Source organism: Crocuta crocuta, unplaced genomic scaffold (assembly GCF_008692635.1).
Source record: "Crocuta crocuta isolate KB4526 unplaced genomic scaffold, BGI_CrCroc_1.0 scaffold39, whole genome shotgun sequence".
In the NCBI taxonomy this organism is placed as follows: Eukaryota; Metazoa; Chordata; class Mammalia; order Carnivora; family Hyaenidae; genus Crocuta; species Crocuta crocuta.
Genome location: NW_027533334.1, coordinates 6,166,442 through 6,238,530, shown reverse-complemented (window position 1 = coordinate 6,238,530; position 72,089 = coordinate 6,166,442). Strand labels below are relative to the sequence as shown.

At 37.5% G+C, this 72,089-nt stretch overlaps 2 protein-coding genes and 1 pseudogene across 2 annotated transcripts in view; 2 read left to right on the top strand and 1 right to left on the bottom strand.

Moving 5' to 3' along the window:
* SPAG1 (sperm associated antigen 1) overlaps positions 1-8,957 on the top strand; it is a 63,310-nt gene extending 54,353 nt beyond the window's left edge. Inside the window, exons 17-19 of the mRNA XM_077748227.1 lie at positions 6,410-6,571; positions 7,522-7,893; positions 7,998-8,957. Coding sequence (XP_077604353.1) covers positions 6,410-6,571; positions 7,522-7,893; positions 7,998-8,129 — 666 coding nt within the window. The 3' untranslated portion in view covers positions 8,130-8,957. The remainder of the gene's footprint in view (positions 1-6,409; positions 6,572-7,521; positions 7,894-7,997) is intronic.
* A 678-nt stretch (positions 8,958-9,635) lies between these two features.
* On the top strand, positions 9,636-15,982 carry LOC144218369 (small ribosomal subunit protein uS5 pseudogene; annotated as a pseudogene).
* An 11,384-nt stretch (positions 15,983-27,366) lies between these two features.
* Positions 27,367-59,381, bottom strand: RNF19A (ring finger protein 19A, RBR E3 ubiquitin protein ligase). Its single transcript, XM_077748196.1, has 9 exons — positions 58,618-59,381; positions 45,238-45,446; positions 40,225-40,369; positions 39,106-39,268; positions 35,449-35,563; positions 34,803-34,964; positions 32,220-32,433; positions 30,387-30,530; positions 27,367-29,530 (listed from the first exon to the last, which is right to left on the bottom strand). The coding sequence occupies exons 1-9, from the start codon at positions 59,289-59,291 to the stop codon at positions 28,840-28,842; spliced, it is 2,517 nt and encodes an 838-aa protein (XP_077604322.1). The 5' UTR covers positions 59,292-59,381; the 3' UTR covers positions 27,367-28,839.
* Positions 59,382-72,089: the final 12,708 nt, after the last annotated feature.

The window sequence follows — 72,089 nt, the reverse complement described above, 5'->3', positions numbered from 1 at the left end:
GTGTGTGTGTGTGTGAGAGAGAAACAGAGCATGAGCCGGGGAGGGGCAGAGAGAGAGGGAGACACAGAATCTGAACCACACTCCAGGCTCTGAGTGGTCAGCACAGAGCCCAACGCGGATCTCAAACTCATGAACTGTGAGATCATGACCTGAGCCAAAGTCAGACACTTAACCTACTGAGCCACTCAGGCACCCCTCTAATGTTTAAAATCAGGAAATGTGATGTTTCCAGCTTTTTGTTCCTTTTCAAGATTGCTTCGGCTATTTGCAGTGTTATGTGGTTCATATAGTAAGTTTTAGGATTGTTTATTCTATTCTCTGAAAAATGCCATTGGAATTTTGAATAGGGATTGTTTTGAATCTGTAAATTGCTTTGGGTAGTATAAACATTTTAACGGTATTATTTTTTTCCCATCCATGAGCATAGAAAGTCTTTCCATTTATTTCTATCTTCTTCAATTTCTTTCATCAATGTGCTACAGCTTTCAACGTACAGAGCTTTCACCTTCTTGGTTAAATTTATTCCTAGGTATTTTATTCTTTTTGATGCAATTGTAAGTAGAATTGTTTTCTTAATTTGGCCATTGATTTTTGAATAATGTAAATTCCTGTGTAGCCACCACTCCAGTCAAGGTAAATATTTGCATCTCTTCAGAAAGTTCCCTATGCCCATTTTCCTTAATTTCCTTCCTTCCGACACCACTCCCAGGCAGCCATTCATCTAGTTTCTATCACTGTACATTAGTTTTGCTTCGGGGCACCTGGGTGGCTCAGTCAGTTAAGCGTCTGACTTCAGCTCAGGTCATGATCTTACGGTTCCATGGGTTTGAGCCCCTGGTCAGGCTCTGTGCTGACAGCTACCTCAGAGCCTGGAGCCTGTTTCGGATTCTGTATCTCCCTCTCTCTCTGACCCTCCCCTGCTCATGCTCTCTCTCTCTCTCAAAAATAAATAAAACATTAACAAAGGTAGGTTAGTTTTGCTTTTTTTTGATAGTAACATAAACATAGTCCTGTAGAATGCACTGTATACTTTGGCATTTATTTATTTATTTTTATTTTTTATTTTTGCTCAGCATAACATCTGAGTTAATCCATACTATGTGAACATTAGGCATTGTTCCTTTTTAAAATTTTTTTTTTAAACTTTTTTTTTTTAATGTTTTATTTATTTCTAGGAGAGAGAGACAGCGTGAGCAGGGGAGGGTCAGAGAGAGAGGGAGTCACAGACTGAAACAGGCTCCAGGCTCTGAGCTGGCAGTCAGCACAGAGCCCGACGCGGGGCTTGAACCCACGAACCGCGAGATCATGACCCAAGCGAAAGTCGGACGCTTAACCGACTAAGCCACCCAGGCGCCCCCCTTTTTTAAAATGTTTTAAATGTTTTTTTATTTTATTTTTTTTTGAGAGAGAGAGACAGTGTGAGTTGGGGAAGAGCAGAGAGAGAGGGAGACACAGAATCCGAAGCAGGCTCTAGGCTCTGAGCTGCCAGCAGAGAGCCCAATGTGGGGATCAGGCTCACAAACCGTAAAATCATGACCTGAGCCAAAGCCCGATGCCCAACCGACTGAGTCACCCAGGCGGCCCAGGAATTTTTTCTTTTTTATNAAATACCACACTTTTTTTTTTTTTTTTTTTTTAACATATTCACCAATTAATTACATTTCAGTGTTTCCAGTTTGGGTCTGTTAATAAAGCTGCTATGATTTTTTCCACCCACATGTTATGAACTTGTTCATGAATTGGTACAGCAAGAGGCCAGGTGGGAGTGGGGATGGAGAGAGATGGTCAGATCATGAAAGGCCTGGGAGGTCACTAAGCCTGTGGTGACTAGGCTTAGTCCTGGAGGTGGTGGGAACCCCACAGGCCATGTGGTCCCGGGGGAAGGCACGATGGGTCACATTTGGCGGCGGTGTGGAAGGTGGATCATCGGGGACCCAGATGGAGTAGGGAGATGGGTTAGAAGCCCCCAGGGTCAGCTGCCTGAAGGAAGGTAATGATAGAAGAGAGAAGGCATACTGGTTTCCCAGGGCTGCCGGGACAAAGCAGCCACATCGTGGTTAAACTACAGGAATTTATTTTCTAAGAGTTCTTACGGTCCTTAATCTTGAGATTAAGGTGTCAGCAGGGATGACTCCTTCTGAGGGCCGTGAGGGAAGGGTGTGTCCCAGCCCCTCTCCTGGGCTTGCGGTTGGCTGTCTTCTCCCTTATCTTCACCTCTTCTCTCTGTATATGTCTGCCTTCCAGTTTCTTCTTTTTATAAGGACACCAGTCATACTGCATAGGGCCCGCCCTAATAACCTCATGCTACCTTGATTACTTTTTTAGAGAATCTGTCTCCAGAGATGCCGGGGTGGCTCAGGCGGTTGAGTGTACAGCTCTTTATTTCGGCTCACGTCATGGTACTGACCGTGGTTCTGGGATTGAGCCCCACGTCAGGCTCTGCACTGACAGCGTGGAGCCTGCTTAGGATATTCTCTGTCTCTCTCTCTCTCTCTCTNGGCCTCCCTTGCTCACACTTGCTTGTGTTCTCTCTAAAAGAAGAAAACCTATTTCCAAACATGGTTACACTCTAAAGTGCTCTGGGTCAAGCCTTCAACATAGGAATTTTCGGGGGAACACAATTCAGCCCATCATGGAAAGGGACATTAACTGAAGGTTGTTTGAGGGTAAAATTGACAGACCTACCGAGCAGTAAAATGTGCCGAGGAAGGAGCAGAGGCGGTACCNGGTGGAGTGTATAGTCGAGGGTATTCAGGAGGAGGGAGAAGCTTGAGCGGGGAGAGGGATAGTTCGGGTTGACATTCCTGAGTTTGAGAGAATTCTCTTAGTTTCTGCCCATCACTGACAGGGAAATACTATAAAAATATCTTCTGTAAAACCTGGGTATTGTTGGGACACGGGAGTCATGTTCTTATTCAGTGAGCATATGACCTGTGCTCATCGTGCATTGAGGAATCAGGCTACTCTGCGTCCTAGATGCAGTGGGGTGGCAGCACAGGGACAGTGCTGTGGCCTCCAGATCGGGGAGCCATGCAGCTAGCTGCCTGTCCCCTCTGTCGCCCCTCCCAGTTTGGTACAAAGGATATTGTAAAGGATACGGATGAACAGCCGGGTAGAGGTCTGTCTGGCCAGGTCCAGAAGGGTCCTGAGCACGGGAACTTGCCTCCATGGAGCTGGGGTGCGCCACCTGCCCTGCGGCTGGGTGCGTTTGCCGAGCCAGAAGCTCCACTGTAGTCACGGTGCCCGTGCCACCCGACTCCCCCCGACGCCTGCGTTTTTGGTTAGCAGCACACTCATTTATAAACCTCACGTGTAGATTCCTCAGGTGGTGTTGGCACCATGAATTCAAAGAGGCTTCTTCAGGACGTACTCCGCTTTTTCTGAGCTCAGTGCATTCAGGTACATGAGGTAGGTCTGCGTGGTGGCTCGCAAGCCTGTGCACTTCCTGTGGCTGCCTCACTCTTGGAACTTGGCCTTCCTGATGAAACGTGAGAGGTGTACCTAGTGAAAGGCTTTTTATGCTCCTTTGGAATGAATTCTAGAAATCGTATTCTGCAGAAAGATGACCCCAAATTTCAGTAATCCAATCCCACTAGGTTCTGAGGCTGGCAGCTTGCTTTTCTTGTTTGATTTCTTGCAGTTTCATTTGTATACCCTGTAGTTTGAGTTAGGTGCCAAGCGAATTTAGTTTCAGGATCTTCAGAAGCTACCACTGCTTATAAAACGCACCCGAACCCACACCTGGATCCATTTCCTTAGCGTGTCTGTGAGGAGCTGGCGCAGAGGCTCACGGCGAGCAGGTGCCCTGCCTGTGGTCATCAGCGTGTGTGCGCACACACACGCGTGCACCAGTTTTAAAAATTACAGGGCATTCACTTAGAATTCCTTCCCCCCCAAGTTTTTATTTAAATTTCAGTTCACATACAATACACTACTAGTTTCAGGTGTAGAATTTAGTGGTACACTTAGTACAACACTTAGTACACTTAGTACAACATTCAGAGTAAGTGCCCTCCTTGATCCCCAACACCTAACTCACCTGTCCCCCCCCATCCGCCTCCCCTCTGGTGAACGTCGGTTTGTTCTCTAGAGCTAAGAGTCTGTTTCTTGGTTTGCCTCCTCCCCCAACCCTTGTGTTCGTTTGTTTTGTTCACATTCCACATGCGAGTGAAATCATATGGTATTTGTCTGAGAATTGTTTGCTGAGTGCCATTTACGTGCTAGACTGTGGGAGCGTAGTGGCAGATAAGACGCGGTGCTTGCAGTAAGGAGTTTGCAGCCAGCCAGCTGGGTCTGCTAGAGGGCCAGAAATATCAAAAAGTATTATAGTTTAAGTGCATCTATTAATTTATATGTTATCACAAACACATGTGATGATACTTTTTTTTTTTTTAAGGACTAATGATGCAACCAGCAACTTTGAATGTCCTTCTTTTTGCAAGAGCCACACTTTCCTCTTCGTGTCCTCTCTGCTCTTCTCTCCTGCATGGCTGTCTCTCTTCAGGTCTTGTGTTTTCTGACGACTGTGTCAAAAGAAGACTCCTTCCCCCTCGTTGGTATCCATCAAAAACCTTGGTTTTCTTCATTGCTTTAGCAACAGTCCATACGTACTCATTTGTTGGCTTTTTTATATGTTTCCCTTCATAAGACAGAAACTTCCCTAAGGACCAGGCCACCTGACCATCCTTGGGATCTGGCAGACTGGCCCCTCCTCTTCCACGGCCTCCACTCTGCCTGCTCTCTTTCTACTTTTGCTTGCCTCTGTTTTAACTCTTACCACAGTGTATCTCCTGTTTTCTTAGATCTCCTTCAACCAGACAGATTGCTCTTTATGCAGATATTTTTTTTTTTTTTTTTTTTTGAATGGGTTGAAAACCATACTGACTCTGTGACTCTTGGACTTTCATTTCCGAGGCTGTAGCTCACAAAGCTGTTTTCAGGCTTCTCGCTAGGATTCCACAACTATATTCCCATTCACTTTCTGGTCCTTGCTGCCTCGGTCATCCCAAGGATTGTCTCTCTCTGACTCAGTTTTCTTACCTTGAAAATGGGGACAGAAGTTAGTATGTACAGGGCTGTGTGAGAGTAAACTAATACTTTCAAAATGCTGAGAAGAGTTAGCAGGAATGACTACCTCAGCTTGCCCTGGGGCCCCACCCCCTCGCCTTTGGTACGGTTCCCAGCATGAACACGTCGGGGTGGAAATACGGGGTCATTTGGGTTTTCTGTTCCAGCTGTCCTATGGTGATCCGTTCCTAACGGTATGTAATGTACTATCATTTGTAAATAATTTACCTTTTTTAATGAATTAGAGCAGGTTTATCTGTTTAAACAAATCCCTGGGTAGAGGAGGAAGGGATGTGGCGTCGCAGCTAGTGCCCCAGGAATGTCACAGAACCACTAGCTTAGCTCGCCTGTGCCCCAGCCTCTAGGGCGTGCTGTGATTGCTAGGTCCTGAGTACCTACGGAGGTTCTATATCACTGGAATTCTTTGCCTCCTCACAGAATTTTAGATTAATCAAAACATTGGTTTAGTCTGTAGTTTGAGAATATGGCCTGTTGCGTCAGACTCATTTTGTGGCTTCTGTCTCTGCTACCAGATTCTGCTGTGCTTTGAGTTTAGATGCCTTTTCTTTCCTCTCAGTCTCTCCCAGAGTGTTGTCTGGCTCTGTGGAAGAATACTATTGGAACAGTATATACAATTTTAAAGGGTTTTATGGTACAGGATGTGAGGTGAGAACCGACATTTGTATCGCCCTTTATAGAAGTTTAAATCACTCATGTTATTCATTTATGCTTCGTACAGCTTTGTGAAAACTCGAGTAGAAAAGGTTTTGTTATCCTTAAAGATGAAAAAACTGAAACTCAGGTTAAATGAGTAGGATTTTGTTCTAGTTTCTTTTAAGTTTATTTGAGGGGGCGGGTGAGGGCAGGAAGGGCAGAGGCAGAGAATAAATACCAAACAGGCTCCGCGCTGAAAGCCCAGAGCCTGACTTGGGCTCAAACTCATGAACCGTGAGATCATGACCTGAGCTGAAATCCAGAGTCGTACGCTTAACTGGGCCACCCAGGCGCCCCTGTTCCAGTTTCTTATTTAGTGGATACTAATGTGAGGCCATTCGTTTGTTTAGCAGACAACAAATGCCTCCTGTTCATGGGGGACTGTGAAGGTGGTGATACACGAGTGAACTGGATTCTAAACAACCCCAGATTCTGTGCTTGCTCTTCTGTGTTACGGGTTTTAATATTTCAGTCCAGGACCACTTTGTGGGTCTGACTTTGTAATCAGGCCACTACAGGGAGCCCACTGCACACATTCCGCGCCACTCTGCTCCTCAGTCTCGCTCATGCTTGGGCTAATCCATGCCTCTTATTATGAGAATTATTTTCTCTGCTTTTCTACTTTCAGGATTATCAGAAAAGTTTAAACGATCTGAATAAAGTTCTGCTGCTGGATTCAAGTATTATTGAGGCAAAGATGGAACTGGAAGAGGTAACCAGATTCCTTAACATTAAGGATAATGCATCATTCAGCAAAGAAAAAGAGAGAAGGAAAATTGAAATTCAAGAGGTATTTGTATTTGGTTATCTTTGAAAGTACTCTCTGGGGGATATCATAGATTCTAAAGTCCTATTTCTATGAGTTCCACAAAAAGAATTTAAATTTTCTTTTTACTCGGTTGTTCAGTAAAGAAATTTTAACCAATTAGAAAGACAAAACTTTCCTTGACCACAGTTGGCCACTGTATATCCTAGCTTGTGTCCATGGAGGGTATGGGCAGTCTGCGTTCCGGAGGCTTCTCCTTTCTCTCCTCCTCCCACCCCGCCACCCCCGCCTGGCCTATAGTTTGCGTTGTTTCTGCTCCAGATTGCTCTGGAAGCCTCTGGCCAGTGAACTTTGCTTCAGGGTACACCTGGAGAATCCTGACAGGACTCATTCAGTGTCAGTGGCCCTGCCGGCCATACCCCATAGGGATTTTTTGATTGATTGAGACCTTTTTAGCACTCTGAAACAAGACTAGCCTAATCGGAGATTGTGAAATATCCCAGAATCAAACTCAGTCTCTTGTGCTCTAGCTTTTTCATTTGTCTTCAGTGAAGAATGTCAGCTCCTGAATGCCTTTGTATTTGTGAGTGCCAATATCACCCCATTTATCATACATTTCCACTAAGGGGAAGAGGCTAATAAGTGAGAGAAGCTAGAAGTATTTTCCAAGGAGGGAAGAAAAAATATTACAAATTCATGTCTGTTAAATAGAACGTTGTTATAGGTCTTTCATGGAAAACTCAAGTTCATGCTCATGTATTTTTTAAACTTAAAAAAATACTTTCAAGAATGGATACTTGAAACTTCCTAGAAAGAGTAGATTTTACTATTCGTTATAAATTACACACTTTTCACTTAGAATGTGATTAAAATAGAGTCTGCCAGTGTGTTTCAGTTCCTTCCCATCTCCATGCATAGAGCTTGGGATGTGCAGGGGCTGTTGCGTCACAGGATAATCTCTTTTCCTCATGAAGGTGAGCGAAGGCCACGAAGAAGAGCCAGATGGGACCTCTGCGGAGGTGGCCGGTGACTGCCTTGCCGCTGGGAAGGGGGACGCAACCAGCGGGCCACCAGCACACTGTGAAACACTCCCGATCGCCAGGCCTAACAATGCCTATGAATTTGGTCAGCTTATAAAGGCCATCAGCACAAGGAACGATAAAGAGGCCTGTGCACACCTTTTAGCCGTCACTGAACCAAAAGATTTGCCAGCATTGTTGACTAACAAACTTGAAGGGGATACATTCCTCCTCCTCATTCAGTCTCTGAAAAATCATCTTATTGATACAGATCCGTCATTGGTGTATCAGCATCTTTTATATCTGAGTACAGCAGAAAGGTTCAAGGTAAGCGGAAGAACCTAGAGATACCGATTTTTGGTTTAGGGTTTCTGTAATGTTAAAATGTTCGTTTTCTAATTAAGCTAATACAGTTTTTCTCCTTCTTCCAGATGATGTTGACACTAATTAGCAAGGGCCAAAAGGAGCAAATTGAACAGCTCTTTGATGACCTCTCAGACACTCCAAACAAACATTATACTTTAGAAGATGTACAGGCCCTAAGAAAGAAGTATGAGCTTTAAATCAGGCTACTGTTCGATTTCTTCCACGCATGTATGAGTTCCGGTGGTGCTAATGGGATGATACTGTAATAGCGTTGCATGGATAAAACCTGGTTCAGAAAAGATCCTTTGGTCTGGACTATAAAATATTTTACGTATTTTTATATATAGAACATGTATATTCTACAATATGCTTTTTATTAGTTGTAAATATTTTCCTCAATTCCAGAGCTAACATCTTTATATTTAATAATAAGTATATTGGGAACTTGTTAAAGTACATTTTAATTTATATTCTACATTTTCTTTTAATCGTTAAAAATCTGACATTTCTTCGGGCTATAAAGGATTCCTCTTAAGTTTGATAGAAATGTATTTAAAAGTGAAAATCATTAATGGTGATTGTTCTATCACCTTTGTTTCCTGCTATGATATATATACTATTTTATACTACTTGTGGATTACAGTCTGTTGAGGTGAAATGAAACCCTTAAATCTTATAATATGAAATGATTATTAAATAAATTGTGATTATTAGAGCTATAAGAGGAACTTACATGGAAATATTGCCTAATAATTAAAAATTGGCAAAAATTTCTACTAATTTTTACTACATTTTAAAAAGCTGTTTCCCAACAACTGTATAAAAGCAGACTAAGCCTGCGTGGTCACCTCCGCATTCTCCCCAACGTTTAGGTGTCATCTTCACCCTTTTTCCCCCCCTCCTTTAAGCATGACCACATTTATTCCCTTAATGGAAGAGGGAAAGTGAAGTAATCTTATTAAAAAGTCTCCTTTGTTAACTGGGTCAAAGTAAAGGTATTTCTTACAATAAAACATTCAGGTCTCTATCAGTGTACTGTCATTTATTGCTATAGCTTTTAGTTCTTTTTCTAGAGCACTCTTTAGAAGTTAATATCAAAGATAAGCATCACTTTCATTATTTATTTCCATATTTAATCTTTTAGAATTATGAAATTTTAAAAAATTGCTGGTGGTGAACGCTATCTTTCAGACTGACATTTTTAACTTCTTTGTTCATTAATGAAAAGCTGCTGTGATGGGTATTTAATCTTCAAACTAATTTTTCTCTATAGTAGAAACATAAGAAGGAAACTCTTTTGTTGACCGTTACATACCCAGCACCTAGCTGCACAGGGCCAAGCTGTCTGCCAGTGGTGACCCGTCCTTCAGAGGAGCGGTGAGGGCCCAGCGGTGCCAGTTGTGTGGGTCATGGCTGGAGAAACCATTTCTTTCCAGCACCAGCCAGGGTACTGACACAGAACTCCATGACTGAGGGGAGGGGAGACGAGGTGAAGGAAGCAGAAAGCAATATCAAAGAACATTAAAAGAATGCAGTTCCTGCAGTCTGCTTCAAGGTTTCAGCAGGAAGTCTGCCAATATGCCTTTGGGGGTATCCCAGCCAAAGATCTCCCCACCAGGCTGCCCCACTGGGTCCACAGGCATCCCCAAAGCCCTGTGTGTTAAACTCACACCACCTCCCATGATGTGGCTGGATCCCTGTGGATGCTCCTGAGTGGCGCAGTGAGAGGAGGTCTGGTGATCAGAGTTTTCTCAGAAAAATGGACCAGAGTCTGGGCAAGGGAGAAATCACTGACTAGAGCTGTAGCACCACCTTCTGGAAAACAAGAGAGGGTTCCCGCAGGTAGACAAGTTAAAGAAAAGATGGAAAAGTTGTTTAAGAATTCTGCCACTAGGGGGAGCATGACAAGTGGAGCAGGTTTACTCCTTCAAAAGCTGAGGACACCTCTGATGTAGTGACACCAGTGATCGTACCTCATCTGAAGACAAACCAGTTGACTCAGGAGGTGTCTGCTACTTCTAATGTGAAAATAGCAATACAAACATACAAGAAACATGAAAAATCAAGAAAATATTTCATCCCCAAAAGATAAGCAATAATTCAACAACTTATTGAGGATCTAGCTCATAAGTCAGAATAGCTGTTTTGAAGAACACAACAAGCTACAAGAAAACTCAATGATATTAGGAAGGAAAACATGAAATGACCACCAAAGAGAGAGAAATCACAAAAAAGAACCAAATTCTGCAGTTGAAGAATTCAGTGAATGAGATGAAGGCTATACTAGCAAGCCTCTGTTGTAGAATAGAGCAGATGGAAGACAGAATAAATGACTTAGAGAATAGGAATTCTGAAATAATCCAGAATCCAGAAAACAAAAGGGAGAACGGGGCAGAAAGTTTACTTTGAAAAATAATTGAAAATTCCCCAAAGCTGGGGAAAGGACTTGAACATCCAAAGTCAGAGCTCATAGATCACCCTATTATCTCAATGCAGAAAAACCTCTCAGACACACTGTAAGGAAACTACCAAAAACCAAAGAATCCTAAAGACAGCCGGGGCGGGGGGCTGGGGGGTGGGTGACTTACAAAGGAAGCCCCATTAGGCTGTCACAGCATATTTGTCAGCAGGAAAACCTGGAATGACATATTCAAAGTGTCAAAGATAAAAACTGCCAGCCAGAGTTACCCTTCAGAGATGAAGGAGAAAGATTTGCCCAAAAGACAAAACCTGAAAGAATTTACCACCACTAGGTCTACCTTGCAGAGATGCTGAGAGTAGTTCCTCAAGCTGAAATAAAAAGATGTTAATCAGTGACATGAAACCATCTTTACACTGGTAAAGATGAAAAACATTGAAATTTAGAAAACTCTATAAGATGGTATATTAGCCACTTAACTATAGTATACCATCTTACAGAATTAGAGCTTTCTAAATTTGAGTACTTTTCACCTTTTCCTTTAGGAAATGAGTATTAAAAATAACTTGCCACTATAATTTGCTGACAGTACACAATATAAAAAAATTATGGTGTCAAAAAATATGAGTAAAAGAATAAAATAGTAGACCCTTTACAGACAAATGAATATAGGTTGCTATCAGCAATAAAATGGACTGTTCCATGTATGAGATGTTTTATGTAAACCTCATGTTAGCCACAAAGCAAAAATTTAGGTTCACAAAAGAGAATGGGGAAACCTTATATACCACCATGAAAAATCAATTTACAAAGGTGAAACAGAAGGAAAAAGGAACAGAAGGGGGGAAAACAGGAAAAGGAACAAGAGAACTACAAAACCACCAGAAGGCAATCAGTAAGATGGCAGTTCTAAATCCCTACATGTCAGTAATTACTCTAAATGTAAACTGAATTCACCAATCAAAAGGCACAGAATGGCTGGATAAAAAGAAATAAGACTCAACTATATGCTCTGTACAAGAGACGCACTTCAGCTTCACACCCTTAGGTTTAAAGTGAAGTGATGGAAGAAGATACTACTTGCAGGTGAAAACCAGAAGACCAGGGGCGCCTGGGTGGCTTAGTCGGTTAAGCGTCCGACTTTTGCTTAGGTCATGATCTCACAGTTTGTGGGTGCGAGCCCCATGTCGGGCTCTGGGATGACTGCCAGCTCAGAGCCTGGAGCCTGTTTCAGTCTGTGACTCCCTCTGTCTCTGACCCTCCCCTGTTCACGCTGTCTCTATCCTAGAAATAAAAAAAAAAAAAAAATTTTTTTTTGAAGAAAACCAGAAGACCAAGGATAGCTGTACTTGGCCTTAGGCCAAACAAAACCAAAAATGGTAAGAGACAAAGAAAGTCATTCTATAATAAAGGGGGTCTGTATAGCAAGATGATACAACAATCATAAACTGTATGCACTCAACATTGGAGCACCTAAATAGATGAAGCAAATACTAGCAAATCTGAATGGAGAAGTAGAGAACAGAATAATAGTAGAGGACTTTAATACCTCACTTATAGCAATGGATAAATCATCCAGACAGAAAATCAACAAGATGTTAGATTAAACCATATTTTTGACCTAATGGACCTAACAGTCATACAGAAATTTCCACCCAATAGCAACAGAATATATTCTTCCCAAGTACACAAGGAAGATTCGCCAGGATAGATAATATGATAGGATACAAAACAAGTCTTAGCAAATTTAAGATTGAAATTGTATAAACTATCTTCTGACCACAATGGTACTCAATTACAAATCAACAAAAAGAAAGCTGGAAAATCTATAAATATGTGGAAACTCAACAACACACTTCTGAACAACCCAGTGGGGTCAAAGAAGAAATCAAAGGGGAAATAAAAAATTATCAATTGAAAATGGAAACAGCAAAACTGTGCAAAAGCAGTTCTGAGAGGGAAGTTTAGAATGATAAATGCATTATGTTAAGAAATTAGGTCTCGGGGCGCCTGGGTGGCTTAGTCGGTTAAGCGTCCGACTTTCGCTTGGGTCATGATCTCGCGGTTCGTGGGTTCGGGCCCCGCGTCGGGCTCTGTGCTGACTGCCAGCTCGGAGCCTGGAGCCTATTTCAGAGTCTGTGACTCCCTCTCTCTCTGACCCTCCCCTGCTCACGCTGTCTCTCTCTCCTAGAAATAAATAAAAAAATATTTAAAAAAAAAAAAAAAAAAAAAAGTTAGGTCTCAAACAGCCTAACTTTACACCTAAAGAGTTATAAAAAGAACAAACTAAGTTCAAAGGTAGAAGAAGGGAGGAAATAAAGACCAGAAATAAGAGTTGAGAAAAAAAATAGATTTTTCAAAAAGATAAATGAAATTGTTAGCTAGACTAAGAAAAAAGACTCAAAATCAGAAATGAAAGAGGAGACATTACAGAAATACATAGGATCATAAGAGTCTACCATGAAAACTTACACATCAACAAATTAAATAGCTGAAGAAATGGTTAAGTTCCTAGAGACACAGAATTCACCAAGACTGAATCAGGAAGAAACAAAATCTGAACAGATTAATGATGAGAGAGTGAATTAGTAATCAAAAGCTTCCTAACAGAAAATTCCAGGACCAAATGGCTTCACTGGCAAATTCTACCAAACATGTGAAGAAGAGTTATTAGTCCTCAAACTCTTCCAAAAAACTGTAGAGGAGGGAATAGTTCCAGGCTGATTCTATGAGGCCAGCATTACTCTGGTATCAAAGCCAGATAAGGACCTACAAGAAAACTAAAGACCCGTATCTCTGAAGAATGTAGATCTGAAAATTCTCTATAAAATCTTAGCAAACCAAATTCAAGAACACATTAAAAGGATTGTACACTATGACTATGTGGGATTTATCCCTGGGACCAAGGATGTGGTTCAACATGGGAACATCAATTCATATGCCACCATTTAATAGAATGAAAGATAGAAATCACACAGTCACCTGAATAGACGCAGAAAAAGCATTTGACAAAACACAACATCCTTTCATTATGAAAACTCTACAGACTGGGGCGCCTGGGTGGCTCAGTCGGTTAAGCGTCCGACTTCGGCTCAGGTATGATCTCACCGTTCGTGGGTTCGAGCCCTGCATCGGGCTCTGTGCTGACAGCTAGCTCAGATTCTGTGTCTCCCTCTCTCTTTGACCCTCCCCTGTTCATGCTCACGCGTGCTCTCTCTCTCTCCCTCCCTCCCTCTCAGAAATAAAAAACATTAAAAAAAAATACGGACTGGATACAGAAGGTGTTCCTTATGTTCTGTATACAACACAATAAAGGCCATACATGACAAGCCTACACCTAACTTGCTCAACAGTGAAAAATGGAAAGCTTTCTCTAAGATTAGGAATGAGACAAGGATGCCTGCTCTCACCACTCTTAATACAAGTGTTAGAAACCCTAGCTAGAAGAATGAGGCAAGACAGAAATAAAAGGCATCCAAATTGGAAAGGAAGAAGCAAAACTTTTGTTGCAGTTGATACTGTATATATAGAAAATCCCAAAGACTCAACTATTGGAGCTAATCAATAAATTCAGTAAACTTGCAGGATATAAAATCGACATAAAAAAATCAGTTGCATTTCTATAACAATGAAACATCTGAAAAAGAAGTAAAAATGATCCCATTCACAGTAGCATCGAAAACAAAATACTCAGGCTAAATTTAGCAAAGGCAGATCTGTACAGCAAAAACTATAAGACCTCATTGAAAGAAATCAGAGATTAGACAGACAAATGGAAAGGGATTCCATGCTTATGGATTGGAAGAATTAATATTGTTAAAATGCCCCTATTACCCAAACCCATCTATGGATTCAGTGCAATCCCTGTCAAAGACCCAATGACATTTTTCACAAACATAGAAACAAAACAAAACAAAAAACCTCCTAAAACTTGTACGGAACCAGAAAAGAGCCCAAATTGCCAAAGCAATCTTGAGAAGAACAAAGCCAGAGGCATCACACTTCCTGATTTCAAACTATACTACAAAGCTGTAGTGATTTAAACAGCATGGTACTGGCAGAAAAACAAGACACACAGACAAGCAGAACAGAATAGAGCTCAGAATTAAACCACTACATATACGGTCAACTAACATTCAACAAGGCAGCCAGAATACCCAGTGGGGAAAGGATAGTATTTCAACAAACTGGGTTGGGAAAATGGGATAAACAGAGAAAAGTGAAACTGGACCTGAAATCTTACACCGCCCACAAAAATTAACTTGAAATAGGTCAAAGATTTAAACATAAGACCTGATACCATAAAACTCCTAGGAAAAACCAAACAAAAAACCCAGAAAAGAAGCTCCTCAATATTAGTCTTGGTAATGATTTTTTTAAATGTTTATTTATTTTGAGAGAGAGAGCATGCAAGCAGAGGAGTGGACAAAGAGAGGGAGAGAGGAAATCCCAAGCACGCTCCATGCTGTCAGCACAGACAGAGCCCAATGTGGGGCTCAATCCCATGAACCATAAGATCATGACCTGAGCCAAAATCACGACTCAAAAAGTTCAACCAACTGAACCACCCAGGCGTCCCAATCCTGGCAATGATTTTTTTGCATACGACACCAAAAGCACAAACAACAAAAGGCAAAAGTTAACAAGTGGGACTACATCAAACTGAAAAGCTTCTGCACAGCAAAAGAAATCATCAACAAAATGAAAAGGTAATGTACAGAATAGGAGAAAATAATTTGCAAAGCATATATTGGATAAGAGGTTAATATCCAAAATAGATAAATATTTTGAGAAAACACCAAATGGTGGATGGCACTGGTGTTACAGTTAGACCCAGAGGCCTGGGGACCCTGGAATGGGGGGTCATGGTAGTTCCCACAGATGCTCGGGCAGCAGCATCCAGGACCGGGTTACGGCTTTGGTTGGGCCATAGCTAAGACCAAGGCTAAGGCGCTTGTGGAGGCCAGGCTGAGGACAAGAAGTAGATCCCCATTACCAAGCTGGGCTCCCTGGTCAAGGGCGTGAAGATTATGTCCCTGGAGGAGATCTATCTCTTCTCCCTGCCCATTACGGAATCTGAGATCATTGATTTTTTTCCTGGGGGTGTCCCTCAAGGATGGGGTTTTGAAAATTATGACTGTTCAAACCCTTGCTTGCCAGCAGACCAGGTTCAAAGTTTTTGTTGCCATCAGAGATTACAATGGACATGTTGTTCTGGGTTTTAAGTGCTCCATGGTAGCCACAACCATCCCTGGGGCCATCATCTTGGCCAAGCTTTCCATTGTCCCTGTACAGCAAGGCTACCGGAGGAACAAGATCTACAGGCCCCACACCATGCCATGCAAGGTGACAGCCGCTGTGGCTGTGCTAGTGCGCCTCAGCCCTGCCCAAAGGCACTGGCATTGTGCTCAGAAGCTATGATGATGGCTGTTGTGATGACTGCTACACCTCAGCCAGTGGCTGCACTGTCCCCCTGGGCAACTTTGCCAAAGCCATTTTGATGCCATTTCCAAGACCTAGAGTGATCTCACTTCTGACTGTTCACCAAGTGTCTGTCAGGAATTCACTGACCATCTTATAAAGGAGCACATCAGTCTCTGTGCAGAGGCTCCAACTGTCACCAGCATATAGTTTTACGCAAAAAAAATAAAGTGAATTAAAACCTGTTTAAAATACACACACACACCCCTCACATTACTCAATACAAAAACCAATCCAAATTAAAAAATTGGCATTTTCCCAAAGAAGACTTCAAAATGGCCAAGAGGTTACATGAAAAGATGCTTAACCTCATTAATCACTAGGGAAATCAAAATCACAATCACAATGAGATATCACCTCACACCTATTAGAATGGCTGTCCTCAAGAAGACAAGAGAAGCATTGGTGAGAAGGTGCACAAAAGGGAACACTTGTACCGTTAGTGGGGTTGTAAATTGGTGCTGTCACTATGGAAAACAGTTTGAGGTTCCTCAAAAAACTAAAAATAGAACTATCAATATGATTCAGCAATCCCACTGTGGCTGTATACCCAAAGAAATGAAAACAGGATATGGAAGGTTATGCAATCCCATATTTATTGTAGCATTATTCACAATAGCCATGGTACGGAAACAACTTAAGTATGCCCGTCAACTGATGAATGGGTAAAGGTTATACATACCCACAAACACACACACAGACAATGCAATGTTATTCCGTCATAAGAAGGAAATCCTATCATGTGTGACAACACGGACAGACCTTGAGGACATGCTAAGTGACCTAAGTCAGAGACAAATACTCTATGATATCACTTACATTTGGAATCTTAAAGCCAAACTCCTAAAAATAGTAAAATATTAGTTACCAGGTGGAGCTACCTGGTTGGGGGAGTAGGAGAGATGTTTACGTGTACAAACCAGCACGAGAAGATAAGCTACGGAGTAGAGAACTGATGCACAGCATGACTGTACACAACAGTTTATAAACGTCAAACTTGCTAAGAGACTGATCTTAATTATTCCTACCACAGAAAAGAAATAATTATGTGAGGTGATAAAGATGCTACCTAGCAGTAAAATGGCAATCACATTACAATATATAAGTGTACCACCTCAGTTACGTACACCTTAAATTTACACAATATGTCAAATATACTTCAATTAAAAAAAAACTATCATACTTGTTTCTGAGCTCTGTGCTAGGCACTGTATAGTTTATTGCACACTAATTTAAACCTTATCACAACTCTTATAGATGAGGAAACTACGGCACAGAAGAAATTAAACACCGAAAATATATATTAAATCCTTGTAAATTAACAAGGATTACAAATATTGCAAGTAGTTGATCCAAGATTCAAATCTGGAAAATCTGTCGTTGCTGTGTCATATGCTGGGTAATGGAAAATATTAAATATAATGGGATAATTGCTAAGGTGCCTGGTCTTTAAGTGTTATAGCTTAGTAGAGGCAATGACTATATACGTTACCAATCTTGTTACACTCATAGAGATGGAACAGTGATTATGCAGAGCAAGAGAAATGCCCAGTACTGCCTGTGACGTTAAGATGGGTTTTAAGGAGAGAACTGTGCCGCCGGGGTTTGTCATCTGGGTGAGAGAAGAGGATATGCCAAGCAGAGGCAACAGGAGACACGAAGGCGTCCAGATGCGTATGGAAGGCGCATGCTGGATGCAAGTGTGAAATAAGGGGGTGTGTTTAGGGAACTGCATGTGCTCTTAATCTTAGAGGAGCATCATAATGTCTATGTGATAAGCCTGAATGAATGATAGTCGGATAAAACAGAAAGTTGCCCATTGCATATAAAATGGTAGAAATAGAGTTTTGGTTATAGAAATGGTTCCCTTGTGAGGCAGGCATTGCCTGGTTTTCTTCCCCTTCGCGGCATACACAAGATGAGACTTTTCAAAAAAAACTTTTTTATGTTTTATTTATTTCTGAGAGAGAGACAGCATGAACAGGGGAGGGTCAGAGAGAGAGAGACACAGAATCTGAAGCAGGCTCCAGGCTCTGAGCTGGCTGTGAGCACAGAGCCCGATGTGGGGCTCGAACCCACGAACCGGGAGATCATGACCTGACCTGAGCCGAAGTCGGACACTTAACCGACTGAGCCACCCAGGCGCCCCAAGATGGGACTTTTCAGATTCTGTGACTGGTTAGGGCCATGTGACCAATCTTGCCAATGGAGTAGAGGTAGAAGTGATGTGTCCTTTTTGGGCCCAAGGATACCAGTGACTGGGAAGGCCTCGTGTTCCCGTTAGTGGGTTACAGGAAGACCACAGCCCCATCAGCCTGATTCTTTGAGTGCTGGTCTGAAGCAGATTCCTGCGAGTTTGCACTGGACAGATAGCTCGAATAAGAAATAACCCATTCTTCGTTAAGCCACTAAGATTTTGGATTGTTTAAAATTATATCTGAAGACTTAATCTCTCAGTCTGCTTCTGTATATCTTCTATTTTAAGCCCTTAAATCTTTCCTGATCTCTCAATCTGTAAAATCAACTTCAAAGTGTTCGTCTCCACATGACTGTCTCATAGACACTTCAAATGTAATAACTGCCCCGAACTGAACTCCTTGTTCCCTCAAACTTAGGCTTCACTTGTTCTGGATCTTGGTGAAAGATGCCAGCATTCCTACCCTGCCCCCAAGCCAGAAACTTCAGATTCTTCTAGACCTTTCTTGCTCCTTCAATCTCCACATTCAATATTCATTCAGGCAAACTGTTTTATTCCCCAGACAGGGCACATTCACGCAACATCAACTGCTCTTGCACTGGGTGTTTCCCTGCTCCAAACGCTCTTCTCTCCCTCTTACCTTCCAAAACCACAAAGCTAATTCCTAGTCATCCTTTAAAATCCAGTTCAAATGTCACCTCCCAAATGTCACCTCCTCACCTGCCTTGGCTGAGTTAAGTGATCTTTGTTTTCTCATAGTGGCATGTGCATAGTTCTGCCATAGTTTTGACCACTGTTTTCAGTGTTTTGAGTTGACTTATCTATTAACAGAAAATGTCTGGTTTAACTGTTCTGCATGTTGCTCAGCAAAATGCCTGGTACGAAAAAGATTCAGTACCTCTTCACTGAATGAATAAGAAGCATTACTAACTTTATATTTTTGAGTACTGTTAAAATATTTCAATAAAATGAGCATTTGTTATACCTAATGGATGACTGTAAATCATACATAAGTCTCAAAGAAAGCAATTCTATACAGAGTGAGGGTCATTTATCATCAAAATTTAAATTCATGCCTTCGGGACCTAATATGCAAAATTTCTAGACATAAGAATAAAAGACAAAGTATTAAAACAGAAAAAGGGAGAAGAAACCCAAAGCCTCTTAAATTAAAACTATACATGACAATACTTACTAGGTGTAGAACACCCAAGCAAATCACAATCACTGGGCTTAAGTTTGCATATCTTTAAATGATTAGTAAATATCATCTGGGCTGACATCATGTTTGTTGTGATAGAACATACAAAAATGCCTTCTAGCTATATACAAGTAAAGACACTGTCAGTACTTCTCATTCATGAGTAATACGAAACCTCCTCGCATACAGAATCTGAATTTAGGGCTCCACATCTAACTGTGGACCATCAGTTAATGTCTGGCCTCTGCAGTGGTTACCGCGGGGTCCCATGACCCACCACCCCGGCAGTGCTGCTAGCTGCGAGTCATGCTCAGCTGCCTGACCTTCACTGAAATAACGGAGACCGGCTCACCTAGCAGCTCCAATCCTCTCCCCTTCCTTTTGACTAATGGCCAAATTTTCCCTGTTCTTTCTCTTTTAGAAAGTGACCCCCCCTCCCCCATCTAGTGCTGATCCCTCATGCTATGGTCTCAAGGGCTTTCCTCCCAGAATAAAACCATCTTTTGCATATTTCCCTTTCCATTACTGCCTTCCTCTCAGCCTACAAACCTACTCAACTCTTCCTCACTTAAAAAGTCCCTCTTTCAATCTCCAAGTTTTCCATCCTTTCCGACACCATCATGTTTTCAATAGGTAACTTCATCCGTTTCTCTTTCCCACCTCCCAAATTTCCTTTTTTGAAAGTAATTTGGCCTCTATATTCCATCATTATTTAAACTGTCAGCAACATTTACCAAATCCAAAAGCCTTTTCTTAGTCATAGAACTGGGTTATACTGTAGCCTGAAGAGATTTTTTTTAAAGAGATGATCTCACCTAAACCTACTCCATTTACACTGAAGCCCAAATAAGAACACAACAGAATACGATACAGTCTGAAATGCTGATAAACTGTGACTGCACTGGCTTTGTCCTTTTGCTGACAGCATGAGCAAAGGAGGGGGAATTTGAAAGGTGAAGCAGCAAAGCCTTAAGGGCAGCTGCAAGATTGAATCTAAAATGGCTACTTTGATTCTGAGTTGCTCAGAATGACTGAAAATGTATCTAGGCAATTTCAGAGAGCACCTTCTTCATGAGCAAGATCTCTGAATGCCAAGGGCTCTGTAAGTTGACACTGCAACATGATGGGCACATTGAGAGTTTGATGTGTGTCAGGAAAGCGTTCATTTCCACTTCTTAAATGCATTTTGGTGAAAACTCCCTTCATGTCACCAACTTGTGGTGCCTCACTGTTGGAAATGATGTGCTCTTCACTAGAGGATTTCTCAGGAAGAAGTATTATGGGCTGATGGTTTGTTGTGCCCAAAGGGAATAATTAATCATGAGTTACAGAAGATCATTATTTTAAAGTGATTTCAAAGTTTTTTTTTTTTATACTTGTTTTTCTAATATACTATGGGTTTGCTATCCAGGAACAAGATGTAGCAAAGTATGTTCACAGCTGCAGTCTGTCTTACTCTCTCAGCCAGTTGCCACCACTTCGACCACAAGGACCCCTAAAAATTGATGTGAAGTCCTGCCTCTCAGGTCTCCACACAAGGATCTATCTCCAGAATGTAACGGATTTCTTCAAGTTAACAGGTTTTGATGCCTTTTGCCAAAAGTCAAAGAGATGGTTGAAAGTTAACTGATGGTACAAAGATTAAAAACAAAACAAAAAAACCAAGCAGGAGATGGAGTATAAGAGACTCACACCTGTCTCTTCTCTTTTTCTCTGGGAAACTACTTTAGAGCATAGACTTTGGCATCAGATAAACCCAGAATTAAATCCCAACTCTGATACTCAGGAATAATAAACTCATATAAAACTCTGTATAATCTCAAAGACTTTAGGTTCCTCATCTACAAAACGAGGCGGGATATCTTCTTACAATTGAGGGTTGTAGTATTATGTAGTTTATGTAAAATACCTGGTGGTATTTGGTAAGTACTTTATCTTTCCTTCCGTGTTTATAATTGCTTCCTTCCCTTATGTATAATGATCTCACCTATGAGAAAAGGGTAAGATAGCTCTTTTAGAGAGTATTATGGACACACTCATTATTTGCTTACTGGGTAAGAGATATGCATTAGACCCCTCCAATAGAAACAGTACAGCCAGAGACATAGCTAGCCTTGAACATGTTACCATCTCCTGGAAGTTAGTCATGACAAAGTCAAGAAATTACCCCACAGGATGCGCAGCACAGAGAATCTATTTTAACCACATGCATCTTTCTTATCCAACCTGTCACTGTTTTGCAGGTAAGCCAACACAAACAGCTGTACAGAGTCTGCCAGAGGCTGGTGGGTGCTTAGCAAATGTCTAATAAATGAATCTGCCCTAAAAAGATGCTCTGGTTTACAAAATTCAGATTAGAGAAGTTCCTATTGCTGACAAGTTTATAATGACACTAAATAGTTCTCAAATAGTGGTTCTTAGAATATTTGCTCAGAATTGCTTGAGAATCTTGAGTCCAAGGGGGTGGGAATTTAACTTCTAAAATAGCTCTTCTAATTCTTAGGCGTTGTAAATATACAATCCAATATACCATAAGGCAAGTTGTGCAATTACTAATATCTGAGTTGTACAAGCACTGTAAGTGAACTATTGGAAGACCCTCTGAATAAAGTATTAATGGAGGATAAGTAAAAGGGACAGTTTCTGCTTTTAATGAGCTTATGACTAATTTGAAAGAAACAAAATAAAACCAAGTTCAAGAGGCACTCACTAGCAGGGAAAAAAAAGCATCAATGAAATGTTTGAGTGTCAAAGTTGTTAAAAGGGCCAAGTAGAATAAACCAAGAACATTTTCAGGAAAAAGTAAAATCTAAGCCAGGTTTTTGAATAGACTTGGGTGGGTGAGATGGAAGAGCTCAGTATTAAATTACTTTTCTGTGGCATTTTTCAATATCAGAATGCAGTAGAAACTTAGTAATAATAACTCTGTTGCTGGACACTTCACTGTGTAGCAGGCAGAAACCAGCCAGGAAACTTAGGAACCAAACCTACTTGGTTTTCCGTTTTCCTTTGGGGTTTAAATAGTGACCAGTCAAATCCAAAATTTGCTAAAAATTGAACCTTACTGGCTACCATTTCATTTCTTTTATGTCAGCTTCCCACCTGAAAACAGGACCAAGTATTTACTATAATTAATCAGTGGGTTGGAAGGGTCAATTTTAATCCTAATTCATATGTGTGCTAAACAAGGGCAAAGATGTAACTGGAATGGTGGGAATTAAAAAGACAATAACAAGTGCTGACAAGGATGTGGAGCAATTAGAACGACACATGATGCTGATGGAAATGTAAAATGATGCACTTGCTTTGGAAAATAGTTTGCCAGTTCTTCAAAAGTTAAACAGTGTTACCATAGGACCCAACAATTCCACTCCTAGTATTTTACTCAAGAAAACTGAAAACATATTCACACAAATCCTGTACACAGGTTGGTATCATTTGTAATAGCCAAAGATGTGAGAACCCAAATGTCCATCAAATGATGATAAACAAAAATGTGTTATATCCATACAACAGATTATTATTCACCCATAAAAGGCATTAAGTACTGTTATATACTACTCCATAGATGAACCCTGAAAACACTGTTAAGTGAAAGAAGCCAGACATAAAAAGCCACATATTATATGAATTTTATATGAAAAGCTCAGAATGGACAAATCTATTCAAAATGAAAGTAGTTATAGTGGTTGGCTGCCAGGAGGTGAGAAGAGTGAGGAGGGTGGGGGGAGGGGGGAGAGAACCATTGGGGGGATGAAAATTTGGGGTGATGAAAATGTTCCAGTATTAGGTAATGGTTATGGTCATATAACCTTGTGAATATAAGAACAAAAGAGCTGAGAGAATGCCCATCACATGCAGCCATTAAAAAGAATCAGTTGGAGCTATACCAGCTGACTTGGACTAATTTCTGTAAGATACTGAGAAAATCAAGAAAATTGATTGATGTATATATGCACTGTGCATAACTCTAACATGGAGAAAACTATGCTGTCACACATACTTGCTCCTTTGCATCGGTTATGGGAGAAGGTAATGGAGAAAGGAGGGGCTGAGGAAAGATGGAGCAAAGAAAAAAGGGAAGGAAAGGAAAAAAGGGCTGAAAGGGAAAGTAAATTATTTTCTGTACATTCTCTAAAATGTCAGTTTGCACATTACCTGTCTAAAGCAACAAATTTCTTTATCTAGCTGAAAGTATCATATTTCCCGTGATAAATGAACATACAACAAAGAGCCCCCCAAAAGCAAAATAAAATGCCTTGGCTAAACCAACCCTGAAAAAGGATGTTCCAGTTAATGAGGGAAACAAAGGCAAGAGAAATGTAGCTTAAATTAAATCTCCTTGCAGCCTGCAGCCAACGGAGACACCTGACACATGCGGACATGACCTTCTTCCAGGAACTCATGGCAGCCTTAAGGTTTTATTAAAAACTAAAAATGACCTAATCTTAACAGCAGCTGCCCCTCAAGGTCCTGAAAGCCTGTTTCAAACTTCTTAGTAACTTATTCTCTATCCCCACTCCCTTCACAAACTTAAAAGTATATAATCAGTCACTCCTCACGATCCCAGGGCAGCTCCTTCTACCCACCAGTCCTGTCCCTGTGCTAAAATAAAATCACTTTTTTTGCACCAAAAATGTCTTAAGAATTCTTTCTTAGCCGTTTGCTCACGAACCCAAAATTTCCAAATTTCATCATAGCGGCTGTCATACACCTATATTTAGGAACTAACATGATATAAAACCTTATTAAAAGTGACTGCTTTTTCAGCCACTGTCTTTGTTTCCAACAACTTGGTCTAGTGTACAATGTGATGAAGAGATTGGTCACCAACTCTGAGGCCTAAGCCCACAAACATTCTCATTCCCACTGCTCAGTTATTCTGTCCCATCAAAGCAAGCATATCCTCAATCTCCTCTCAATATATAAAGTACTTACTAGGACATAACTTATAGGAAAAAGAAAAGACATGGTCCTTGCCCTCAAGAGCCTAGAGTTTCTTTCTTTTTTAAGATTCCTGTTTTCCCAGTATTCTGAATTCAGAATTTGCAGGCACCTGGTGTACCTGGTGTTGTGAAACATCTAAGTTTTACCTCCTCCAGGCTGGATAAAAGGTAGTTGAAATAGGTGTTCCAATTATTGGGCAAAAAGCTGGGAAAAAAAACAAAAACACAACTATGTCATCACCATAGAGCCAGGAAAATTTACAGATTCGAAGATTAGTAAACTGTTACAGAAGAAAGAGCTTGCGACCCCTTACTGCTCATATTATATTGATAAAGATGAACTGATTCTCAACCCTGAAAACCTGTTTTTCTGTAACAATTCACAATGCCCATTATGACCTTAACAACAATTTCTACCAAACATCAAAAAAGACATGATTCCCATCTTATGCACTCTGATACTGAAATTTATCCCAGGTTTGTATGATATTTGAAAAATTGAATTCGTATTTTAATATTAGCTATAACCATATTAACCCTTAATGGAATAAATCACAATTATATGACAGATGTCCCTCCCAATAGCAGCCAAAAAAATTCAACATATTTGCCAAGGTAAAAACTCTTGGCAAACTAAAAGTTACAAGACAATTTAATGAATCTGACAAAGGGCATCTACAAATCTATTTGCACAGATATCATACCTAGTGATTGTTATTCAGCACTTTACACTTGAAGTCCTAGCCAGTGTAAAGGGGCCAGAAAAAGAAATACATGGTAGGAAGATCAAAGGGGAGGAAACAAAACTGTTTGAATCTTGGCTTTGCCACTTACCAGCCATGCAACCCTGGACAAGATACTTAACTCTGTGCCTCTGTTTCCTCATCTCTAAAACAGGAATAATAAATACCTCCTTCACAGAGTTATCTGAAGAGTAAATAAGTTAATATTTTAAAAGTATGTAGAAAGTGTTGGACAATTCAGAGCACTGTAAAAGTGTTAGATAAAAAAATAAATTATTCACACATGATGACCATGTACACAGAAATCTCAAGGAAGCTTAACTACTGGAATTAAAAGAGCAATATTCCCCAGATATGAAAACATTGCACAAAAATCAATTGTATTTATTTATATATACTATTAGTAACAAACAGAAAATGGCATTGAAAAAAATATAAAGTTCCCCAGGAGTAAAATTTAACAGAAGACACAAAAGACCTCTACAGGGATAATTACAGACCCAAAGCAATCGCAACTAAAACTGGTGAAATTCAACAAGGTTATTCTAAAGTGGTTATGGAAATGTAAAGTGTCAAGAACAGTCAAGCCACTCTCCAAGAAAAACGGGTGGCAGATTTGTCTTACTAGATGTCAAAGACCAAGACGGAGATCTAAATAGTCCATTAACTCACCTGGGAGAGGATCTCTTTCTGCAGTGCTCATGCATTTGGTATGGATCTTTTAGATCTTTTCACTAATGTTATTTAAACAGAAATACTCTGTATAAAACAGCACTACCCAATACCTCTAGTCCCTTTATTCCACATTTCACATTTTTCATAGTACCCATCATCTGACATGATTTTAAGCTATGTGTTTGTGTTTTTCATGTCTCTCTCCCCCAACTATACCATAAGGTCATTAAAGCCACTGTGTCTATTTGATACAATGCTGTATTCCCCAGTCTACTTTGTTACTTGAATGAATAAATTGGCAGTAATCACAAAAATTCTGACTAGCATATGAAGTACAATGATTAAATTTTAACTCAATTTGAAAACTGCAAACTCCCTGTCACTACTCATCTATTAAATGATGGTTACCAAAACACTGCAACTCTCCCCAAGTTTAGAATACTATTCTGAGCATTCAAAACCCACCAGTAGGTAAACACTAGCTTTTAGCAATGATAACTCATTTTTTAGGGAAATAAATAAAACAAACCTATTAAAAGGAACTATACAAATGTAGCCCCAAGAATCCTAATGACTCTGGCTAGAAAGGCAAAAAGATCAGAGAATAGGAGGTTAGGTATTTTGCTCACGTAGGAATTAATAGCTATGATGGTTTTCAACATGTATTTTACCCTTTAGCGATCAAAGTTTACATTTAACTAAACAGTATGCTATGGAAAGTCTTCTATATTTACAAATTAACTTAATTTGCAGTGAAAATAAGAGTGATGGACTGTGTGAATTTAACAAAGCAGCAGATTCAGTACTCTGAGGCTGGATATTTGTACATTTAAGAGAATCCCATTAAACTGGTGGTCTACATAATGAACAGTAGAGTATATGTCATTATTNTCAAGAAAGCAAAATATAAACAGTCTTACAAAGATTTTGGTGAGTTAAGGCTTGTCTTGAACCCTGGAGTATTCTCCCGTTCTAGGCTAGAGTTGAGCTCCAGGAGAATTTGGCTTAGTCCTAAATTAATACAAGTTTGAAGGACCCCTGGGAGATGAAGGAATTTCTGAAGCCAGTGGAAAGGTTTAGACCATTTTTCAAGTGAGGCTGGGGCAGTACTGGTTGAGGGCACAACCAGAAGAGGAATGGGGTGCACTGAATGCACTGACCTCCTACATGGCACCACTTTTGCTGTATTCCTCCAAAAATCGTTTAGTTTTTCATTTAATCTTTGGTCTTTTACAGAAATGTCAAGAAGGTGGTCAACATGTTCATACATATTATTTTCATCATTAACTACCTAACAGGAAATTTAAAAAATCACCAATGTATTTTGTAGAGGTTATGAGGATGGAAAGCATTTGAATACAATTACTAGCTTAAATTTAAATGGCTCTAGTTTGATGATTTTATGTTGCCAGAGTTAAAATCTTAGAATAGTCTTTCAAGATCTTTTTACTTTTCTGTTAAGATGAGGATTTATAATACTTATCTCTTCACCATTTAATGATAGATCTATTTACTTTCCAACCAATTCCCCTTAAAAAATAAAATATGTTGATGAATAAAGCAGCTTCTTTCTAGAGGAAAGGCAGGTATCAAACATGAAGAAAGGACAGTTTCTAACATCGTTGAGAATTTCAGCAAATGCTTCCCTTTTGGGCTGAGACCAGGATACCGAATCATCTCAATAGCCTGCAAGATCTATAAATAACTGCCATGTAGCAAACACGTATTCTTGTTCTTATAAAAACACTTGCGCACGAACCATAAGGCAGCAATACATTAGTATTTACATTTATTTAATGTATGCAGTTTACACACTCACTGTTGAACAAAATTGGAATGCAAACAAATATACAAATACCATAATAAGCATTATCAAATAAAATAACTGGCACTAGTGTTATAAGCATATTAATGGACCTGGTGAGAACAAGTGATGGAAGAAGACTGCAGCCCAGGGCATTTTTCTTTTTATCAAAAGAAAACGCTCAGTAGCACCATAATGGTAATACTTAACAGAAACACTTAGGATGGAACATTTCAACTGCTATCATTGAGGTTAACCTGTTTTATATAAGTGAATTAACAGTATAGGCAGTATTTTGGCCAACTTCTGTTTATGTCAGCTGATCACCTTCCATAAACAAAAGCAAAAGAAAGTAAAGCCAGCCATACACGGATCCCTCCCCAGTACTTGGTACAAACTGCACCGTGCTTTGAGCTCATGATCGGAGAAGATATGCATGTGTTAAAAACTGAGGTTATGTATTCACTAACGCCTGAGTGTGTCTTTGGTAGGCTAATACTTTTTCAGTGTTGTTATTATTAATCATGTTTATCTATCTTGTATTTGTCTACATAATCCAAAGTGGCTAGAGAGGACATTATGGAAAATAATATAGCAAAATCTTCAAACTAGGCTCTTAAAATCCAGTCTATTCCAAAGGCACCAAGAATCAATGGGGTCCAACTTCCCCTTGGTGGAAGGTGACTTTTTTGTAATACTTATAAGCTAATGGAACTGTATTTTGTAGTTTTATATATCTTATTTGGTGCTGTCAGTATACTTAATTACCTACTTTTACACTTTGCTTCTAAGATGGCATCAACAATATGCAAGATATAGAGAGTACCAGGTATATCTATTTCAAAGTTGTGCAAAAACTGCCACAATCTTGCTCAAAGTGTCTAAGTATCCAAATGGTAGCAAATGGGCTGCATTAAGCTTTATATATCCACATTGCATATGAAGAAAAAAATGAAATTTATGCCCAGTTATGAATAGAAATGTTACAAAGAGCATCATATACTGAGAGTAACCTGCAAAGTTCTTTAAACAGTATCCCTTAGTGGTTTCAATAAAATGTCACTAACCACTTATCCCTAAGCCTCAAGTTTTCTTCATAAGAATGTTTCTAACGGCATTAGTATTTTATATTGATTATAAATTAAGCCAAATTTCTATCTAAATACACAGTATGTGCTTCAAGCAATGTTTTGTGGTGAACACACAAAACATACTTAAGAATTACTGTCCTTGCAATAATGCACTTTTTAAAGCCTTCATTTCATAGTTTGGTAATTAAGATCCACATGAAACACAATGCTTTGCTGAACACAGAAAGTGTATCTGCATTAGATTATGCAACCTGGCATTTGCTGGTAACTTGAAACTTAAAGTAGTCACATGTAGTTCAACCAGCTCCAAACAAGGTTGTTCAGTGGTAATTAATGCAGCATTTATCGGCCTAAATTTCAGTCTGAATTGCAACTTTTAATTCCATTGTCTGATGTGAGTGGTTATTATTTGTTTCTTTTAGTGCATCACCAAAATATAAGTCAACATTGGGTTTTATTCCATTGTTACCATGTTCTTCAGCAATATGATTCAACTGTGGAACTTCTGAACATGAAGCAGTTTTGGTAAGCACAGAGATGCTACACTGATGTGGGGAATTTTCCAGACGGTCGTTTTCTACCTCAGGAAGAATGTTAACAGTAGCGAAGCGGGCATGATAATCATTGGAACCATGACTACAAGAAGTTTTCATGCTTTCTAGGTCAGAACAACTAAATTCAGAAAAGTGACTAGAGTGGGAATCCGCTACAGATGGCATACTGTCACTGAGAGATGGAGCCTCAAATTCACTAGAGTTCGTGCTTTGTTGTTCTAACAACTGTGCATCCATGTCCTCTCTGGTCTCATTTATCTTCATGGTACTCTTTTTCCTCAATTTACCACTTTTAGCTTTCTTTCCTGCTGTTGCTTCTTTGGACCACTTGGTGGCACCGGATTTACCTTCAGGCAAGCCACTGGATGAACCACCAGGATGCCCTCGAGCGGCACTGCCATCCTCCACGCTACTACTTCCACTGTTGTGCCTGAATTTAGATGGCTTGGATTCAATATCTACTTGCACCTCCATACTGTTGCCTTCTCTGGAACAGAAGAGTGACAAACATAAACAAATTTCTAACTTCCTTTTTTGTAAATTCAGGTAACAGCAAAGGGGGAAGGATTTCTGTGTGAAAAATTCAGACTATAAAAGCTATCAGGACAATTGATGCCGGACATGTTCTATTAAAAATTACTTGAAATAACAGGACTATATTTGTAATAATGCTTCAATTAAGGAAAAACAGAAATAGCTACATTTATTGCTTATGCTGTTCCAGGTACTATGTTACCTTCTCCATTTTTTTCAGAACAGCTTTATTGAGATATAATTTACATATCACAAAATTCGCTTGTTTAAAGCACACAATTCAGTGTTCTCTAGTGTATTCACAGAGTTGAGCAACCATCACCACACCATCACCTAACTTCACAACATTTACATTGTTCCCAAAAGAAACTGTATCCACTTCCATTGCCTGTCTTCCCTCTCCCACACACCTTATACTTTCTGTCTCTATAGATCTGGCCTACTCTGGACGTCTCATCTTTTTCTTTTCCCAGAGAACCCAATAGTTGGTAACCATTACTTATGATAGTCTTGCCTAATGACAGGAATAATTCTTTTAAAATTAATTTTTAAAAAACTTTAACTTTTGGGGCACATGGGTGGCTCAGTTGGTTGAGTGTCTGCCTTTGACTCAGGTCATGATCTCAAGGTTCGTAGCTTTGAGACCCATATTGGGCTTTGTGCTGACAGCTTCAGAGCCTGGAGCTTGCTTTGGACTCTTTTTCCCTCTCTCTCTGCCCCATCCCACTTATGCTCTGTTTCTCTCAAGAATAAACAAACAGTAAAAAATTTTTAAAAAACCTTTAACTTTATAACAATTCTTTCCTTACTTGTCCAATGGGATGTAGGAATTCAGAATAGATCCTGCCATTGCCTTCGTGCTGGCATTATCACTAACTGTTCCCAAGCTGACTGTGCCAGATTCTCCACTTAGACTGTACCGTTCTTTCTGTACATCTGCTTGTACTTCCAACCTTAAAAAGCGGGGAGGAGATAAAAACTGAAATTACATATAATATTAGACCACTATAATATGTATCTTCAAATAATTCAGTTAAGAATCCTAGTAATAAGAAACTATTTTAGAAGCAACTACCAGCATTTTTTTTGGTTTCCTTTTATTTGATTATTTAAATTCTACTGGAGCACATTGAACAGTACCAGCCATCCATTTGGCTATTTTATTTAAAATAGGAAAAGTTACCTGTCTGCCAAGTAAGATACTAACAATAACACAAAAAGGACATAAAGGATTTTAATTAAGTATGCTTACCATGTTTGAGTGTGAAACAAAATCTGAACACACTAAAAACCATTTTACTTGACAGATCAGTAATCAAAAAATCCTGAGCATCTATTTACTAAAAATGATCCTATAAATTTGACCTGACCTCAGATATAATAATAAACACCACTATAACTTAAAGAGTTTGTATTTAAAAGCAAGCTACTTAAAAATAAGATAAATATGACCAATTTGTCTTTTGGGGTGCCTAGGTGGCTCAATCAGTTAACTATTGACTCTTGATTTTGGCTCAAGTCATGATCTCACGATTCATGAGCTCCAGCCTCTCATCGGGCTCTGTGCTAATGGTGCAGAGCCTGCCTGGGATTCTCTCTAAGCCCCTCTCCCACTCACTAGCTCTCTCTCTTTCAAAATAAATAAACTAAAAAAAGAAAAAAAAAAAAAGATCTTGGGGTGCCTGGGAGGTTCAGTTGGTTAAGCACCCAACTTCGGATCAGGTCATGATCTCATGGTTTGTGAGTTCACATTGAGCTCTCTACTGTCAGCATGGGGCCCTCTTTGGATCCTCTGTGTCCCCCTCTCTGCCCCTTCTCTGCTAGTTTTCACTCTCTCTCTCACAAAATAAAGAAGCTTTAAAAATTTTTTTAAGAAGATCCTATAAAATTTAACACCTGATTCTTTAAAAGACAGTAATAAACACTACTACAACTAAAGAGTTTGCGTTCAAAAGCAAGCTACTAAAAATAAGATAAATATGGCCAATTTATCTTTTAATTCATGTATACTTTCTTACATCAAAAAAAGCTAATAAACAGAAGTAAAGAACAGTGAATTAGAGAAGAAACAAAAGAGGATAAAGACTCTTTAAATTTCTCCTATTTATCTGTATGGATGTTGGTAAAAGACTTGGTGAGAATGAAAAACCATAAATACACAAAAGGATTCAGGTGGATGAGACTATCCTGGCCTCGGTTCACACACTCACACATACCCTGATTCCTCCTGCTCCTCCAGGCCTTAGCCAATGTCACCATTTCTAACATCCAGCTGCTGCTGCCTCGACAGGTAAGGTCCAGGCTTAAGTACTGCCTTTACTGTGTCCACTGAAGCAGCCCTAGCACTGATTCACAGCATCAGATCTGCCAAGTGCAGTGAAAAGATGGGCAGAATGCTATGCCTTAGACTTAGCTTTTACCACACCACGGGTATACACTATTATGACAAAAAATTCAAACAAGCAAAAATCTCCTGTGTACCACTAAAATTCAGTTTTAACATTACCATTTTCAACCCTGACACAGCAGGGTTATATGTAATCATAATGATCACATAATGACATAATCATTCAAAATTCTTACTTCATGAATAATTGGTAGTTAACAGAAGGCAAACAGAAAACAAAGCACAATTTTCTTACCTGTTAAAACAGTTTACCATGGCACTTCCTGACAGACTCCCTGTTATACTGGCTCCAGCCAGGGCCATGGTACTGGCCGTTTCACTCAAGTTGTCTCGAATGGCTCCTATTCGATCCATGTGGCTTCCACTTGCACTCAAACTGCCAGTCAGACCACCAACACTTCCCTCCCCTATGCTAGGGTTGTGTCTTGCTTCTGCTACTGAAGTTGTATCTAAATACAAGTATTTCAAAGAAATTAAATAAGTGTGATTATTACTTCTCTTCTTAAATTCCTCCATGATTTCAGTTAAGACATTTTATTATAAAACATACACAGGAATAGAAAAGACATCTGGAGTCAGGAACACCTAACTATGAGGTAAAGGAAAGGGAAGTATCTGAGAGTTTAAAACTAGATTAGGGACTGACTCTCAGTGTTAAATTGTCACCACTTTTTGCCATAATAAAATTGTATGGAGACAGATGGTAGCTACACTTATGGTGGGCACAGTAAACTTGTTGAATCACTGTGTTGTATACTTGAAATTAATGTATTGCTGTGTATCAACTATACTCAAGAAAGAAAAAAAATGGGAGAGGAGAAAACTAGCTTTCTCTTTTTTTTTTTTAAGATCAAAAATACTAGGATTTTTGTATGCTAATGGAAACAAATAAATATGGTGAAAGCAAGCATGTACTATGTTCTGGGTACTAAAATACAATAACAAAGAAGACACGTTTAACCCTTTTTAAGAAACCAAGTAAACAAAAAAATTATTAGAAATTGTGATAAGTGCCTTTTAAAGAATGAAATTTTTACCTTCAAGCTAAAATTGGCTTGAAATCCTCCCCCAACAAAATTGGTGAGAGCACTTTTTTAAAAATCCAGAAGATTTAGGAATTCTATAAAAAATCTCACAGTTGAAAAAGTTATCTGACTTTGGAGGCAAATATGTGAGTTTCTGATAATGTTTCATTTAAAATGCTTATTATTCTCCAGGTCAAGAAAATGGACCAGAAGTTGATTTCTAGATATGTTCTACAGATCTAACTATAAGCTATTATAAGATCTGATACCAAGGGAGAAGACTCTTCCAGGCAGTGGGAATTGCAAGTTTAAAAGTCTAGAAGCAAAGGTGTACTTGGCATCCTCAAAAACACGAAGGAGGGATGGTATAAAATAGGAGAGTGATGAGAGAGTTCAGAGATGCAGCTCAGGACAGATCACATGGGGCTGTATAGGCCACAGTAGGGATTGTTGATTTTTCCTCCAGTACAGCTGGAAGTAGTAGGAGAGTTCTGAGCATAAGAAAGGTACGATCTAATTTAGGTTTCAGATGTTACCACTATAGCTATGATGTGGAATAGTGAGTGGAAGATGAGATGATTGATGGATCAGCCAAAGAAACTACTACAACAGACCAAGAAAGAGGATAGTAGCTTGGACTAATGGAATAGTGGTGGAGAGGATAAGAAATGGTTGGGTTATAACTAAATATTGAAGGAAACACCAGAATCTGCTGACGGATTTGCTGTAGGGTAAGAAGAGAAAAGGAAAGTCGAAGGTTTTTGGCCCAAGCAACAGCAAAAATGGAAAGACTACTTAATGAGGTGAGGATGAGGACTGAGAGAACAAGTTTTAGAGTGAAGAGTTTGGCTGCTGACAAGTTAACCTTGAAATTCCTGTTAGATATTCAAGTGTAAAGAGCAGGGTTAGATATACAAATGTGAGGTTCAGAGTAGAGTTCCAGTCTAAGCACAAATTTATGAGTGGTCAGTCTACATTAGGAGAAATTATACACACAGTGAGCACAGACGAAGATTGAGAAGGAGTAGCCAGGAGATATGATAAGATGAGAAAAGGTTTCCCAGAAGTAAAGAAAATGTTTCAAGGAGGGCATGGTCTACCATGTCAGGTATACTGTTATATTATGATGAAAACCAAAAGCTGACCATTATATCTGGGTATTATGGAAATAACTGATGATTCTGCTTTGGTGGAGTGGTAGAGGTAAAATTCTGGAATGGAAGGGTCCAATTATGTTTGGAGTGAGTTCAAGATGGAATGGGAGATAAGAAAGTGCATATTATCTTTGCACATCTGCCTGATTATTTCCTGAAGACAAATTGCTATAAGAAGAATTGATGGAATACAGAACATGCACATTTTTTTTAAGATTTATTTACTCCTACTGGTAGTCTATGAGGGACTTTTCAGTCTCTAGTTGATTCATATTTCTTTGAATAACAGTGGGTTGAAGACATTCTCTATTCACTGGCCACCTGTATTTCTTCTTTTATGAACTACCTTTCTCTTTATATACTGTTCTTATTGATTTGTAATATTTTAGGCAAAATTTAAAGCTGAAAGTCTAGAACTTGTAAGACATCACATTTCCAGTGTAGGTCAGGTACCCAGAACCTCCACCCTCTTTCATCCATTCACCTTTCCTAGGCAGTTCCTTCCAGTGATATACTTCTGGATGAATGCTATTAGGCCTAGTGAAAAGAAGGCAATGGAAATTCTAATTTGCATGTTATCTATTCCTCCAACTTAAACTATTAATAAGTACATTTTCTTCCTTTGCTTAAAGGACTTACCTACAGCTGTGTTAGTTCCACCAACATTTATATCATTTTCATCATCAAATTCAATCCTGACTCCTTTTCCATTGCCTGCTGAGACTCCACAACCTCCACTTCGACAGAGAGAAATTGGAACAACACCATAGACGTAGGCTAACATAATAGGAACACCAATACCTAAAGAGGAATTAAATTAGTCATTAGAAGGCAAAAAATAAATTGTAGAAACGTGAGTTTTTAGAAAGCCTTTTCAAGAGAAAGCATACATAAGAAAAGTGCTGTTGCTCTCCAACTCTTGCCCAAAGTAGATTTACCCAGCTGTTAAGGGGACACAAATTCAAAGCTTCTAACTTTTCAGGCGACACACAGGAGGAGAAAAAAAGATGTAAACCTTTTTAAGTGCTACGTCTATGAACTGTATGGGGTGAGGGAGGGAATAAGCCACTAAGAATTTACCAGTTATCCTAATGCTACCTCTTGAGTCTATAATACTTTTAACCAATACAATTACTCAATGAGAGGTTTTCTGTAGGCTCAGTTTAAATTGTCCTTAAATAAATAAAAAGGTAATTACCATCAACAATACAATGCTTTGTTTAAAAAAAATCCTTCCACAAAACTTAAAATTCAAGGTTATTGTATTTTTAAGCATTTTTCTTACCTACAGTTACTGCAGCTACAACTGGAGATACTATTACAGACAATGTTACACCACCTGTTATGGCCAAATTCCGTTTGTGCTTTGAAACGTCTTTGCCTTCGTATCGATTGTGAATCTTGAATAAAAATAAAAATGGGGTGAAGATTTAAAGAGAAAACACATTACATATTTAACTTAGATGAAATAGATTTACATTTGCTAGTAATTTAAAGTGATTACTTTTATGTTTCATTTCACTTAAGTGTCCTAATTCAAAATAGATGTTTTAATTAAAGTTCTTAAACCACATTTTTACACACAATTTACTCCTTATTAATAATTTGCTTCAAAAGGCAGTGATTTAATAGATTTTACTTTGTGTTTACTTTTAAATAGTCTTGAGCAAATGTATAATCTTATTCAAGTGAAAATCACGTTATGAGCAAAGAAGGAATTAAGAATACGACTTTCAACACAGTTATGAATTGGATGTTTGACTAATGGGATTACTCGTAAGAAATTTAGAATTCCACAGGTTTCTTTCTAAATAAACATCCCTAAATGGTAAAAGTTGGCTTCTAGGAGAGATTTCCACAGTTTTTTTTTAAAAAAAAAAAATTTTATTTTGAGAGAGAGTATGAATGGAAGAGGGACACAGAGATAGACACAGAATCCAAAGCAGGCTCCAGGCTCTGAGGTGTCAGCACAGAGCCTGATGCAGGGCACAAACCCGTGAACTATGAGATCATGACCCGAGCCGAAGTCAGACGCTTAACCAACTGAGCCATCCAGAGATCTCCCCCACCCCATTTTTTTAAATTGACCTTTACCAACCAGTCCTAATAAGCAAACATCACTAAATAAGTCATTTGGATCCCTTTTTATGAAGAAAAATATTATCAAATGACTCAGAATCCTAGGGTCCCAATTATAGCTCAAAGTAAAAAGTTGAAAGAGGCGGAAAAAAAGAGAATGCTGCTGCCAGGTGACAGAACTTAGATCTACTTAGCATCTTTGTACAATGTAAGTAGTAAAAAACAGAATTTAATATCACATTGAAAGTGGCTTGTGAGATACATGAACTTCAAGAAACAGTTCAGTATCTGGGACAGCGTGGGTGGCTCAGTTGGTTATGCGTCTGACTTCAGATCAGGTTATGATCTCATGGTTTGTGAGTTCAAGCCCCACATCAGGCTCTGTGCTGACAGCTCAGAGTCTGGAGCCTGCTTCAGATTCTCTGTCTCCCTCTCTCTCTCTCTCTGCCCCTCCCCTGCTCATGCTCTGTGTGTGTGTCTCTCATAAACAAACAAATGTTAAAAAAACAAAAAACAAAAAAAACCAGCTCAGTTTCTTTGGTCGCATGATTTGCAAGGGCTAAAGTTAGTAAGTAGATTTCTCCTGTTTCAAGAGAGATTCAAGACAGCCCTCAAAAGTGTACAAGTAGCCTCTAAAATAAGATAGTTATGAATAATATTACAAGTGAGGTTTAATACAATAATCTATTATTATATGGTTATTTTGAAGGCTAGCAAGTACAATGAGTCTTGTGGGCTATATTAAACAGTGAGAAAGCTGGGGTGGGGAGATGGGAGAGGCATGCATGGGACAAGAAATATTCCTATTTCCTAGTCAGAATCTTGTTTCCCAGCATTGACTATATATTCTTAGGGACTGGGCCTCTATAATTCACTCAACAGTCCATTCAGGTAGAGATGGCAGACTTTCCTAAGGTATCTTTCATTATCCTTCAGTACTGCAGCTATTTCTTGCTCCTCTCCCAACTACCATTCCTGAAAAACAGCACTAAAGCAGAATAAAGTCAAAACCAAAAATTGAGAGAGTAGACAGGAATCTTTCAGAAAACTTTGCATCCTTAAGTACCAATGTTTAATTATAGTGATCATATCATGCTACTTCTGCTTCAACTTAATTTTTTCTATTTTACTATTTTGTGCAACATTTTCTGTTATTGCAAATAAAGACTAAGCTTTTAGGTACTTTATCAACTTAATAGGTTTTCCTGGGCTGGTTTGTATCCCCAAATACCACAGAGAACATTGTTTCAATGGAAAACTAATTCATCAACTTGCAACCCTTTGGGTAGATGTTTGAAAAAAGGAGACTGGTAACTGCACCTAAGACTTGAACAATGAGGTAAATAATCTCTCCTCTATAAATTATTTGTAAGTGTGCACAATACAACAGTCTCTATTTACCTTCGACTTCTATTTCTAAGTATTCGAATAAACAGTTTTGTTTTTAGCAAAGCCTTGCTTTGGATAATTACATGAAAAATTATTATCAGCTACTATGTTTGGGACTTTACACAAGCTTCATTACTTAAAACCTTTCAAAATAAACATTTGGCTCATAAGTATCTATGGTTATCCTTGGACCCAAATCTAATTAAAAAAATAGTATGTTACGTTATTTTTTGGATTATAAAAGTAATATACTTTGAATATTTAAAAATGTGGCTGTTATATGGAAGAGGATCAGCCTTGTCTTGAGTTTGGTCCCAAAAGTTGTAACTAGAATTTAATGAAACAATTTAAAGGAAAACAGATTCTGCCTCAACGTTAACAATTACAGATACCTGGCATCAGAACAGGCTCCTTCAGGAGTTGGTGTTTTCCCCATCATTGAAGTGCCCAAATGGCTAGAGAAATTTCTCAGGGATCTTACATAAAGAATGTGTGTATCTGGGCTTACATCCTACCTCTGCTTCTTTTTGTGTAACTTAAAATAAACTTTCCTAAACCTCAATATTCTAACACATAAATTCCTATGAGTGTAAAATGAGTCAAAGTACATAAAACACCCACCACACAGTAAGGGCTCAACAGATTTTTTTCTTTTTTTTTATATTCCTATGTTTTATTCTGCTTCAGTACACAGCTGCAATTAGATAACTTCTATAGTTACTTCTCAATTCTGAGATTCTATTAATGTAGACAGCAGCAGACTTCTTAGCCACTTCACAAATTATTCCTTTAACCTTTCATAAAAAGAATTATTGCTTAGCTAAAGAAATATAATTCATCACTCACAGGACAGTGGTAATTATTGCTGTTTGGACTTTCACAAGATTGTTATAATCTACAAAACAGCATAGTTAGTAATAGCAGTAATCTAAGAAAATAAAAGCTTAGAACTAAGTTCAAAATAATTCAGGAACTGGCTAATTATTCTTTGCCTGGAGGGCATGTGTTATTTAGCTATTAAGTTTTCAGATTCAGGTAATTTTAAAGCAAGTCTACTTAAAAAAATTTTTTTTTAATCTTTATTTTTGAGAGAGACAGAGACAGAGTGCCAACACGGGAGGAATAGACAGAGAGAGTGACACAGAATCCAAAGCAAGCTCTAGGCTCTGAGCTGTCAGCACAGAGCCTGACATGGGGCTCGAACTCATGAACTCCAAGTTCATGACCTGAGCTGAGTTAGACATCCAACTGACTGAGCCATCCAGATGTCCCAAAGCAAGTCTACTTTCTATGCATTTGTATGAGTTTGCCAAATGCTGAAAATGTATTATTTTATGAAAAAATAAAATAGTTTTATACTGAATATACTAAAAATTATCTTTCAAAACAAATAAAAAGCAAAACAAAAGTCATCAACCTTAAACCTAAAGATTTACAATAAGATAATAAGCTAATAAGGAATTAAGTATTTTACCTTACGGCCCACATACACAGGAATGCCAATAATCATAGCAGGGATAGCAATGCCAGCTATTAAAGCAATTCCTACAGGAGCACCAACAAGTGTTCCCAGCTGCCACAATATCTTCTTCTTTCGGCTCCAGGGTTTCTTCCCCCAAAAAGTACAACCTGATGGACTAATGGAAAAAATTATAACTGTAACTGCTGTAAAACATAACAAAGACTATAGTACATTAAAGAAATACTCTAAAAGAAGAATTCTCATACTTAGGACTTAGGGTGTTTTTCCCTTTCTTTGAATTCTGGGTTCATTAAAAACAAAAAAATCAGTCTAAGAAGCACCATAAATTATTTTAAAAGGATACTGACAGGGGCACCTGGGTAGCTCAGTCGGTTAAGTAAGTGTCAGACTTCAGCTCAGGTCATGACCTGACGGTTCTGTGCTGACAGCTCAGAGCCTGGTCTCCCTCTCTCTGCCCCTCCCCTGCTCGCTCACTCTCTCAAAACTAAGTAAACATTTAAAAAAAATTTTTTTAAAGGATGCTGATAACTAGATCTCAGGTTAAATATTTACCCCTAGTCCTCCATTAGCCTGAAAATGTTAGTTTAGTTTTTGAAGAGTAAATTAATACAAAACATGCTTATTTCTATCCCTGCTCTAGGTGTACAATTATCTGATTTTATTAAATTCACTTTGTAGAATGAGGAAACTTATATATGAGAAAATTAAATGGATTTATGACCTAGCATAATTACATCGGGATATTAAATACTAGCTTTCTAGTTTAAAAAAATGAAACGAAAGCAAAAAAAGAAGAAATCTATGTTTCCTATTTTGACTAATTAATCCCAAGTGACTAACATAATAATTTGGTTCCTTTTAAATTTATGTAATTGGAATAAAACACATCCTTCTAAGAATCTTATAAATACCAAGTTTAAAAATGCTTAGGATAATACAGTTGCAAATTATCTTACAATATAAAATTATATTTAGATATCAATAGCTCCTTTTCCCTTTCCACCCAAGTACTAACCAGGCCTGATACTGCTTAGCTTCCAGTATCAGACAAGACTGGACGCATTCACGGTGGTATGGCCATAGACTAAATAGCTCCTTCTATAAACTTACCTTAGATAATGTAAATCTGAGATTTCTTTCATACACAACCAACAAAATTCACAACCACAGACAGCACATGTCATGTGATTACAGCTCCCATCATTCATCTTTATTATATAAGCAGCACATCGTGGACATGGCTTTATATCATCAGCTGTCAGGAAAATAGAGAGAACTGTTTAGTACATAAAACTGGTCTAAAGACAATTTCTAGTAGATAATCAATTGTAGCAATGCCTAAAAGTCTTAACATGTGTAAGATTGCTAACTGATAGCTTTAACCTGCTTTTTTTAGTATATAGAGTATTTTTTCTTCTTTTCTGAGAAAAGGAACATTTTATATTAAATTTTCAAATTGTACACATTTTCAACACAGTAGAACGATGAGAACAAAGAGTAACAAAATAATAAAAAGAGAGAGAAGAACCAAGGACAGCCCTAGGCAAACTTCAAACTACCTACTTTGTCTTTGTTCCTACCTCATAGCTGTCTTCTCTAAGTGGCACTTCATATTCTAGAACTTTTCTAACCATCTCTACTTTATTAAAATGTAGACATTCTTTATACTACAGAATAGTTATCTTTGTCTTTTTTTATTCATTTATTCAAATGCTGTGGCTGTACACTTCTTGTACAGTAATATGGTTACAATGCACACAGGTACCAAGTTAAAATCCAATGGTACATAACTTTTGGAATCACTTACATAAAATACAAGTTATCTCAAATATACAACTCTTTTGAACTTTGGCATCTATTTAATAGTAACCAGTAAGTTATTTTACTATTATTAGTAGCTGGCTATATTTTCTAACTATACAGTTAAGAAAAGATATGCATAGTACTAGCCACTGAATTCAAGTATTTGTTCCATTTTTTACATAAGTATGATACTATATTCTATTTTCCTTTCTAAAAGTTTTACAGTCAGATTTTACTTGTGCTTTATCAGTAAATTCAGGTTTCCTTAGTGCTTCTTTTAGGGCCAAAACTGATTTTTAGCTTAAGAACTGGTCAATGCTCACAATCAGTATTTTAACAATTCAAACAATTTTGAGTGAACTGTTAAATCTATGTAGCCAGACCAAGAATATAAAAATTAAAAATATCCCTAAGTCATGATTTAAATTATTCAAAGGACATAAAGTCTGTATTAAAATACTTTTAACACTGGAGTGTGAATTTTAAAAAGCTAGCTTTTATAGGTGATATAATGGCTAGGACATCAAATTAAAGAAATGCTAATACTATCTGCTTAAGTGGCATACTAATTGATAAACTTCCTCATTCCAGAGTACACTCAAGTAGTAAATATCTTAATTAGAGTTGGGAGTAAAGAGACTCAACTTTGGCTCTGATACATGCAATCTTTAGAACAAAATGAAAGGGGACATCGTCATTCATTTCTTATAGTTCTAAAACATGAAACAGCCTTTTAGTATGCTAAGATTACATGTTAGAGAATACCATAAGCAATGTATACTTGATGTCTCCTTATAGATTTGCATGTTTTCACTGTGTACTTATTTACAAAAGGTTGCTTTGTCTTTGTCTTTTTTTTTATGTTTTTTATTTATTTCTCAGAAAGAGAGAGAGAGAGAGAGAGAGAGAGAGAACATGAGCAGGGAGGGTCAGAGAGAGAGGGAAACACAGAATCTGAAACAGGCTCCAGGCTCTGAGCTAGCTGTCAGCACGGAGCCTGACCTGGGGCTTGAACCCACGAACTGTGAGATCATGACCTGAGCCGACCGAAGTCGGACGCTCAACCGATTGAGCCACCCAGGCGCCCCTGTCTTTATCTCTTTTCTTTAAAAAAAAAAATAGGAAAAAAATTCACTGTGTACATTATATATTTCTCTCAAAATACTCTCAAAATGCAAAAATCCTGAATAGAGTTGTTTTACTAATTAGATGGTCAATTGATGCCTCATTCCCCAAGCATCAATTAATCCACAGCTGCTTTATATTAAAAGTTTCCTATTTTTATTTAAGGTGAGTTTGAGAAAGTTTTGTGTTTTTTTAAATCATATTTCTATTTACTGTTAAAATACGGGCTGACCTACTATCATATAAAGAAAAAAATAACAGGTTACAAAACACTATACAGTTCTTAAAATTTGTTTAAAAATGCTTCCACGCCCCACCAGATTACCTGTAAGGACTTACAACAAAATGTTAACAGTGGTTATCTCTTGGGGTAGTGGTAGTAGGGAATAATACAGGGAATAGTAGTAGATAGGTGAGCGGAAAACCAACTAAATACATTTTTAATAAAGAGGGAAAATATAGTAATAAAAATGAAGAATAGTTATTTAAAATGTGAACTCCAAGTGCATAAACTCCCTAGTAGCTAGAAGAAACAGTCTCGTGTAGATACAATACTGTCAGTTTAAAGACAAATATAATCATAATACAGCACTCTTATTTATCTTCAACTGACTCATCAGAAACAGCCAACTGATTATTATCATTATGTCAAACAATCATTAAAAGGGCAGCCAATTTTTCAAAGAATCATGATAATGGGAGACAAAAGATAACAAGATATCTGGAATAATGGGAATTAATAAAACCATTTTAGATTGGTAGTTCCCTTTCCTCATTTTTCCCCCACAAGTCAATGAGTAGCCAAGTTAAAGTTTTTTTATAGATTACATCAAAAGAAACTATCACATAAATATTTGTCCTGAGAGTTTTGATTTTTTAGATCACTGAAGGTAAAAACGCATGTCCCTTAAATTTTCAGAATTATAAGATTTTTAAACAAATATGGAAAAATTCCAAAAGAAGTTTTAAAAATAATCACCTTGGGAGGCTATTCCAACAATGCTACTATTTGGCACAAATCACTTGGGAAGTTTTTCTTCCATAATTACTTTCAAAGCTGCTTAATATAAAAAATATCACTCCTGGGGGCACGTGGGTGGCTCACTGGGTTACACGACCAACTCCTGATTTCAGCTCAGGTCATGTGTCTCACACCTTATGAGTCAAGACCCACATCAGGCTCTGCTCTGACAGTGCACAGCCTGCTTGAGATTCTCCTCTCTCTCTGACTTTCCCCCACTTGCACTCCCTCTCTCTCAAAATAAACAAACTTCAAAAAAAAAATCACTCTCATGATCAGATTGTCACATCTTACTTTGGATACACCCCAAACCAGTGATTCAACTAGGTAAGATATTCTAGTTGTTAAACTTAGCTCCAAAGGAACGTTTGGTCATTTCCAAAAATCAAATTGACATTAAGAAGACAATTTAAGTGGCTGTATCAGGATCTAAAGGTTATGACCAATAAGGCATTCCAGGGTAGCACTGTTGAAAAAAAAACAACATAAAATCTCCCATGGTGAATACTGTAAGATCAACATTCATTTGGATGACTAAATCATGATGTTTATTTTAAAATTAGTAACAAATGCAAATCTCTACCAGGTGTGTATTTTCTCTAGTTTCTTCACCTCTAACAGCCAGAGACCCTACTATGTGTCAGGAAATGTTTCAACATTACAGACATAAGTTTTATTAGTATCTTCATTTTATAGCTGAGAAAACTTGCTCAGGGTTGCACAGAGAATTAGTGGAGATGCTACAATTCATATCCAGACAGTCTGATTCCAGGTTCCAGCCCATTACTCAGTATGTTGTATGTCCTGTAACCAATAAACACCCATCCCTACATTTAGAGAAGAGCGATATCATTTCCAAGTGGACCATTCAATGGCTACAGCTGACTCTATGGGGTACAGTTTAGGTATATCAGGTCCCCTCTGAATTGCTTCTGGACCCATAACTACAAATTATTATTAATACCTTTGAGTTCCACCCCAAATCTTCAGGAACGTAAACAGAAACAAGTCAATCAGCAAACAAGCATGAAAATCTGTGTACATTATATAGTAAATGCTGAATTTAAAGTTTATTTCATTTTAAATGTTTAATTTTAAATTAAACTTTAACTATTGAATAAGACTTTTCCCTAACAGCATAAAGTATATGATACAATACATACACTGCTGGTAGGAATGTAAATTATTTTCTTGACAAATTTCTGTATTTTCCAAGTTTCTCCAATTTATAATCAGTGAGAAAAGTATTTTTCTAAAAAAAATATTTTTCTAAGAGCATTTTTCCTAAAAATCCCAATAAACAAAAATTCTATAAAATGGAAACACTGTTTTTTTGAATTTTTAGCCAAAGAACATTAAAGGTTCAGAAAATTTTTTTAGAGGCACTTGGGTGGCTCAGTCAGTTAAGCACCTGACTTCGACTCAGGTCATGATCTCACAGTTCATGAGTTCAAGCCCCCATGTCAGGCTCTTTGATGACAGCTCGGAGTTTGGAGCCTGCTTTGGAGTCTGTGTCTCCCCTTTTCTCTCTGCCCCTCCCCCACTCATGCTCTCTCCCCCTCAAAAATAAACATTAAAAAAAAGAATTTTTAAAAATTGTTGAGATTTAGGAGACGCATACATTGTTCATGTACATATCCCCAGGTAATTTTTAAATTCTTAGCCAAAGGCATAAAGTTTTTAGTGTTCTTCCTAAGGTAGGATTTGAACCCTTGATCATGAAATTAAAAGAGACACCTGTAAATAAAAGATGTAGTATTTCATAAAACATGTAAATGAAAATAAAAAATAAATACCATTTTTAATCTGTAACTTTGTGATATTTACACAGTTAGAAATAATCTAAAGGTAATATATTCAAAATTAATATTGTAGTAAAAATCTCTGCTAGGCTTTGCAAAATACACCTTTATGAATAACAGTTTCAGACCATCCTTAGCTATCAGTTATATAAATCATCACGGCACCTCATTTTTTTTTTACAATAAAGTCTTTTCAACCTCAATACCATTTTCTTCCACAGTAAAGAATGAGTGCTTCTGAGACAGAAATGCCAACATATAAAACACTTTCGAAAATCGAAGGGAGAAAAGGTAATAACAGGAACTGAGTGCTATAACTATAGTGATCTGTATGTGACAAATATTTTACTAGAAAAAGTTGGACGTAAATACCTGCTGCTCCAGATTCTTGACTATAACTGATGGATGAAGAGCGTATAGTTCTCAGGCGTAAACTCTGGGCTCTCTCTTGCCGAGCAGCATCACAAGTCTGATTGGGGTGCCAAATCTGTTTACAGTGATAGCAGAACTCTGTTCCACAGCCTTCTCGCCCACAAGTTAACTTTGGACAGCTAGCACATCCAAATGCTATCACAGCGTATCTTCAAAGAAGAATGATTTAAAATGTGACATAAAAGAAGAGATATTAGGTAGAACAAGTAGCCAACTTAAATGCTTTTCCTGAAAAGGTTTTCTATTTATGCATGACCAAATAGTCATAAACTCTATCTCATCAATGTAAAAATGGGGAAACAGTGAACAATTCACAAATGAAGACATATAAATGGCTCAGAACATTTTAAAGTTCAATTATTTTTTAATAGTTTATTGTCAAGTTGGTTTCCATATAACACCCAGTGCTCATCCCCACAAGTTAAAGTTCAATTATTAATGAAGATGGCAAACTGTATAGTTAACTTAATTTCAACTTTATAAAAACTCTATTAAATTAGTATTATAAGCAAACAGAAAACACTAGAAGGAAATACACCAAAAATCTTGATAGCAGTTTTGCTGGTATTAGAGTTCTAATTTTTTCTTTATATATTTATACATTTCTGACTTAAAAATTTTTTCAATGTTTATTTTGAGGGAGGGAGGGGCAGACACAGATTCCAAAGCAGGCCCCAGGCTCTGAGCTGTCAGCACAGAGATCCACATGGGGTTCAAACTCACGAGTTGTGAGATCATGAACTGAGCCGACATTGGACACTTAACTGAGCCACCCAGGTGCCCCTATACATTTCTGGTATTTATTATGACTTGTTACTTTGAAAATCAAAAAGATAAAATTACCTATTTAAAATATAACGACTGTGAATCAGCTATACCTGTAAGTGAATGGCAAACTGCCAATTCATAAATGTTGTGATTATCTTATATTTACACATAAATTCTCATATTAATGTTTCTAAGACACATGCTAAAAGTGCCCTTTGGTTTCAATGTCCTATCAAAAAGTACATAAACTTGAATTTCTCAATCAGAAAATTTATTTTTCACTTCAGACGAAAGACTGAGAGTAGCAGATTCATGACTAGCCCTAGTATCTATTCTCTAAGTTAATATTTTTGGCGCTTTAATAATTTCTTACTTAAAATAAATTCTGGGCACTCTTGGACATTTATCCCAGAAAAGTGAAAACTTATGTTCAACCAAGTACACAAATGTCTACAGCAGCTTTATTTGTAACAGCCAAAACCCAGAAACAGTCTAGATGTCATTCTTCAACAGGTCAGTGGTTAAACAAACCAGGGTGCATATATACCGTGGAATACTACTCAAGAACAAAAAGAACTACTGATACACTGAACAACTCTGATAAATCTCTGGGGAATTATGCTGAGTGAAAATAGTCAATCTCAGGGGCGCCTGGGTGGCTTAGTCGGTTAAGCATCCGACTTTTGCTTAGGTCATGATCTCGCGGTTTGTGGGTTCGCGCCCCGCGTCGGGCTCTGTGCTGACTGCCAGCTCAGAGCCTGGAGCCTGTTTCAGTCTGTGACTCCCTCTCTCTCTGACCCTCCCCTGCTCACGCTGTCTCTCTCTATCTCTCCTAGAAATAAATAAAAACATTTAAAAAAAAATAGTCAATCTCAAAATTATACACTGTATGATTCCATTTATAAAACATTTTTGAAATGACAAAATTTTAGACATGGAAAACTGACTAGAGGTGCCCACAGGTCAGGGATGTGGCAGAGGAGGCAACAGGGTATGAGACAGGTGAGATGTATTTATAGAGCAACAACAGAAGGCGTCTTTGTTGTGACAGAACAGTTCAGTACCTTGACCGTGGCGGTGAGCACACTAATGTACAGTGATAAAATGGTATATGACTAAATATACATACACACACCAGTAAGTAAAACTGGGGAAATTTATATAAGATTGGTAGATTATATCAATGCCAATATCCTGGTTGTGATGTTGATTTTATAGCTTTGTAAAATGGTACCTCTGGCACAAACTGTGAAGGACACACAGGATTTATTATTTCTTATAATTACACACAAATCTACAATTATCTCAATAAAAGTTTACAATAAAAAATGTCTAGGGGGTTCTGGTTTCCTTTGAAAGAGATATAAAGAAGTCTTATCTATATATAAGAAGCTTTGCAAATAGGAAACATATCTGTTTGCCTGGAAATTTAGGGGAGTTTCCAGGTTTTTGTTACTGGTAATAAAATTTAAATAGTAATTCTTTATTAAATTTCACTGAGATTTTTATTAAATTTCAAAACAATGGATAAAATTGTAAAGCTTTAATAGCCAAGAAGTTCCTCCACCTTTGGAGCCTTTGCTCCCTTAGTATCTTATATCTTAACTTTAAACTTAAATTTCATTTTATTTTTGATAGACCGATTCTGCAATTACCACTGTCTATCATAAATATGTTCAAGCATGATTAAAGGCAATTTATATATCAGTGTCAGGTAATTTAGCAAAGTTTAATTTCCCTGAGGGCTTATTCACTGCATTTGCAATAAAAAGAAAAAAGTCCTCAAAGACTCTACACTTTTTCTTGTACAAATTAATCCTAAGCAGTCTTTAAAGTAGTAATTTCACTGAAGAGGAAATTACCTTCTCTCTAAAACTTTTCTATCCTAACTTTTCTTGAAGGAAGGAGGGAAGAAAAGGGACACAGGGGAATCTGTGTGAGTGCAGGGGACAATGATGCTGGGATCAATTGTTTTTGGGTTTTTTTTTAAGGTCAGTCACAATTATAAAGGCAGAAGAAAAATTTAGGTACTTGGTCCAAATTCCACTTCCACCCCTTATTATCTGTATAGTTCCATGTAAGTTACATAATCTCCCTACAACTAAATTTTTCCAAAAATAAAAGAGGGACCCAAGAAGTTTGGCTTAGGCTCAGGAGTTAGCCAAAATCACATTCAGCTTTAGCTTTGATCTTTAGAATGCCAAATAAGCAATTCATGATTTCGATGACATTTCAAGTGTTAGATTAATGACCATGTGATCATACAAGTTACTATCCTTTCTACAACAATATAAATAATATATGTCATTTTAGATTGAATATTAGTATCTGAATATTCATTTTAAAATAACCATTACTAGTCATTATATAAATAATAAGTAGGTAGAAGTAAGTAGGCAGAATAAAAATTTTATGGCTTTATATAGTGAAATTTTACTGGACAACTGAAATATAAATGTACATTATGTTGGAAGAATAAAATGCAGTAATTATTAGTGACAACTAGGAAAGCCAAATTTAATAACTTAAGAACTTTCAAATAATTAGACAAGGAAACAGATTTGCAATTAGTATGACCACTGAGAGTGCTAAAACTAAATTTAGGAAGAATACAGCCTTTCTGAGTAAATGATATTTATAAAAATATATGAGGTAGATGAATAGAAACTGGGTTCTAACAGGGTGCCTGGGTGGCTCACTCAGTTAAGCGTCTGACTTTTGATTTCAGGTTAGGTCATGATCTCACAGTTGTGGGATCAAGCCTGGTGTTGGGCTCCACACTGAACATAGAGTCTGCCTAAGATTTATTCTCCCTCTCTCTGCCTCTGCCCCTCTCTCCTGAGAGAGAGAAAGAGAGAGTCACAGAACCTGATGTGAGGCTCGAACACATGAACCGTGAGATCATGACCTGAGCTGAAGCCGGCTGCTCAATTGACTGAGCCACCCAGGCGCCCCACGACTTTGCCATTTTAAAATTTCATGACAAGATGCAGTGTATGGGTGGCTCAGTCAGTTAAGCAACTGACTTTGGCTCATCTCATGAGTTCGAGCCCCACATCAGGCTCTCTGCTGTCAGCACAGAGCCGGCTTCAGAAACTTTGTCCCCCCACTCCCCACCCTATCCTCTTTGCCCTTCCCCTAATCTTCACATGTGTGTGCGTTCTCTCTCAAAAATAAACATTTAAAAAACAGAGTATAAAAAAATTTCATGAGAAGAGAATTTCCAAAATCTGGTACAATATCTATGAAAACACAAAAGGGTATGGCAAGAAAACTGATACCTCAAAATGCATTTTATTCTCAATAAGCAAACTTCAAACAGCTTCATAAATTGCTCTAAGACAAAAATTATTTCAGTTTTGAGTCTAAAGACTTAAGCTTATTGAAAGTAACTGCTTATAAGTATTGAGTATCTCTACTTAGAATTGTTTAAATATGCAGTAGAATTATCAGGAGCAAACTGAACAGCTGACATGTAGACTAGCATCCTGCACTATAATGTCGAACACTTAACATTTGATTATTTTTTAATGATATTTTAAGATAAAATTTTATATTTATTTTGTATCCCATAAATTCATCACACCATAATTAGTGATATTTGACTTTGGCCTTGGAACAATATTAATTTGACATCTAGTCATTTGGCATTTGTTGAAAACGTAACATAGGTTATGATGCATCTCAAAAATTAGGATATAATACTAAAAAGAGTTGTGATATATAAACAAACCTGTGTGTGTGTGTGTGTGTGTGCTCGCGCGCGCACGCACGCACGTATATGGGGGAAGAGAGGAGATAAAGAGGTTGGGGGGAAAGGAGAGAGATGGGGGAAAAAATTTGTTCATGGAACATCATATACACTCAAATATTAGAGATAAAGTACATAAAAAAATAAAACACATCAAACTTGTTTTATGCTACTTCTCCGTATTTTTTTTAAAGGAAAAGCTAAGAAATCCAACTCCAGAACTAAACACTGAAGTCCCATTCAATCTGTGCAAGTCACAAATAGATTTTATCTTTTATATTCCTGTTTTCATGAATGTATATTTTGATGATTAAAAGTTAAGACAGTCTACCAGTTTTTTCTTATGCTAACAGTTATTGAGTACTTACTATGTAAGTGTTCATGTTCATACACATTCAATCCTAATAATAACTTTGTTAGGCATATTCTATAATACAACAAGAATTCAATGTACCTAGCATTCACATGTTTTTGAAAACAGAATGTTAGGCCTTTTGAATATGATTTTCACTGTGAAAATCCACTGTTTTCCACTGGAAAACAGCTATCAAATTATAATGGAAGCACACAGTAAAACTAAATATAAAATGTTTCCTTTAAAGAAAAATTTCAGGAGTCTCTCTGCTGTGATGCATTAAGTATTATGTAGGAAAAGAAGACCCTCAGCAGAATGTCACAGAGATAAGTGAATAATACTAGTTAATTAAACATATTTGGCTTGAACAGTATTCAAATCTTGGTTTAAAAGATACTCAATTTCCTTCTACAATCCATTATTTAACTCGTCTTACTTTCCATCTCTATTCTTTCTACTTAAAATGTTTTTTTTAAAGTTTATTCACACATTATGAGAGCGAGGGAGAGCATGCACACAGGGGAGAGGGGCAGAGACAGAGAGAGAGAGAGAGAGAGAGAGAGACGGGGGGAGGGAGAGAGGGGAGGGGGAGAGGGAGGGCGGGAGGCAGAGAGAGACTCCCAAGCAGGCTCTGTACTCTCAATGTGGAGTCCAATGCAGGGCTCAAACTCACAAACCCATAGGATCATGACATGAGCTGAAATCAAAAGTTGGATGCATTACCGACTGAGGCACCCAGCTGCCCCCCTACTTAAAATGTTTAAACCTCCCTATTTAGCAGGAGTGGAGGGATAAGAAGAAAATGGGAAAGATACAAAGGTACTGAAATAGGGCACTCTTTCCAGAAATATTATCTGTTCACTGAATTGTTAACAGAAGGTCTATGCTAACAAAGTACTCAACGATCAAGTTAGGAAACTGATATACAAAATTACTTTTTCATTTTTTCTTTGTTAATCCTAGGATTTTCTCAAAAAAACTTTTAACATACCAATGATCAGTATATAGTGATTTCCAGAATTTATTTCACCATGATGTTTATTTCCTAGTAGAGTTTCATAGTACTAGAGTTCCACAAATTACACTACCAATCACACTTATGAAGTAGGGATACCAGCTAGGATAGTATATTCTGTCCATAGCAAATTCTTCATGAAGGAACAAGTAAAAAGAACAATCTATATTTAACATGAAATGTAATACCAAGAAAGATAAAACAGTTCCCAATAAAAATATTAAAAAATGAGAAAAAAGAAGAAAGATTATCCAGGAGTCAAAGATACATTTTTTTTCTCCCAAAAGGTAAAACTTTAACATTTAGGGAACACAGAAAACATAATCACAAATACCCAAACTATTTGATCCAGATAAGGGGAAAAGCAACATTTCGTATCAAAATCAACAGGTTCATGTTTCCATTTGCTACAAGTTACTATTGTTCTGAGGAAAAGGAGTAGCTTGCTTAATGTATTTGGGAGAGTGTCTAGGTAATGTGAGGCTCATCTCCTGGTTCCCTCTTTAAGAAGCTGCTTACTTCCTGCAGAAAACTAATTCTTTTGTGCTTTCCACTCCATGTTCCAGGGGAGGCTTACAGTTGTTGAGAACTGCCCAGATTATTTAGAGGTGGAGTGTTGAAGCAAGCCATTCTGACTGCATATCTAAAGCCACATTCAGTTGACCAATTAGTAGGAGAGAGCTGACATGTCTCCTATCATATCAACTTTGTTCTGAATGAAGGTTTGAGGAAATGTTTTTATTGATTCCCTTAAAACTCCATCAAAAATCTTAGCGTCGTAATGATGTCTGGTATAACAGTAGTATATACTGAATTACATAGCACTAAAATCTATCTAGATCAATTTTATGTTTAGGAAGAATAATTTAAAAAGAGCAAACTCTCAGCTCAAGACATTTCAAACTCTAACCTATTCAAACTCTTAGAAGACTTATGAATGTCTATTTTAACAGATACAACTTATCACTAGTTATGAATTACAACTTCCACTGAAACATGGTTTACTCATGATGGCTCCCTTTAAAACATGCTGTTTTCTAAGTCACATGTACTTGTTTTCTCTGGAAAAAATCAAAGTTGGATCTGTTCTCTGTATAAAATTTCTAAGAGGTCAGCCTACAAAAGCATTTCTAGCATGCCTAAAGATGGTCAAGTTATGACTAAAACCCTTCTGTACAATGGAAATAAGAGTTATATGGATATTAGCTGAATTTAAAATATTTAAATATTAAAATTTGACTTTAAAATGTTTAGTTCCTAAGCCTACAGCCACATTTTTAAAAATTTATGAGCAGTACCTTCCACAATAATTATGTAGAATCATTTAAGAATTTTTAAAATATTTATTTTTCTTAAATAGTTTACTGTCAAGTTGGTTTCCATATAACACCCAGTGCTCATCCCAACAAGTGCCCTCCTCCATGCCCATCACCCCCCCTTTCCCTCTCCCCACCCCCATCAGCCCTCAGTTTGTTCTCAGCATTTAAGAGTCTCTCATGGAGAGACAGAGAGACAGAGCATGAGCAGGGAGGGGCAGAAAGGGGGGCACAGAATCTGAAGCAGGCTCCAGGCTCTGAGCTGTCAGCCCAGAGCCCAACGTGGGGCTCGAACCCACGAACCACCAGCTTATGACCTGAGCTTATGACCTGAGCTGAAGTGGGCCGCTCAACCAACTGTGCCACTCAGGTGCCCCTAGAATCTTTTAAGTATCAGCTAATCAGTTTGACACTACACAAACCTGATTACAGTTGATCACACTGCTTTAAAATGCTTTATGGATGTTTCTTAAGATACAGGATTTATGTTTGTGGCATATAGTCAGATTGGTTCATTCAACAACTCTTTATTGGGCATGGGGTTAACCAGTGGTTACAAAGAAAAATCAAATACTTTTTTTTTTCCCCTTGAGGGGCTCACAGACATTATTAAATCATTAATTATATTCTTTAAAAAATTTTGTTAATGTTTATTCATTTTTGATAGACAGAGACAAAGCATGAGCAAGGGAGGGGCAGAGCGAGGGAGACATAGAATCTGAAGCAAGCTCCAGGCTCTGAGCTGTCAGCACAGAGCCCAATATGGGGCTCGACATGGGGCTCAACCTCATGAACTGTGAGATTATGACCTGAGCTGAAGTCACCTGTTGAACTGACCGAGCCACCCAGGCGCCCTTTGTATATATATTCTTGTATAATAAATGTTTCTATATATTCAAAGCTCCCAATCAAAGTCAGAAGCACTCATATGAGATAACAGGGATAATGTTGTACTGGTTAAAGGGTAGCCAAGTGAAACAAGTGATGACCAAAACTAATATGCTAACTTTTTGCTACATGCCTACAATGTATAAACCAGGCCTCCTGGGCAGAAGGTAATCAGATATTTTTATTCAACACAGGTTTCATGCTTTCCTTCCTATGTGCCCCTCACTCCGACACTCCATAGCCATGGCCAGATTTTTCTCTGAACCTGTACAGACTGCATGGAGTTCTAGAAGCAGTCCAGCTAACTTCACCCTGGTTAAATCACAGCACACAGGTCGTCCTTCTCAAGAGGGGTTTTTCCAAATAATACCTTTTTAAACAAGCTTAATCTGTCCTGGCCCTCAGAAGAGTGGAAAGAATATTGGGTCAGAAACCCTGAGAGATCTCAAATAGAAACCAGGTCAGGTTTTCTTTCTACTCTGAGCTCAGGGCAGTATTTCTCTAGGTGTGTTAAACTATACGTTTAAGTAAAATTAATGTTAGACACAGAAAATGGTCATATTGATAAATATCAAATGCAAAAGAAAAAATTCATAACTTCACAAACAGCATTTCTAGAAAAAAGCCTTTCAAGTGTTTCATTCAATGGAAAGGGTTAAATACTACATACATGCCAATGTTCCTAGTTGGCTAAGTATTTCTATGGCTTACTGACAATCAGATATTTATCAGTATTCCTTAAGCCAGATTTAAATAAAAAATGGATTTGAAGTTAAAAAATGTCCTGGGGCACCTGCTGGCTCAGTCAGTTAAGCAAGCGACTCTTGATTTCAGCTCAGGTCATGATCTCACACTTTGTGGATTTGAGCCCCGTATCAGGCTCTGTGCTGATAGTGCAGAGTCTCCTTGGGACTTTCTGATTCCCTCTGTCTTTGCCCATACCCTGCTCTTGTGCATGCTCTCTTTCTCAAAAATAAATAAAGCATTAAATAAAAAGTCCCTGTAGGGATCCAAAGATTTTAATAAGTTCCAAGAAGGCAAGGATTTTTGGGTTTTGTTCATTATTAAATCTCTACTACCTGGCACACAGATGCATTAAATATTTGAGTAGCTGTCTGACTTTAAAAAAAATTAAAGCAAAACCTAAGAAATGAACATGAGGAATAATAAATAAGAGCTATAAAAAGGTTGCTGTGTGCTAGGAATTATGCTAATAATAAAATTAAAGACTATCCCAATTCTTATAACAATATGATAGGACACAGATTCAAATTCAGATCTGTACAGGCTCATGCTAAGTAAAAATGAGACCTCTAATAAGGGTTTATGTAGTATTCTATGTTTTCAAATTTTTTTGTGTTTATCTACTTTTGAGAGAGAGAGACAGAGTGCAAGTGGTGGGGGGGGGGTGTGGCAGAGAGAGAGGGAGACACAGAATCTAAAGCAGGCTCCAGGCTCTGAGCTGTCAGCACAGAGCCCAATGTGGGGCTTGAACTCATGAACCACAAGATCATGACCAGAGCTGAAGTCGGACACTTAACCAACTGAGCCACCCAAATGCTCATGTTTTCAAAGTATTCATATACATTTTATGTTACTGGATGACATTTTCTACATAATGCAACCATAAAACCTACAGTGTAACCAAGTATATAAAATATGCTCTTAATCTTGAGACAGCATAAATCAAATACAAATGAAAATACATGAAAGTAATGTTGACATGTTTTCTTTGTCCATTGTGGGTAAAATACTAACCACTACCAAACCAAAAGTTAACTTATAGTCAACTTAATCAAGGCCAATTCTTTGTTAAACTTATAGAACAATCAAGTGGTTGTTTTCATAATAACAGAATCTAGTAAAGTAGGTGTTTCTATTATTTTATGATATTTATACTTCAGTTAACATTTAATTTCTCTAAAATATTTAGAATATTAAGCCATTTTACTTTAACAATGAAGTCTCAATGAGAAGAAAATGGGCAAAAATAACCCAAAGTATAAAATATTTTTAAATTTTACTGAAAAATGTCACATATAAAAACGTCTTATTAATACAAATGAATACCCCTGTATCTACCACACAAACTAAGAAAAGTATCGGTATAGTGATCATATACTTAACAACCTAAACTGGGACATTTGAGAGTGGTAATGCTATTAAAAAAAAAAAACCAGTACAGTTAAGTGTAAACTGAAACGACTGGGGGCAAATCAGAACCTGTGGTTACCTCATTTATCAGTGGCTTGAGAAGCCCCTTGATTTCCCCTTCAAGTTCATATCCTCCTTTTCACCTCGTAACCATGAAACTAAATATATTCATCCATTATACTTTTAATGAACAATTTTTTCTTGTTCGCTATTATGAACCTTTTTTTTTTAATTTTTTTTAATGTTTTATTTATTTCTAGGAGAGAGAGAGAGAGAGAGAGAGACAGTGTGAGCAGGGGAGGGTCAGAGAGAGAGGGAGTGACAGACTCTGAAACAGGCTCCAGGCTCTGAGCTGGCTGTCAGCACAGAGCCCGACGCGGGGCTCGAACCCACGAACCGCGAGATCATGACCTAAGCGAAAGTCGGACGCTTAACCGACTAAGCCACCCAGGTGCCCCTATTATGAACCTTCTTAAACATGTTTCCTAACTAGATGTCTCCTGGCGCACAAGAGTCTCCTCAAGGTATTTCACTAGGAGTGGATCTTCTAAGTTACAGGGTAAATGTGTATTCAGTTTTAATAATAATAATGGAAGTAGGTAAGCTACTCTGAGACCTATTTTTACTTCAATTTTTTCCTTTTATTTATAAAACTTTCTTTTGTAACTGGTTTTGACTTTGTTTTGGTGTTATTATGTGTGGTGACAATCTAATTTTTTCCCCTCAAAGAGCTAATTTTCACAATTCTGTAGGTTGAAAACTCAATCCTTTCCCAGTTGGTTAGCATGTCCTCTAAAATCAGGTTCTTATATAAACAATCTGTGTCACTCCTTCTGTTGTGTTCTACTAGGTTGATACAGTGGGTAACTATTCAGAACATACGATCAATCAACCCAGCACAAGACAATATACTTATTTAGTGACCAGAAAGTTTGTGCCCAGGATTTACTGTCTCAATCTCTTGGGGCCACAGGTTCTGACACATGAGCCTTTTAATTCATTCTATCATTTTCAGACTTTTTCTTTGAAATCTATTAAATGCTTGAAGGAACTTGTGAAGCACTTCTTATCCTGGAGTTCCATGAAAGATCAAGATAGTTAGAAAACCATATTCTTTTTCCCGACAAAACACAATATATAGGCATATTTCTCACTATTTGAACCCGCTATAGAAATATTTGCTATAATAGTTGCAAAAAGTGTTTTTATAACCTAACACATGCCATCCAACTTAAGATCTAATGAATGTGCACACTTGTACAGTGAAAACTGTGCAGGAGTCCAGGGCACCAAGTGATACAACTGTATCCAAGCTGTTCTTCCGACAGGATAAAGTCTCCTGTTCAAGTTATTTAAAGGTATTCTTCATTATCCCTATTTTCTTCCCATCTTTTTCTTCAGAGTTTAATTCTTCATGGATCCCAGAGTGTGCTTCTGTCATACACCTGGAAGCACAGCCAACCTTGGCCCAGTTTAGATAGTACCTTTAACATATTGTTTTATTATTTATATTCTAGTACAAGCTTCCTGCAGTACAGAAGAGCATATTTCAAATCTGCTAATAGTATTTGAGTCCTTCACACAACTAATAAAATCATAAAATGTTCAATAATTAGATAATATTTTTAATGCTTTACATTACACTGGAATCCCTGGGGGAGAGGTAAATGCTAGTTATACCTGGGAAAACTGGCTGTGATTTGCACAGGCTGGTAACATATCATTACTTTTCTCATTTAAAATTATGGAATGAAATCCATACTGATGAACAAAGAAGATACGGTATACATATACAATGAAATATTACTCAGAGATCGTAAAGAATGAAATCTTGCCATTTACAACAGAATGCATGGAAGAAGAACATATGCTAAGTAAAATAAGTCAGTCAGAGAAAGACAAATATCATATGATTTTGCTCATATGTGGAACTTAAGAAACAAAACAGATGAACATGGGGGAAGGGAAGGAAAATTAAGATAAAAACAAGAGAGGGAGGCATAAGAGATGTTCTTCATAAGAGAACCTGAGGGTTGCTGGAGTGTGAGGGGTGGGCGAATGGGCTAAATCAGTGATGGGCATTTAGGAGACCACTTGTTGGGAAGAGCACTGCATGTTATATACAAGTGATAAATCACTAAATTCTACTCCTGAAACTATTAGTACACTCCACTGTATGCTAACTTGGAATTAAATAAAATTTAAAAAATAATAATAAACTTACAGAATATAGGCTCAATGCAATCTGAAAATTTGCTACTTAACAAGCTTCAATTATAGACTTGATTTGGACCATAAATCCTGAAACTTCAACTGAGAAATTAAACTCACATTCCACCCTTATCTCTGATTATACCCAGACAATCTTGGAAGTTCTGGGTTTTCCCCAACTCTTACTTACACATAATCTCTGATTTACTACTAGTATGCTAAATAACATCCAGTATTTACAGCTTTTGTTACGCTTAGAAAACATATGACTGTTTATTCCTAGTTATGACAACTGTACATAGTAAATGCTCTATAAAAAGAAAATGCTGTTAACATAATAATCAAACATTGAAGCAAAATTATTATAAATGTTGACAAAGTGGTATTTGTAATTAAAAAACTTGAGGCAACTGAAGTATTACATAACCTCCAGATCTTGAGACTAGCAATACTTACGTAATACCAACTGTGGCACACATTAAGGTATCATGTGTATGTGTTTCAAGAGGAATCCCCCCATTGAAAGCAAACAAAATCCCAATCATTTCATCTGCTATACCAAAATAACAATTTGCCAAATGAATGGGGAAAATAAATTTTGCCCAGAACTAGATCCTAGTTCTCTATCTTTTCTTCTGAAGACGCTCTTAAGTGAATATGTGAGGAAACACAATATAAAAACGAGTAAGAGAAGATTCTTGCCATTAGTATCAAAACACTGTGCCTGGCACATGGTATGTACTCAAACACATTTGTCTTAATGAATGAATGAATTACCTGACATGTTAAGATTTTTGAGTAATAGCTAGTTCTTATTTTATCCACAGAAAAAATTCTAAAGAAAAAACAAACAAAATCTTACCCACAGTCTGGAGCTGGGCACCACCTACAATCAGGATCTGCAACAAGCCACCGTCTAAGCATAAATTCTTCGTATTTTTCCATCAAGACATCATCACTTAATATCAAGCGAATATCATGGGGATTAAACCGTTCAGTACATTCTGGGCAACTGATATTAACTCGACTTTCAGATATTTCTATCCTTAGATATTGTCGTAAGCAATCCACACAAGATCTATGATGACAAGTCATTATCTCAGGAAATCTGTCTTTAGAATGCCTCAGTAGGCACAAAGGACACTCTATAAAGTCTCCAATTTGTTTGCTGAGAGAAGTTAATCCATTGTCAGAGGAGGTATTTGTAGAGAAAATGGAGTTCTTATCAGTACACATTTCAGAATGTATACTTTCAATGCTCGCAATTCCATCCACCCCGCCATTTAGCTCCCTTGATTTACGTTTGTTATCCTTTTTCCTCCGAAACAGAGAGCCTATTGAAATTCTTCTCTTCTTGGGTGCCTTTTTCACTGAAGGCAAGCTCACAGATGAAGCAGAAGACTGAAGATCACGATCTGAACCCATTTGCCGATGTAAACTCATGTCTAAAATGCTCATTAGAATTGAGTCAGGGTCTGTGTTTACACACAGCCCTTCATTATATTTTGAGATAAAACCTATTTCTTGTTCTTGCATTCAGATTAAGTCATGATGTAAGAAAATCCTACTTGGTTCCTTCGGCGAATTCGTGAAAACGCTGGACTTACAGAAGACGGTAATCATAAATGTTCTGAAAAACAAAACACAACCCTAATATCATTTTACTGAATTCTTAGTCTGCATGTTCTTCTTAATAAACTTACAATCTTACTATAAAACTACGAAGTTATTTAATCATGACATTTTTTACAATAAGACCAACTTACTGTGAAGTCTACACAAGAATGTAAGAATATAGAGAATGAATGTTAAAATAAGTATATTCTTTAATCGACTAAAAACTCTAGATTTGAACTGACCTTAACATTATTAAAATATCATAAAAATTTTTGATCATTTTCATTCAGACCTCAATGATTCTCCACTGCTTTTCAGAGTTTTTTTTGAACTGACAATAAAATATTCACACAAATACAAAGGACTGAGTATACCTTATACAATCTTGAAAAACAGTGTGTGTGTGTGTGTGTGTGCGCGCGCGCACACACACACGTATGCTCTTACCCTGCCAGATGTAATGACTTTTAAAGTTACAGTAATTAAGACAACATGGTGGTACATCACACAAGGCTGGATACAAAGACCAATGCAGCAAAATACAGTCCAGAAAAAAGTCCCACATATATGTAGATACTTGATTTAGGTCAAAGGTTACATTACTGAGCACTAAGAATGGCCTTTTCAAAAACAAAACAACATGGTACTGTTTTACTGGTTACCATCTCAGAAAAGGAACTTGACCTACAGTTCACCTCATGCATAAAAATCAATTCCACTTGGTTCACAGATCTAAGTATGAAAGTAAAACCGTAAAGTTTCTAGAAGCCAATAGAAGACAATATTTCAGTGAAAAGATTTCTTAAACAGAACAAAAATACTAACTACAAAAGAAACAACTGACAAACTGGAGTATAATAAACTCAAAAGACAGTATTAAGGGAGTGGGACATTTGCCACATATAGTAAAGGACTAGTACCCAGAATATGGAAAGAACACTTACAAATCAGTAAGTCAAAGCAGATAATCCAAAAGAAAACTGGAGGGTGTGTGCCTGGGTAGCTCATTTGGTTAAGCCTCTGACTCTTGATTTCTGCTCAGGTCATGATCTCATGGTTCATGAGGCTCCATACTGACAGTATGGAGCCTGCTTGGGATTCTCTCCCCTCTCATTGCCCTTCCCCCTGCTGTGAGCACATGCATGCTCTCTCTTGAAATAAACTTAAAATTATGAAAAAGAAAAATGGGCAAGAGACTTAACAGGCACTTCACAGAAGGATATGAACAATGTCAACATCATTATCATTAGGGAGTTGCATGTTAAAGGCAGGCTGAGATACACACCCAGCAGGATGGCTAAAGTTCAGACTGACATTTCCAAGCATTAGCAAAAGGGAGCCTGCGTGGCTCAGTCAGTTAAGCAGCCGACTCTTGATTTCAGCTCAGGTCATCATCTCATGCTTCATGGGTTCCAGCCCCATATTGGGCTCTGCACTGACGGTGTAAAGCCTGCTTGGGACTCTCTGTCTACCCCTCTCTCTACCTCTCTTTCTCTCAAAAATAAATAAGTAAACATTAAAAAAAATTATTAGCAAAGATGTGGATTGCTGGTGGGAGTATAAAATGGCACAAGTGCTTTGGAAAACTGTTTAACGGTATCTAGCAAATTTGATCATATAGATAACTCTATCACCCAATTGTACTACTAGAAATAACTGCACAAGAAAAATGAGTGCATACACACATCAAAAGATATACATAACAATATTAATAGCAGTATTAGTTATAGTAAACTAAAATACTAGATGCAACCCACATTTGCAACAGTAGAATTGTGATATATTCAGGCTCTACCACACTAGAAATCAATGAAAATGAACAAAATACTGCTTCACACAAATCAAGAATGAATCTCACACAAAAGAAGGCATACTGTACGTATAATTCTATTTAAATAACGTTCAAAAACAAGCAGAGCTAATCTATGATGACAGTCAGGATTATAGCTACCCTTTGTGGGGAGGCACAAAGGGAACTTTGACATATGTGCTGGTTACAAGGGTATGTTCCCTTTGTGATAAATCACTGACCTACAAATCATGTTNAATTAAAAAAAAAAAAAAAAAAAAAGATTCCTGAGCTGAAATCTACACATATCCTTAAGAAAGTCACATTGATTTCCCAACACAAAATACAGAAAAACATTTTACTCAGATGAACTTTATTCTGGTCCATCAATTTTTATTTTCCCATTATCTGCAGCATTCTCTGCTACTTCTGAGGAAATTACAGGGTGTGACATTAAGTTTTACTAAAATTTTCTGCTTATTTTCTTTTTTGTAGGTTATTTTATCTTGCATCTGAAAATACCTTCTTACTCCATAGTGCGGTATATTTATTAAAGAATAGTACAGAAGGAATCTATCTTGGGGAACTTATCCTAAGAATCTATCACTTAAAACAGTAAACCAATGGTACTTAATCAGGATCACCTGGGTAATTTCGCAAAATATATACTTTTGTACTATAATTTTTTATCCAAAAGAGAACTTTTAGTAAGAGTGAATAGAAGCACTCTTAATACTCAAACTACGATAACAGGGGCGAACTGAAACACGTATTCATCCTATTTAGGAAATCCGTCTAAAGCAGTGTGCAAATACACAAATATGCCTCAAAGGTAAAATAAATGAATCTGAATACTAAAACTTTAATATTTCTATATGGTAAAAATACTATAAAATAGAAAGACAATAATATATTAGAAAAACATGTATAACAATGAACAAATTTCCCCACTACACAGCTTTTATACATTAATAAGAAAAAAAAGCATATCCTGACAACAAAATGAGCAAAGAAACAAGGAGGATGTTTGGAGAAAAAAGAAGTACAAAAATTAGAAAGATAGGATACAATTTTTAACAATAATCATAACTTAAAAAATGAAAATTAAACATTAAGATGCCCTCTTTGTGCACATCAGATTGACAAAGGTTGTAATGGGTTGGTGAGTGTGTACCAAAAGAAGCATCTACTGTTGGGAGGAGTGCAAACAAATCACAATTCTGGGGAAACAACTGGCATTTTCTATTAAACTTAAAAACGGAAATATTCTTTGACCAGCAATCCTATAGGTAAAACTTATCCCTCAGAAAATAAAAAGACACAGGTGTGCAAAGAGTGTGCAAGAAAATTCACTGCAGCCTAGTCGTTAGAACAAAACAAAACCAAAAAACCCACACAAAATCTGAAAATAACTTAAGTGTCTGACAGGGGACTGGTAAACATAAATGAATCAACCACAATTTATGTGCAATGACATGGAAAGCTCTCGATAATGCTGAGTGAATAACTGCAAAACAGTGTGTATAATATGAGCACATTTCTGGGGAAAAAACATACTCACATAGGCTTACATATATATACATAATTTCTGGGAAAATGTTAAGAAATCATTAACAGTGGTTACCTTGTAGAAAACAATCTAGTATTGACTTTCTGCCTTCTGCAGAGCTTAAAATTGTATCATGAGCATCTGCTATTTAGAGTTAAAAAGAAGCTACTCAGGGGCGCCTGGGTGGCTCAGTCGGTTAAGCGTCTGACTTCAGCTCAGGTCACGATCTCATGGTTCATGGGTTTGAGCCCCGCGTCGAGCTCTGTGCTAACAGCTAGCTCAGAGCCTGGAGCCTGTTTCGGATTCTGTCTCCCTCTCTCTCTGACCCTCCCCTGCTCATGCTGTGTCTCTCTCTCTCTCTCAGAAATAAATAAAACAAAACAACAAAAAAAAAGAAACTAATCGAACCCTACAAACAACAAAAAACATATTATGCCCTAAAGCTAACCAATCAAAGAAAGATGGGGTCCAGAGTTCCCGTGTTTTATATTTAGTCAGTAATTCAGTGGCATATTCTGATTAAGAACCACTAATACTAAGGAGACTTAAAATACTCTCACTTAAAAACAAAACTCCATAGGCCTAAGCTTCCAAAACAAGACTCCTTGGTTTTATTTTAGGTACAAAAAAATAAAAGTTCCACTGAAAACAACAACTCAGTTTATTAGTCATTATCAGCCTACTAGGATATAGTGAGGTACCCCTTAACGTATGGTATAGAGACGATGAGACTTATTTAAAAATTTACATAACTTAATACTATCTTTCTGGAGAAATAATCCATAGAAGTATCTATAAGCATATGACTCAAGAGTATTAGGAATTAGGAATGCCTCAATCAATGGAACTTTGGCTAACTTGGGATTTCTAAGACTGCACCTAAACCACTAAAAAAAAAAAAAAGAAAGTACTACAGAAATTCTGCCAATTTGGACAGATGACAAAATATGTGAAATTTAAAAAATTTTTTTTCAGTGATTCAGGAACTTTACTTATTTTTAGAAAAAATCAACTTCACTATCCAGTGAAAAATAAAAACCTATCGTTTGCATCATTTAATGCAGTACTATTCTTTTTGAACTCAACTTTTTTTCTTAGTTTTCATGTTTGTTTATTTTTTGGGAGAGAGCATGAGCGGGGGGAAGACACAGAGAAGAGAGGGAGACATAGAATCCGAAGCAGGCTCCAGGCTCTGAGCTGTCAGCACAGAGCTCAATGTGGGGCTCAAAACTCATGAACCATGAGATCATGAGCTAAGCTAAAGTTAGATTTAACAAACTGAGCCACCCAGGCACCCCAATAAGGTTTCTAAGGTAGAACTTTAATATTTGTGATTTTTTTAATACAACAGAGCCAATATAGTGTCATGAATATAAACCTCACGAAGAAATGCCAAATGAGTATTTCTTAAAATAATACAATGTCACTGAAGTGGTATTATTCCAGAACTACAAAAAAAAAAAAAAAATCAGTCTTTTTTCCCATCATTATTCCTAGGCACATAGGTCTTTTCTTTCTTCCTTACTTCCTTCCTTCTTTTTTTTAAGTCCAATTAGTTCAGGGTGGCTCAGTGGGTTAAGCGGCTGACTCCTGATTTCAATTCGGGTCACAGTCTCACAATTTGTGGGATCCAGCCCCATGCTGGGCTCTGCACTGACAGCAGGGAGCCTGGTTGGGATTCTCCTTCTCCCTCTCTCTATCCCTCACCTGTTCACACTCTTTCTCTCTCAAAATAAGTAAAATAAACTTACAAGTTCAATTAGTTCATGCTAGGTCTACAAAGAGAAATATCAGGTCTACTGGATTAAATACATAATAAATTATATATAAAAGCCTAGATGTTTGCATGGTACAACAGAATAGTTCACACCATTTCAGAACAGGATCAGAAGATGAATGACAATAAATGTACTAATGATGTAATTTGAAATATACCCAACTCCTAATAATCCCCAATGTTGGGAACTCTTTAAATTGATGTACTATCACAGAATGTCAAGCTGTAATGCACTGATAATATAAAGCAGTAAGGGGGGAGAAGATAACTGAGGTGGGGCTCCATAGTATTATGGTAATTGGCTTAGTAGGAATACCCAAAATTAAAGTAGGGCTTCATAATTAAAAATGCCAGAAGACATTAGCTACTGAAATAGCAAACAATATAAAACACAAGTACTCCCTAAATTATGTATTTTCACCTAAATATCTATAATCATAATCATTGTCACACGAATGGCGCAAGAATTCTCATCCCTGTTAATTAAGCTATGAGAAATGCCTCTCCTTTCCCTCTTTTTCAGTCTAGTACAACTGACAAGTAACCAAGACAGTTTGCCAGTTGCTGCTACACACTCATGCCCCTGAACAAAATGGCTGGAGAATTAGTCTTATCACTGGCAACTGAGCCCCACTCTTAACCTTTTAATGCGCTTCAATTGAAGAATATCACCTAAGACTGGTATTGAGAAGGACACGGATCTGCGCTTGCTTATCTAACTTTCTCTAGTCTAGTGTTTGTATCTCGGTAAAATCAACATCTTCATTCTTTTTTTTTTTTTTTAATCTCTTAAGAGTACGTGAGGAATTACAAAATAGGAATGGCCCAAAACAAAAATATTTCTACTAACATGTGCCAAAGTTTTGTAGAAGTGCTGATTTAGTAGAAGTGCTGATAACTTTGTACTGACTCATAAAATGCATCTAATTTGGCACACTATTTTTTTATGCTTTCTAAAAAGTACAGAAATTGAGCATTCCAGATGAAAGCACCTAATCAACAATTACAATACTGTTTTAAATGAAAATATGTACCATATTTGAAACAATTTATAAACACAGGATAGATAAGAACAGTCAGAAGGCTCAAATTCACACAGAGTAGCCCATGGTTTAAGAAAAGCTGTATGTATCAGTCAGGGTCCTGGCAAAAACAAAGCAATCTCAAGGAAGTATCTGAAATGCACATTTAAAAAAGTTTGGGCAGAGTTAAAGGAACCAAATAGGGATGAGAAAGTATTCAGGAACCCAATGCAATTACTGAAGAGCTGTGCAACAGCAACTGAAAGAATAATATCCAGCTTCTCTCTCTGGCTTTCCAACATCCTGTCAATGCCTCACATTGGCTAAGTCCAACAAAGGAGTCCAATAAAGGCAGTCCTTAGAAGTCAACTCTCTCTGGGGCACAGAGCAAGGCAGAGAAGTGTTAAGAGTGGATCTGGAGGGGAAAACAAACAAACAAATCCAGTACTGGATATATAAAGAGAATTTTGGAGTCAAGACCTGGTTAGCTACATGTAGTTACAAAATCCCTGTATAAGGTATATTATTATGTCTGATCTCCACTACAAATACATGTTAGGAGAATAAAGCAGACATGTGCTAAAAGTACCTAACAAAACCTGGCACTATGCTAAATGTTAGCTGAAGTAAAATGAAAGACAAGCTTTGTATTCCTAGTGCCTAATGTAATGTGTAACTTACAGCGGATGTCTAATAAACTTTGACTGAATTATGATGCAGAGCACACATAAGTGGAAATAGGAACTGAGGATTCTGTTCATATCTTTACCTTTGGTTTGCTATTGCTGTATGATCCTTATATTAAGGGATACGGCTTTTTATATCCAGCTTTTTATACTGTGAAAAGACAAGAACCTTTATCCCATGAGTGCTACAAGAGAAATAAAACAAGTATCTTAACACTATATAACTTCAAGAATTACAGATTTAAGATTTGCCCCAATAAACATCTCCTAATCATAAACACTTCAATAGCACTTCAATAGCCACCCACATGCTAAATGATTTAAAACTAATTAAGAGGGTATTCTGGAAATGTAGAAGCCTTGGCAAAAAGTTTACAGACAAATCACTTTCAAGAGAAAATTCCTTTATACTCCTGATCTGGTTTTGCCTGTTATTCACCTAAAGTTAGGTTTCTTCTGTTACTTCTCAGAAAGGTTAAAATAGAGACAAAAATCTAATAATTTTGTGTTGACGGTCTAAATACTAAGTATAAGAGCAAAAAGCACCACAACCGTTAATGTCAGGGGTTTGTTGTTTTTTTTTTTAAGATGTCTGACACCTAGATTAGCACCTCTAAAAACTTGCATGTAATGAAAGTAGCACAGAATATTTACAAGCACTGTCGAAGAGAATAGCTAAGTATAAAGTCTTTTTTTTCCCTCTGGCCAATTTAAATGTGTTTTTAAAAAAATTCTTTAAATACAAGTTAGTTAACATGTAGTGTACTAATGGTTTCAGGAGCAGAATTTAGTGATTCATCACTCCCACAGAACACTCAGTGCTCATCCTAAAAGTGCCCTCCTTAATGCCGATTCCCCAGTTAGCCCATCCCCCCACCATATGCCCCCTCCAGCAACCTTCAGCTCTCTATGTTTAAGAGTCTCTTATGGTTTGCCTCCCTCTCTGTTTTTATTTTTGTTTTTATAATTATTTAAATATTTTTATGTTTATGTATTATTGAGACAGAGAAACAGAGCATGAGTGGGAGAGGGGCAGAGCGAGAGGGAGACATAGAATCAGAAGCCGGTTCCAGGCTCTGAGCTGTCAGCACAGAGCCCAATGCAGGGCTTGAAACCATGAACCGTGAGATCATGACCTGAGCTGAAGTTAGACGCTTAACCGAATGAGCCATCCAGGTGCCCCTATCTAGTCTTTGACAAAACAGGAAAGAATATNTAGCAACATGGATGGAACTAGAGGGTGTTATGCTGAGCGAAATAAGTGAGGCAGAAAAGGATACCATATGTTTGCACACGTAGGTGGACTAGGAGGAAGCTAATGGAGGACCATTAGGGAGAAGAAGGGGAAAAAAATAGTTGGAGAGAAGGAGGGAAACAACCCATGAGAGACTCTTGAATGCTGAGAACAAACCAAGGGCTGATGGGGGTTGGGGAGAGGGGAAGGGGTNCTTATGAAAAAAAAAAAAAAGGTTGGATTCCTTTAAAATAAATAAATAAATAAATAAATAAATAAATAAATAAAAAAGGAAATAGGTACAGAGATCCCCACCAGATCTTCTATTGCTAATTTTTGTTAGTAGTAAAGCCTGAGCTATCTTATATTCAAGTCAAAGAGTAAAGAAAGAAAATAAACCAGACTTTCTATTTTAGATATTCTATTCTATGTTGAAAAGCATAAAAGGTTACTAAACTTCTTCAGTAGTATACACTTAGGTTGCAAAGTTGGGAGAAGATGAGGAATAAAAAAAAAGCTTTTAAATTTCAATGGCTATATATTAGGTATTATATGTGAGGCCAGGACACAAAGAACATTTGCTTTAGTGGGAAAGACATTTTTAGTATTTATCACATGTTTATAAGTCATTTAAATTTCATTTCCTATGAGCTAACCACATGCTTATATCGCACTGTTGGGACTTTTCCTTACTGATGTATAAAACCTACGTATATAGAAAGAACACTGACTTTTATGTGTCAAATACATTTTTAAAAATTTGTATTTGTTGGTATAGCAATTTTCCAATGCAGGTATTTCAAAATTTCTTAATGTGTTCAAATTCACATATCTTACTCATATGACTTTTGAGTTCTATGCTGGTCTTGAAAGAGTCTTGTTCACTCCAAGATTATATTTTTAAAATTCTCTCAGGTTTCCTTCTGGTACTTCTATAGTTTATCTTCCTGCTTAAATCTTTCATCCATTTCAATTTAATGTTAGGAATAAGCACACATCAAAATTTATGTTTTCTAAATGGCTAGTCAGTTACCTCAACACCAGTTGTTGAATAATCATCTCTTTTCCACTGATACCTCCCACCTATTTAATAAGCTATATCTTAGTATATGAATTCTTGCAATCTAGTTAGTATGGACTTCTAAAATGGCTTTTGAAATAAACTACCAAACTCTTTTGTTCCAATTTGTACTCCTACCAGTCAGAAAGGTGCTTATTTCCCTGAATTCTTACCAACATCCTATGTTACTTCAATAGCTTTTTCTAGTCACAAAATTAGTAAGTACTTCAATTTCCATTTATCTGATTACTAAACGAACATTTGTTCACACTCACTGCCCTATTTCTTTAATGACTTATCTGTCAGTACTTTTTGGTCCATTTTTACACTGGAATATCAATGTTCCTCTTTTATTTTAAGCTTTCAATACTTACTTTCTAGCATTTGCCTTTAATTTTGTGACATTTTGAAGACATTTAAAATTTTTAAATAATTAAAAGGGTACCTTCTTGAGGGTACAAGTTTCATCTGGGGTCATTTCCCTCCAGCCTGAGGAGCATTCTATAACATTTCTAGGGTACAGGTCTCCTTACAGTGAATTCTCTCAACTTTTGTTTATCTGAAAAATGTCCTTATTTAACCTTCATGTTTTATGGATATTTTTGCTAATTTCAGAATTCCAGGTTGACAATTTTATCTTTTTGAACTTTATTTTTAAAAATTTTTTAATGCTTATTCATTTTTTTTTTAAATTTATTTCTAGGAGAGAGAGAGAGAGAGAGAGACAGCATGAGCAGGAGAGGGCCAGAGAGAGAAGGAGACACAGACTCCGAAATGGGCTCCAGGCTCTGAGCTGACAGTCAGCACAGAGCCCGACGCGGGTCTCGAACCCACAAACCGCGAGATCATGACCTAAGCGAAAGTCGGACGCCTAACCGACTAAGCCACCCAGGCACCCCAATGCTTATTCATTTTTGAGAGTCAGCACACAACCTAAGGGGCAGAGAGAGAGAGATAGAGGGAGACACAGAATCCAAAGTAGGCTTCAAGCTCTGAGCTGTCAGCACAGAGCCTGACAAGGGGCTCAAACCCATGAACCACAACATAATGACCAGAGCCAAAGTCGGACACTTAACTGACTGAACCACCCAAGTGCCCTATATCCTTTTGGAACTTTAAATAGGTCATTCCATTGTCTTCTAACCTCTATCATTTCTGATAAGTCGTTCTTCATTGATGTTTTAATTTCTCTGTATGTAATGTGTCTTTTCCCCCTCTCCTTTGGCTGCATTCAGTATTTTCTTTCTGCCTTTGATATTCAGCAGTTTAAGATGTGCCTAGATACAGTTTTCACTGAATTTATCCTATTTGGGATTCATTTCACTTCTTGAACTAGAAAGTGATTTAAATTGAATAAGTGAACTTTCTGGCAATTACTTCTTCAAATATTTTTTTTACCCTGCCTCATCTTGTCTTCTGTCACTCCTATGTTACACAGTTTAATACTGTCCTATTGGCCATCGAGGCTTTGTTCACTTTTTGCAAAGTTTCTTGTCCATTCTTTAGACTGACAAATTTTTATTGATCTTCAAGTTCACCAACTTCTACTTTTGCCATCCCCAATCTGCTGTTCAATCCATTCAGTGAAATTTTCATTTCAAATATTGTACTTTTCAGTTCTAGAATGTCTATTCTTTTTTATAGTTTCCATTTCTCCACTGGGATCACCCATCTGTTCAGTTATTATCATGATTCTCCCTTTAAGTCATTGAAAATATTATAGTTGCTTTAAAGTCTAATTCTGCTGATATTAGGGTCTGACATTAAGTTATATTTTCCTGGTTCTTCAATGTCTGGCAACAGCCTATTATAAACTAGATATTGTGGATGATACGCTGTAGAAACTGTTAAACCCTCTTATCTTCTCCTGAAGAGTGAGGATTTTTATTATACCTGGCAGTTAAATCAATGGCTGATTAAGCCACTGAACTTGTGGAGGCTTGGTTTACCCTTTTTTAGAATGTGTCTTAAAGAACACATTTACCGGAGTGCCTGGGTGGCTCAGTTGGTTAAGTGTCTGACTTCGGCTCAGGTCATGATCTCACAGTTCGTGGGTTTGAGCCCCATGTCAGACTCTGTGCTGAACGCTTGCTCAGAGCCTGGAGCCTGCTTCGGATTCTGTGTCTCCTTCTCTCTCTGCCCCTCCCCAGCTCACGCTCTGTCTCACTCTGTCTCTCAAAAAAAGAAAAAGAAAGAGAAAGAAAGAAAAGAAAGAAAAGAAAGAAGAAAGAAAAGAAAGAAGAAAGAAAGAAAGGAAGGAAGGAAGGAAGGAAGGAAGGAAGGAAGGAAGGAAGGAAGGAAAAAAAAATTTTTTTTTTTTTTAAAAAACAGAACACATTGACCAAGCCCCTTTAACTGGGTGGGAATCAAACTGGGAACTCTGTCTCCCCTGCTAAGGGTAGCTGCTAACAACTCTAGTTAGCGTTTTCAGTCATACAGCTGTTGTTTTTCACTGAGCTCTGTGGAACCTCCCATGCACAGCTCAGGGGTCATCCAGGAATGGGGAAGATTTTATTTACAGATTTTAAGTCTATCCTTCTATAAGTATATCCACTCAATTTCCAGCCATTCTGGCACTGTCAAACTCTGTCCCCTTGACACCTCAAACCAGTAAGACTCTGGCTTTCTGCTTGATTTCCAGCTGTCTTGTGCTGCATGGACTTTTCCTCAAGAGGAAAGCTGTAGAGATTTTTTTTTCGGAAAACATTTAGCAGTTTTCCAAAGGATATTTTCACCTAGGTTATCAGATACAGTATTCTTGAATCTGTATATGAGGCTGTCATAGGAAATCTTAGCTTAATGTTAAATACAATATATTGTATTGTACATGAAGTTACTGTACTGTTCTTAAAAACTGATCTTTAAAAGGTATTCTTGCATTATCCGATATTTGCAATTGTAATGGCTTCTAGGAATAACTAAATCTGTTTAACTTCAGGAACCAATGCTGATAAATAAACAGTGCGGGAAATCTTCAAAACCTGACTCATATTTTTGGCTCTACCCTTCCTTTATTGTTAAAGATTCCTAAGGCAATAACAAAAGAAGTACCTATTTTTCCATACTATCTCCTACATAGAGGGTTGCAAANTTAACAGAGGAAATGACTACCAAAAAAAAAAAAAAACAACAACAGAATTATAAGCTGTCCTTGGATCAGACTACAACTAAAAGTGATGTACTTGAAATGATATGTCCATATATAAGCTAATTTTGGCCCAAAGTAAATTAAATAGAGCTTTTCCAAATCAGAACCATCTCATTAAGAGAAATATGAGGCATTAACATTTTGGGATTATCATATATCTTTATCAAAAATAAACCACTAAAGTTTATTATAATAAACTATGCTGTTACTCAAAGATTTCTTTTTCTAATTTTTTTAATGNGTGGGGGGGGTGGGGGGGAGACAAGAATCTGAAGCAGGCTCCAGGCTCCATGCTGTCAGCATACAGCCCGACCCGTGGCTCAAACTGATGAACTATGAGATCATGACCTGAGCTGAAGTCAGATACTTAACCAACTGAGCCACCCAGGTGCCCCAAAAGACCATTTAAATGTTTAAAGTGGTTTTTTTTTAAGTTTTAAATTATGCCATTT

Bases quoted from the DNA above. Each gene is read 5' to 3' on its own strand.
- RNF19A (XM_077748196.1), bottom strand. From the start codon at position 59,291: ATGCAAGAACAAGAAATAGGTTTTATCTCAAAATATAATGAAGGGCTG. The intron at 32,434-34,802 runs GTAAGTCCTTTA...ACTTGTATTTAG, and splicing joins TGGAACTAACACAGCTGTAG to ATACAACTTCAGTAGCAGAA. The intron at 29,531-30,386 runs GTAAGGAAAGAA...CTTCTGTTCCAG, and splicing joins TCCTACATCCCATTGGACAA to AGAAGGCAACAGTATGGAGG.